The sequence below is a fragment of the Anabrus simplex genome, chromosome 1 (assembly GCF_040414725.1).
Source record: "Anabrus simplex isolate iqAnaSimp1 chromosome 1, ASM4041472v1, whole genome shotgun sequence".
Taxonomy (NCBI): Eukaryota; Metazoa; Arthropoda; class Insecta; order Orthoptera; family Tettigoniidae; genus Anabrus; species Anabrus simplex.
The window spans coordinates 748,431,700-748,503,788 of record NC_090265.1 but is presented as its reverse complement, the minus strand read 5'-3'; the positions used below and the strand labels follow the sequence as shown (position 1 = coordinate 748,503,788).

Here is a 72,089-nt window from a genome sequence, read left to right as displayed (position 1 = left end):
TAACAAGTTCAAGTTAAATGTGTTCGCATTGTAGTGTTCTATCCCCTCCACGTGGTTGAAGCGGATCCTGCCTCATGACATTTGTCCTAATTTATTTCGAAAACGAAACTGTACGGTATTGACCCAAACCCTTCTACACGAGTTACTGTTGAGTATCCCCCAGCAGGTACATTAAGCTAGTTGAAATCGATTGGACGCAGGGTCTGACCCATCCTTGTAAAATCTATAAGCAACTGCTGCACTGGAGAGATTGGTAAGTTGCAATCTGTTGGAAACTCTAACCTATATCGTCTAGTAGGTACCTTGTTCATTATGGCTTCGGTAATTAGAAATCTTTCTTCTGACAACTCTAAAAGGTCGTTATTACTTAGTATGGGTCGTCCTTTGCCTTTTTCAGTTTATAAATAGTCCTCATACAGCAGTAAAGCTTCAAACTTACGTCTTCTACATGTCTCCTTTTTGAAATTTTAGCAACTGCTAAGAGGTTTAACACAGGGGTGCTGCTAGGTTAATTTAACACAAGATTTAACAATTGTTAGAGGTAACAATTCTTGATAATACGACCATTTTGTTCAATTGTGTGTTAAGTCTCCTTAACAGCAGTGTTAACACTTAACATTCGTTGAAGAAACCGGGCCATAGTCTAATGATGAGATCAACGGTTCGGTTCCTACTTAGGCCCTTTGGCATTTGCTCTGTTTTAGCTTGTATTGAAGCAAGTTTTTGTAACATGATCAGGTCTAGCTATGGTAGAGTGTATAACGTGCCGTGCTGGTTCGATTCATTAAATTTGGGGATTAAATGCAAAATGTTAAATATCTCGAAAACGGTATACCGTAGAGCGAAACGGACAAAATTTTCCCGCCCAATACCCAGGTTCGCAGTAGGAGGAACATGATAGCATAAGAAAAACATAGTCTAATGATGAGATCAAAGGTTCGATTCCTAATAGGGCCCTTTGACACTGACGGCTATCTAATTCTACAAGATGGCGGCTATACATAGCTTCTTGTGAGACGGCTTAAGGGTGCTTGCACAAGATGAGTGCTGCTTTTATGAGACGCCCTACGGATGCTTACGCAAGATGGCGGACACAAAACGGTGACTATACATAGCTCCTTATGAGACAGCCTAGGGGTGCTCCCATAAGATGGCGGCTACTCTTATGAAGAAAGCTAGCTTAGAGGCTACTGCGCAAGATGGTGGCTGCTGTTATGCATGCGGTGGAGGGAAATTTGAAAAATTCTATGTGCTTTTTTGACAAGCTGCTATCTTTAATTAACAGAGCACCGAGCTGCCATCTTTAGCTACTACCTTACGTACGTGGTAGCGGGTAATTTAAAAAAATCCACGTGCTTTTCTGACAGCGGTCATTTTTAATCAACAGAGCACCGTGTGCTATCTTTAGCTACTTACCTTTGAAATGTGCTAGCAGGCAATTTGTGACAGCTCTCATCTTTAATCAACAGAGCATCGTGCTGCTATCTTTACAGCACTAAATCTCATACTTTTGAAATGTGGTGGTGGGTAATTAAAAAAATTCTTCGTGCCTTTTTAACAGCTATCAGCGGTCATCTTTAAACAGTAGCGGTTATACATAAGCTTTTAAGGCCCCTTCTTATGTCAAGGCATTGCTCTATCGAACAAGTTTAAACCTGATCGCGAAGGCAAGAGTGTGCAGCGATAACATCATTATGCATGATTAGACTTGCAGATGATAAAAGAAACATAACAAGACTAGAATCAAACGCTGTACTCGATACAACATGTGTTTAGAACATTGCTTGTTGTGTTCAGAACACTAAATAAGTGAGCAAGACTAGAACAGAACACTTTACTCGATACAACATGTGTTTCGAACATGTTAGGGGATACCTGAAGATCAGATTACAAAATAAGTTATTGAAACATAACAAGCTTAGAATCGAACACTGTACTCGATGCCGTTAACTTCAACATGTGATTAGAACATTGATTGATGTGTTCAGAACACTAAAATCGAACATACAACGCGATCTTATGCATAAGGCAGTGCACAGACTGCGTAACCAACTCGCTCGGTAAACGATATAGCAAAAGTACAACTTGAAATGATTTGCCTTCTATCATTTGTCTTGTGCGAAAAGCAGTCGTATAAGTTATAGCATAAACATGTAACGTGAAATATAGTTCGGAAACCTATTGTTTCAATCTGTTGGCATGGGTTACAAGCATGCAGCTCATGCGGAAAGTAAAATTAAACAGAACACTTAGTGCTATAAGAAATACACCGCTTACATTTAAGTCCCTGGCAGTTGAACAAGTTATCGCATAAACATGTAACATAAAATATCGGTTCGGAAACATATTATTGTTTCAATCTGTTGGCATGGGTTACAAGCATGTAGCTTGTGCAGGCGAGGGCTACTCTGCAAAATACTGAACCGAAAAATAATCGTGCTACACACATGATAGGGAACCCAGGGCTTACGTCTTATCAGAAGGGCAAAAAGGATGAAAGGAGTCTCTCTCCTCCCTACAGCACATTCCTTGTAGAGCTACAGGCTAAAGGGCTGATGGGCTAAAGGGCTAATGGGCTAAAAGGCAAAAGGAGTTAACTGAAGTAGGCACATTTTTAACACCCTCATCGATCGCTATCAGCAAGAACGCTTCTACTTTGTTAAGTGTAGCAAATTAATCTTCATTGGTAAATGGTTTCATGTTCAGAACAAGGAATGGAACCTAGGGGTTACGTCTTATCAGAATTGCCTAATAAAATCCCCGAGGTGCAATTAGTTGCGTTTTTCAATCAGAAATCAGTATCTGCTCGATAGTTTTTACTGTTTGGAACACTGAACTTTTCAAGAAGGCAGCAGTGAGGTTAGCGATGTTCTGTTGTTGGATTTTAAATTCCGCACTACGGCATGCATAAGGTGGCGGTCTTGAGGTTAAGCGCCGTAAAGATGGCAGCAGTGAGGTTAGCGATGTTCTGTTGTTGGATTTTAAATTTCGCGCTACAACATGCATAAGGTTGCAGCCTTGAGGTTTAGCGCCGTAAAGATGTCAGCAGTGAGGTTAGCGATGTTATGTTGTTGAATTTAAAATTTCGCGCTACAACATGCATAAGGTGGCAACCTTGAGGTTTAGCGCCGTAAAGATAGCAACAGTGAGGTTAGCGATGCTATATTGTCCTTCAAAGTGAGGTTAGCGTCCGTCAAAATGACAGCTGTCAAAAGAGCACGTGGCTTTGTTTACAACAAGAGCACGTGGTTGTAACGTCACGGTTGCTATCTTAGCATAACCTATACACACGAACTTAAAGCACAAATAATAACGATGTTAAAAGCGTGTGGGCATCATCTTTGGATTTTGCATGCATCGACTATTTTTTTCGCTAGAGTGTACAAAGATCGCAATTGTGTGCTACTAACCTATGTGCATAAACTTTAAGCACAAAAATAGTTATGTTTAAAAGCGTGTACACATTACGTATCGATGATGCATGCATCGACTATTGTTCTAAACTTCTTCCGCTAGTGCATGTAGCAATCGCATATGTGTATTGCTAACTTATGCGATTGAACTTAAAGCACAAAGAATAGCCATGTTTAAAAGCGTGTACACATCACCTAACGATGATGCATGCGTTGACTATCGTACTAAACTTCTTCCGCTAGATTGTGCGGAAATCGTATAAGTGTGCTGCTTATCAAAAAACTATACGCACGAACTTAAAGCAGAAAGAATAGCTATGTTTCAAAGAGTGTACACATCACCTATAGATTTTGCATGCATCGATTATCGCACTAAACTTTTCATGCTAGACTATACTAAAATCGTATAAGTGTAGTGCTATCTTAGCATAACCTATATGCACGAATTTAAAGCACAAAGAATAGCGATGTTTAAAAATCTTGTGAACATAGCAGCAGTAAGAATAGCAGTGTTTAAAAGTGTGTACGCATCACCTATCAACAATAAATGCATCGATTATCGCACTAAACGTTTCCTGCTAGATTATACTAAAATCGTATAAGTGTAGTGCTATCTTAGCATAACCTATACGCACGAACTTAAAGTACAAAGAAGAGCTATGTTTAAAAATCTTGCGAACATGGCAGCAGTAAAAATAGCAAGGTTTAAAAGCCTGTACACATCACCTATCAATAATGCATGTATCAACTATCGTACTAAACTTATTCCGCTAAAATGTACAACGTTCACATGTGTTTGTGCTGCTATTTTAGCATAACCTATGGCTACGAATTTAAAGCACAAAGAATAGCGATGTTTAAAACTCTTGAGAACATAGTAGCAGTAAGAATAGCAAGGTTTAAAAGCGTGTACACATCACCTATCAATTTTGCATGCATCGACTATCGTACTAAACTTCTCCCGCCAGAGCATGTAGCAATCGCATATGTGTATTGCTAACCTATGTGTATAAAGTTAAAGCACAAAGAGTAGTTATGTTCCAAAGCGCGTACACATTACCTATCGAATTTAAATGCATCAACTATTGTACTAAATTTTTTCCACTAGAGCGTGCGACCATCGCTTGTGTGTGCTGCTACTTATGTGCAAGAACTTAAAGCACAAAGAATAGTTATGTTTCCAAGCGTGTACAATTCACCTATCGATTTTGTATGTATCAACAATCGTACTAAACTTCTTCCACTAGAGCGTGCGACCATCGCTTGTGTGTGCTGCAATGTTAACATAACCTATGTGCACGAACTTAGAGCACAAAGAATAGCTATGTTTAAAAATCTTGTAAACATAGCAGCAGTAAGAATAGCCAAGTTTAAAAGGGTGTACACATCACCTATCCATAATGCATGCATTGACGATTGTACTAAACTTATTTCGCTAGAGCCTACAATGTTCGCATGTGTTTGTGCTGCTATTTTAGCATGACCTATGTGCACGAACTTAAATAACAAAGAATAGTGATGTTTAAAAATCTTGTAAACATACTAGCAGTAAGAATAGCGATGTTTAAAAATCTTGCGAACATAGCAGCGGTAAGAATAGCAAGGTTTAAAAGCGTGTACACATCACCTATCAATAATGCATGCATCTTCTACTAGAGCGTGCGACAATCGCTTTTGTGTGCTGCTATCTTAACATAACGTATGTGCACGAACTTAAAGCATAAAGAATAACTATGTGTAAAAATCCTGTGAACATAATAGAGTGTTAACTACGTAGGTGCAGACATTGAACTTCGCATGCTGACGTAGCATACCGCGTAACCATGACGTCACAACCACGTGCTCTTGTTGGTATACAAAGCCACGTGCTTTTTTGACAGCTGTCATCTTGACGGACCCTAACGTCACTTTGAAGGACAATAGTGCATCGCTAACCTCACTGTTATCTTTACGGCGCTAAACCTCAAGGCTGCCACCTTATGCATGTTGTAGCGCGAAATTTAAAATCCAACAACAGAACATCGCTAACCTCACTGCTGCCTTCTTTACGGCGCTAAACCTCAAGGCTGCCACCTTATGCATGTTGTAGCGCAGAATTTAAAATCCAACAACAGAACATCGCTAACCCCACTGCTGCCTTCTTGAAAAGTTCAGTGTTCCAAACACTAAAAACTATCGAGCAGATACTGATTTCTGATAGAAAAACGCAACTCATTGCACCTCGGGGATTTTATTAGGCAATTCTGATAAGACGTGGCACCTAGATTCCATTTCTTGTTCTGAACGTAAAACCATTTACCAATGAAGAGCTACACTTAACAAAGTAGAAGCGTTCTTTGCTGATAGCGATCGATGAGGGTGTTAAAAATGTGCCTACTTCAGCTAACTCCTTCTAGGAGGAGGGCGTGGTAAGGTAGTAGAGGAGCCCTTTTGCCCTTTACCCATTAGCCCTTTTGCCTTTAGCTCTACAAGGAATGTGCGGTAGGGAGGAGAGAAAGTCCTTTCATCCTTTTTGCCCTTCTGATAAGACGTAAACTTTGGGTTCCATTCCCTATCATGTGTGTAGCACGATTATTTTTCGGTTCAGTATTTTGCAGAGTAGCCCTCACCTGCACAAGCTACATGCTTGTAACCCATGCCAACAGATTGAAACAATAATATGTTTCCGAACCGACATTTTATGTTACATGTTTATGCGATAACTTCTTCAACTGCTAGGGACTTAAATGTAAGCGGTGTATTTCTTATAACACTAAGTGTTCTGTTTAATTTTACTTTCACCGAGCTCGATAGCTGCACTCGCTTAAGTGCGGCCAGTATCCAGTATTCGGGAGATAGTAGGTTCGAACCCCACTGTCGGCAGCCCTGAAAATGGTTTTCCGTGGTTTCCCATTTTCACACCAGGCAAATGCTGGGGCTGTACCTTAATTAAGGCCACGGCCGCTTCCTTCCCACTCCTAGCCCTTTCCTGTCCCATCGTCGCCGTAAGACCTATCTGTGTCGGTGCGACGTAAAACAAGTAGCAAAAAAAAATTTACTTTCCGCATGAGCTGCATGCTTGTAAGCCATGCCAACAGATTGAAACAATAGGTTTCCGAACTGATATTTCACGTTACATGTTTATGCGATAACTTGTTCGACTGCTTTTCGCACAAAACCAATGAGAGAAGGCAAAACATTTGAAGTTGTACTTTTGCTATATCGCTTACCGAGCGAGTTGGTTACGCAGTCTGTGCACTGCCTTATGCATAAGATCTCGTTGTATGTTCGATTTTAGTGTTCTGAACACATCAATCAATGTTCTAATCACATGTTGAAGTTAACGGCAACGAGTACAGTGTTCGATTCTAGTCTTGTTATGTTTCAATCTAATCTTATTAGAACAAAGGCATCCACTGATATGTTCTAAACACATGTTGTATCGAGTAGTGTTCTATTCTAGTCATGATCACTTATTTAGTGTTCTCAACACATCAATCAATGTTCTGATCACATGTTGAAGTTAACGACATCGAGTACAGTGTTCGATTCTAGTCTCGTTATGTTTCAATCACTTATTTTGTAATCTGATCTTCAGATCTTCGAGACACATGTTGTATCGAGTACGGTGTTCTATTCTAGTCTTGCTCACTTATTTAGTGTTCTGAACACAACAAGCAATGTTCTAAACACATGTTGTATCGAGTACAGCGTTTGATTCTAGTCTTGTTATGTTTCTTTTATCATCTGCAAGTCTAAACATGCATAATGATGTTACCGCTGCACACTCTTGCCTTCGCTATGCAGGTTTAAACTTGTTCGATAGAGCAATGCCTTGACATAAGAAGAGGCCTTAACAGCTTATGTATAACCGCTACTGTTTAAAGATGACCGCTGATAGCTGTTAAAAAGGCACGAAGAATTTCTTAATTACCCACCACCATATTTCAAAAGTATGAGATTTAGTGCTGTAAAGATAGCAGCACGATGCTCTGTTGATTAAAGATGAGAGCTGTCACAAATTGCCTGCTAGCACATTTCAAAGGTAAGTAGCTAAAGATAGCACACGGTGCTCTGTTGATTAAAAATGACCGCTGTCAGAAAAGCACGTGGATTTTTTTAAATTACCCGCTACCACGTACGTAAGGTAGTAGCTAAAGATGGCAGCTCGGTGCTCTGTTAATTAAAGATAGCAGCTTGTCAAAAAAGCACATAGAATTTTTCAAATTTCCCTCCACCGCATGCATAACAGCAGCCACCATCTTGCGTAGTAGCCTCTAAGCTAGCTTTTTTCATAAGAGTAGCCGCCATCTTGTGCGAGCACCCCTAGGCGTTCTCATAAGGAGCTATGTATAGTCACCGTTTTGTGTCCGCCATCTTGCGTAAGCATCCGTAGGGCGTCTCATAAAAGCAGCAGTCATCTTGTGCAAGGACCCTTAAGCTGTCTCATAAGAAGCTATGTATAGCTGCCATCTTGTAAAATTAGATAGCCGTCAGTATCAAAGGACTCTATTAGGAATCGAACCGCTGATCTCATCATTAGACTATGTTTTGCGTATGCTATCATGTTCCTCCTACTGCGAACCTGGGTATTGGGCGGAAAAAGTTTGTCCGTTTTGCTCTACAACGCACCGTTATCGGGATATTTAACATTTTGTATTTAAGCCCCAAATTTAATGAATCGAACTAGCACGACACGTTAGCCTCTAAGCTAGCTTTCTTGATAAGAGCAGCAGCCATCTTGCGCAAGCACCGTTAAGGCGTCTCATAAGGAGTCGTGTATACCCGCCATCTTGCGCAAGCATCCTTAGGGCATCTCAAGCCATCTCGTGCAAGCACCCTTAAGTCATCTCATAAGAGCAGCCGCCATCTGAAACAAGCATCCCTAGTGCGTCTCATAAGGAGCCATGCATAGCCGCCATCTTGCGCAAGCATCAAAAGGGCCTCTCATAAGAACCTATGTATAGCAGCCATCTTGCTTAAGAACTCTTAAGGAGTCATGTATAGCAGCCATCTTATGCAATTAGCGTTGAGAGATGGCTGCTGTAGAATTTTTTAAATTATCCGCCACCATATTTCAAAGCTATGTACCTAAAGAGTGCAGCACGGTGCTCTCTTGATTAAAGATGGTGGATACAGCTGTCAAAAAAGCACGTGTGCTTGTAAAGAACGTGGAATTTGCAGCCACCATATTTCAAAGGTAAGTAGCTAAAGAGTGCAGCACTGTGCTCTCTTGATTAAAGATGGCGGATGACAGCTAACGGAACTTTTCAAATTTCCCGCTACTACGTGCTTAAGGTGGTAGCTATAAAGAGGGCAGCACGGTGTTCTGTTGATTAAAGATGGCTGATAACAGCTGACGAAATTGCCTGCTACTACGATAAAGAGGGCAGCACGGTATTCTCTTGATTAAAGATGGCGGATGACAGCTGTCAAAAAAGCACGTGGATTTGTTTACCGATTCAAATCTCGCGCTAGTAAGGTTAAGTTGGCAGCAATGAATTTTAGCCCGTCAAGATGGCAGCACTGAGGTAGCGATGCGTTGTTGTCGATGATAGCTGTCAAAAAGCACGTGGATTTGTTTAGCGATTCAAATCTCGCGCTAGTGAGGTTACGTTGGCAGCATTGAGGTTTAGGCCCGTCTTGATGGCAGCAGTGAGGTTAGCGATGCGTTGTTGTCGATGATAGCTGTCAAAAAGCACGTGGCTTTGTTTACCAATTCAAATTTCCCGCGGGTGGAGGAGCGGGCCCCTGGGAAGGCCCTTCGGGTGGCGGGGGAGGAGCGGGCCCCTGGGAGCACGGCGGCGGCCGAACCATCCAATATATCTACTGATATGCAGTCCATCAGAACAATTTTCCTGTGCTGATGTATAAAGCAGTGGCGGCGGGCTCTCAAGAGCACATCAGCATGTGAACACACGGTTGTCATGCATATTCATAGATAATTTAAAATTGTTTCCTTTGTTTCGACCTGGTTTAATCAACTGATCGACTTATATCGAAGCTCCGTTACACTGACAGCTGTTCGTTTTGACTGACAAGAGCACACTGAAGTTTGCTGGTCGACTACTCCTGGACACACCTCAACGGAAAAATATGAGTGAAAAGCATCACAACAACTCGTTTAGGTAACTCCAAATGTGCTGTATGTTTATCATTTAGTGTTACGTCAGTACTGTACCAGGAACGCGGGGTACATGCCGTATTTATTAAGACCGTGTAAGCAAAACAGCTGTGAATGACCGTAGATACAGGAGCGAGGTAGACTACCCGCCCAACTCATCAACTTGCTTCGTGACAAGGATGAACCTGGAACAATGAGCCAGGCATTCTAGAACTTTCGATTTAGAAAACTTCTTTAATAATGGTCGTACCGTCTTGGGAGACACGCCATTCTGTAGCCAATTACCAAAACGTCTCCATTATCAAATCTCAAGAAAATTCGAGTAAATCCACTTTTAAATAATCACGTTATCTGATGACGTGTAGGGCTTGAACATATAAAAGACGAGGCTACCCAGTAATATACAAGCATTCTTCGACAAGGGTTCTTGATAGCCAGGCCCTCTCTTATTCTGTCCGTCAACAGTAGAGTCAAGTGACAACGTAGTGGTTGTCAGGCGCGACGTGTAAGTTCTCATGCCAAGAACCGAACTCACAAGGGAACATCGGCAATGGTTAAGTCGCCGATCGCCATCAAACTTGGAAAACACATTGAGGTACACGAAAAAAATATTTCAGCATCAATTTTGGGTATCGACATTCATTATGGCGTTAACTAAGGGGCCTAAAAGTTGCGACATTTCAAGTTCCGCGCGATTAGCGATGAATACCTGCTGGCCAATGCTAAGCAGACTAAGGAGACTGCCTGGAGACACACCTCTGCACCTCCTTCCCTTCCCCCTTCAACTAGTCCACCTCCACACGTTCCCCTTCTCCCCGTGCTTGCCGGCTGCTTAGCTGTTGAACGGGACCGGCGATATACTTGGCTTCTTTCCGTACTAAAACTATTGAAATGCTTTAAATAACGTTCCGTTTCACACATAATGATAATAAATAGCCTAAACTAATATACCCATATTTTATTCAAATTTTATATTTTCATTCCTGCTAATTCCGGCGAGTTGTCACATTCTTTGATACAACCCCGACTTAAGCACCATCGGGCGTGGTCAAACGTCGGATGGGGTACCGCGTCTGACCTACGCTTAAATTATTATTTACTTCTAAAACGCCTTAAAGCTGTCGGTAGTGTCCTTTAGAGTGGGCATACATATGAAATTAATTAAATTACCCACCATTAAATAAATCACCCACCTTTAACCAACGTTAAATATCTTTTTATTTAAAGAAATTACGTGCCCGGGTAGAGGATCTCAATGAATGTAATGAGATTCGGTACCTCGGGATATCAAAACCTGGTTAAAGGTCCGGACCTTCTTTTTATGTCCCCTCCCCCACCTCCCGCATTTTGTGTACGCTCTCAGTTGTGTCATAACGAAACGAAATCGCGGACAACAGCAATTATAAACTCCGAGTTTGAAACTACTGGTATTTTCCGCATTGCGTACTCTGGTATAAGGAATATAGGTAGAATGTTTTTATTTGTGCTTGTCCTGAACGATTTATTTATGTTTTGTAGTGACAGACACAACACATTTTAATTTCAGCGATGGTTGTCGAATATAAATAAATTTAATGCATAGACAACTTTGATGTGAGTATGACATGGAATGTAGTAAAGTTTGATGTAATAAGAAAAGCCTTGAAAAGTAAAAAAGATGTGCATTTATATATGCAGTAGATATACAGTAATCACAGGCAGACCTGTAGTCTTACTTTACCGGTAATTTTGCGTTATAGCTGACGAAGGTCTATGTATTCAACAAGAAGCGATATTAAAGTATCACACTACAGGCTTCTGGGTACAATGGCAGTTGCATACGTAAACATTTAAATGGCTATTGTACGAAATGGTACAACAACAACAAAAATACAAGGCAACATAATAAATGACTCCGTATACATTACATAGGACAAACTCCCCGTCAATAACTGATAGTAAACAAAAACAATCTTTGGTCAATTCGAAACATTAAAAAATAGTGAAAAGAAAACTGAAACAAAACACAATTAACAACAGGCACCATACTTTTATCACGGGACGTATGCCTTACAATCGTGGTGTTCCTCGTAGAAGTGTTTGACGCACAAGTCCTTTGTTCACCAAGCACATTTGACAAAAGCAGTATTCGGGCACAAAGAACATACCAAGCCAACATGGGTGTTCAAAGTGCCCAGGATGATCATCAAGGTGCCCACTGCGGTAACACGAATACTTTCACATATTTTTGAATCGAGGAGATGTCAGCTAGAAATGTAACAGTGATTGCGACTTTAAGATGGTGTTACGGTGGTACAGCACGATGCCAGTATTCATAAGTCGCAGCCCGGAATACATTCGTCTTGTATACGTTTTCCAAATCTGAAAGCCATACACGTCAAATGGCTGACAAACTGCCGTAACGCCGGCTGGAATTGTCATAAATTTTACTTCCGAACCATGAACAAGCGCACTGTGGCCAGAGAAAGAATCTAACAATAAAATGTTTTCTCCATCGGGTAAACTTGGTATCAAGATGTCATTATACCAGCTCTGAACTTCTGCTTTGCCTATCATTCCAGACATGGTGTACACGAAATTAATATTTTCGTGTGAAAATATTATTTTCATAACAAGGGAACCAAAAACACCATTTCTTTCCTTTACAACTATTAGCAACGGGGAGAGTAGCTCTCCTTCTGCTGACGGTAGGCATAATCGTGTAGCTGTGCGTTGTAGAGGAAATTGATTGGACCCAACGTGCTAATCGACTTTTCTCCTCGGCGCGCTAACATTTCCAAATTAACGTCGCTTTGGTCGCTGTTAAAAACATGCGATGGGCTATGTAACCGTATTTTTTCTCTTACATTTCCCACAAACATTTCGGCTTCCACCATAGCGTCAGTTTCCCTATCAAGTTTTTTCGTTGTTTTTACGACAGTAATTTTTTGGGATGTGATTCCAAATTTGTTTTTGAAGTCGTACAATCAGCCTGAGAACGCTTTTAAAGTCATGGATCCCTCGAGAGCGGGCACTTTGCATTGCCCATTGTTTGATTGTGACGTCATGGATGATGGACGTACTGTAGGCTTCTCGGCGTCAAATTTTTTCTTGCAATCCATCACATTAAGACCAAATTTAGCTCGGAGAGAGCCTCCTCCATCCACTACTTCTTTTAAGGCGGAGAGCTGTGCCTCACTATGCAAACGACGGAATTTCTTTCGCACAGCTGCAAATTTCAAATTTTTCCGTTTTCTACTCCTCCAGTAGTTGACTGCTCTTGTTTTATACTGTAAGTCTGCGAAGTCCGTCGAATTGGCACTGTCTTGGCTTTGTCCCGGTTCTGGCTCGCTGTATTCAATATCCTTTTCGTTTTCCTCCGACTGATCAGACCTGTACGCCAAACTTGTAACGTCCTCCAAATAGAGACTGTCACCTTCAAGACTTATAAGCTCTGAAAAACAACATAAAAATAATTAAAATACATGTTGTTGTATGTACTGTATATTTATTGACAGAAACAACGAGGAACACAAATGTTTGTTTTAAAAAAACGAGAGAGTTCACATGCAGCGCAAACGACCATGCTTCAATCTACTTTGTTACGGCCTATGTCACTCAGTGTGACATCACCCCGTGAGTGTCAAAACCTATTTGAGAACAGTTGACTGCTTAACACTCACCCTCAATCGCGTCATAAAGCTGCAGCTCTTATAAGTGACTTCTGTGATTTGCTTGAAGATGAAAAATAATTTTTGACACGCTCAACGACATTGCGCTTAAGGAATCGTCGCCAACGTTGTCAAACATTTCAGAAAATGTAAACTAATGCAATGTGGAAATTTACAAATGAGAGCTATGAGGAGGGCCGATAGAGTACGCAAAGTGTAAAACCGGTTCTGTTCGACAGCTAAGCAGACAAGCAGGCGCGGTGAAAAGGGAAATGTGCGGTGGCGAACCAGGAGGGGTAGAGGTGCAGAGGTGTAGCACAAGGCAGACAGTGCGCCGGGTAAGCACTGGCCAGTAGGTATTCATCACTGTTCGCGCGGAATTTGAGATGTCGCAACTTTTAGGCCCCTTAGTTAACGCCCTAATGAATGTCGGCACCCAAAATTGATGCTTACATCTTTTTACGTGGACCTCAATGTGTTTTCCAAGTTTCATCGCGATCGGCGATTTAACCATTGCCGATGTTCCCTTGTCGGTGTAATTTTTCAAACTACGCAACTTAGTACGGTATTTCTTCGGTTAAAAACCAAGTGACGTATTTAAACTTATTCCTTTGCTATGCAAGTATTAAAACAATATTTCAGCAACTGTGGTATTTAAAATTGTTTAAAATATTTCATCGTGATAACACTAGTGTTGGCCTATTTTTTGCAATTCAATACTTAAGTGCTCCTTAACTGGTGATAAATTTTGAGTACGATAAGCTGTGCCAGCGGTACTGTTAAAAGTGAGCGTCGTAAACTGATAATCCATTATAGTGTTAGTCTTAACTGGATTCGAATTAATTTCTGTACATAATTACTTCTAACTATTCTTCAGTGACTTTAGTATTTTACGAGACTCAATGTGCTAAGGGTGACTGATAAATAATTATTTATTTCATCACTATTGGCAGTGTCGTACGGATAAACTCTTAAATAGCCATTTTTGTCAAGTGCGACAATACTATTATTCGTTGTGGCAATTAACCACAGACAGTGCACTACACACACAATATGGCGGCAGTGAGGAAGTGCATGTGAGAGAGCTCCGTAAACCACTTAGCAAATCAGCAAGTTTAACTACAATTTGTGTGTACTTTACCTAGACCAAAGGGCTGGTTCGAGATCCACTCAACCTACGTGATTAGAATTGAGGAGCTATTTGACGGTGAGATAGCGGCCCCGGTCTAGAAAGCCAAGTATAACGTCCGAGAGGATTCGTCGTGCTGACCACACGACACCTCCTAATCTGCAGGCCTTCTGGCTGAGCAGCGGTCGCTTGGAAGGCCAAGGCCCTTCAAGGGCTGTAGTGCCATGAGGGGGGGGGGGTGAGATCAAGTTACTAAATAACACTCAGTGATTAGATACATTCATTCACAATGTCTCTAACGTCTTTGAACAAACGGATTTCTTCACTCGATGAAAAGCTAAACGACATCCAAGCTCGCTTCGAGAAGGCAACGCGCGCCGCCAACAACAGTACTACCAACCTCGGCGATCCTTCCCTAGACGCACTCGCTCTTGAGTTTCCAGCCTTTCAGAGCTTCTGTGGCCGAGGAACTCAAGGAGGTGAAGTCTGAACTTACTGAAATGCATAACCAGATCTCCAAACAGGACGACTTAATCGACGAAGCAGAGCAGTACAGCAGGAGAAACTGTCTATTACTCCACGGGGTGGCAGGAGCTCCGAACGAGGACGTCTATGATAAGGTGTTCGGTGTTGTGAAATCCCATCTAGGGTTAGACTTGACACTGAACAATTTAGATCGCTGTCACAGGATTGGGAAACCAAGGAGAACAACAGCTGAGGTAGTGACGGGAGGGAAAAGGCCCATCATAATAAAGTTCACGCGATATCACGAATGTGACCGTATCTGGCGTGCAAAGAAATCGCTGAAGGGATCGAGTATGCTGATAACGGAATCGCTAACAGCAACGAGAATGCATATACTATACGCCACGCGTGACCACTTCGGTCAGAGATCTGTATGGACTAAGGATGGACGAATCCTATTCTAAGCTCTGATGGGAAAAAATTACAAGTGACCACACGAGCTGACCTTAACAATGTTATTCAAGAGATAGGATGTGAAACACTGTAAGTAACGACAATGTGGATTCATTTAAGTTTGTATTATCGTGTTTTATTATTGAGTGCGAATGTGACCGAGTGCATGAAAAGCCGGGGCGATATCAGAGGAGATACGAAGGTATTCTGCTTTGTGTGATGAGTACTGTTATAACCACTGCCAGCTGTGGACCTAACTGTCGTCCTACCCCTAACCTCTCCTATCCGAGAACGGAGACATCCCCCTGCTAGAGCTCATTAGTGAAAGTACACTGACTGACAGAGCAAATGCAACACCAAGAAGGAGTGGTTCGAAAGAGATGAAAGTTGGGGAAAAAACAGAGACGGCACGGACGAATAATTGATGTTTATTTCAAACCGATATGCAGGTTACACAATGCGCACGACATCGACTCAGTAGGATGTAGGACCACCGCGAGCGGCGATGCACGCAGAAACACGTCGAGGTACAGAGTCAATAAGAGTGCGGATGGTGTCCTGAGGGATGGTTCTCCATTCTCTGTCAACCGTTTGCCACAGTTGGTCGTCCGTACGAGGCTGGGGCAGAGTTTGCAAACGGCGTCCAATGAGACCCCACACGTGTTCGATTGGTGAGAGATCCGGAGAGTACGCTGGCCACGGAAGCATCTGTACACCTCGTAGAGCCTGTTGGGAGATGCGAGCAGTGTGTGGGCGGGCATTATCCTGCTGAAACAGAGCATTGGGCAGCCCCTGAAGGTACGGGAGTGCCACCGGCCGCAGCACATGCTGCACGTAGCGGTGGGCATTTAACGTGCCTTGAATACGCACTAGAGGTGACGTGGAATCATACGCAATAGCGCCCCAAACCATGATGCCGCGTTGTCTAGCGGTAGGGCGCTCTACAGTTACTGCCGGATTTGACCTTTCTCCACGCCGATGCCACACTCGTCTGCGGTGACTATCACTGACAGAACAGAAGCGTGACTCATCGGAGAACACGACGTTCCGCCATTCCCTCATCCAAGTCGCTCTAGCCCGGCACCATGCCAGGAGTGCACGTCTATGCTGTGGAGTCAATGGTAGTCTTCTGAGCGGACGCCGGGAGTGCAGACCTCCTTCAACCAATCGACGGGAAATTGTTCTGGTCGATATTGGAACAGCCAGGGTGTCTTGCACATGCTGAAGAATGGCGGTTGACGTGGCGTGCGGGGCTGCCACCGCTTGGCGGCGGATGCGCCGATCCTCGCGTGCTGACGTCACTCGGGCTGCACCTGGACCCCTCGCACGTGCCACATGTCCCTGCGCCAACCATCTTCGCCACAGGCGCTGCACCGTGGACACATCCCTATGGGTATCGGCTGCGATTTGACGTAGCGACCAACCTGCCCTTCTCAGCCCGATCACCATACCCCTCGTAAAGTCGTCTGTCTGCTGGAAATGCCTCCGTTGACGGCGGCCTGGCATTCTTAGCTATACACGTGCCTGTGGCACACGACAACACGTTCTACAATGACTGTCGGCTGAGAAATCACGGTACGAAGTGGGCCATTCGCCAACGCCGTGTCCCATTTATCGTTCGCTACGTGCGCAGCACAGCGGCGCATTTCACATCATGAGCATACCTCAGTGACGTCAGTCTACCCTGCAATTGGCATAAAGTTCTGACCACTCCTTCTTGGTGTTGCATTTGCTCTGTCAGTGTATTTCAGGCCAACTCACGATCATTGAACTGCATTTATTTAAATTCTCAATCCCTACCTGCTCACCATGAGGAGCTAACAGCTCTCCTTGAAAACAGCAATGTACACGTATCTTGTGTCAGTGAGAGCTGGGGCCTGTTCCACGAACGAACTTTGCAACTTTTCACTTTGCACTTTTCAGTTCAGATTTTGTTCCACCATCACCCTTCAGATTTGGCTTGCAAAGTGAAAAGTGAAAAGTTAGGAATCTTTTCACTTTTCAAGCCTGTTATATTCCTCCATTGGTACAGAAATGCGAAGTGCAAAGAAATTAAGTGAAACGTTTTCATAAATCTTGCAAAGAGATGATTCCTTTTTCATCTGTTAATTGAGAAGTATGTACACTAGTTTCTCGGCGTAGAATTTTGTTTAGTGATATAAACACGTTACGACGTAAGCTTTTGTTAGCATCAAGTGAGGACAGTGATGGAGAATCCAATACGAGAACGTAGAAAGACGAGATTAATTTTCATAACCTCGCGTCGACGGACTTTCGCGAGTGATTTCGTATTACCCCAACACAGGCTGACTAAATTCTTGAAATGATCGGTCATTTATTGAAACATGCAACAAAAAGATTCCTTTCCGAAAAAAAAAAAACAAATTCTTATATGCTTATATACAGTGGTTAGTAAATGGTGCCCAGCTGCACGGTGTAGCACAATGCATGGGACATCAAAATCAATTATTTGCAGAACTGTTACCAAAGTCGTAGATGTTATAAGTAAATGTACTATTCCTAACAGTACGTTGGCCAGATAATCCACATAACATAGCGACGGGATTTCTAATGAAGGGTGAATTTCTTTCTGTGTGTGGATGTGTTGACGCTACTCTCGTTAACATTGATGTGTGTCATCATTTGAGAGGTTATCTTCAAAGTGTCAAAAAGGATGTCACGTTTCTCCTTGACAACTTCCAGCACAGCCAGCTTCTTGTAATAACTTTCTTTCCCATGATACAAACTTAAACGGTACCACAATTTTACCGTCCAGTTCGCCGCGAATAGTAAAGCATTAAAATCATAGAGTAATAGGCCTATACAGTTCGCTCATGGATTAAACTCGATCGGCTCACTCATTCGCAAAGACTTTTCACTTTGCGAAGAAATTGAAAAGTACAACCTAGATCATGGTGGAACAGAAAGACTTTGCAGTTTGCAAGAATTGAAAAGTGAAAAGTGCAAAGTTGAAAAGTTGCAAAGTTCGTTCGTGGAACAGGCCCCTGGTTACGCGCAGCTATCCCTAGTAGTATGGAACGCATAACGGGCTATATATTTACAGGCATGACAGAATAGATAAAAGAGGTGGAGGAGTAGCATTGTACTGTAGAGATGATATTAAAAGTAAAATCGTATTGCACATTTGCCCATTGTGCTGACCCGAAACCTGAGTTAAATTTTCCCGAGATCACTGTGACAACAGTCCTAATAGGAGTTGTTTATCGGCCACCACGGGTAGGTCACCTCTCAGATATTGAAGACATTCTACAGAGACTATCACCTACTTATGAACATATTTCAATATTTGGAGACTTCAATACTAATTTACTGGAACAGGCTGGAGATACAAAAAAACTGTTATGTATTTTCCAGACATGTGACATGACAATACTTCCACTAAAACCGACATATCATACCTCATCTTTACATACACTAATTGACTTAATGATCACTAACAACCCGCCGAAAATAGTATCACATGGACAGATCCCTACCCCTAGCATATCGACACATGACTTAATATACTTGTCTTACTCATTCAAAGTACCCAAGTATAAGTCGAGATACATCACATTCAGGGACATCAAACATAAACTTCGATCATCTGAGAGTTGATGCCTTGAATAATCCTTGGGATGGCGTAAAAATATAAACGATATCGGTAAGAAAGTTGAAACTTTTAGTTCATTTACATTTGGTCTCCTTGATAAATAAGCACCTAAGCGTACGGCCAAAATCTCCCGACCTCCTCCTCCATGGCTGGCGGATGACATTAAACAAATGATGTCTCACCGTGACGCGTTACACCGGCTCTACAAACGCACTCCCTTTCCCAGTGCGCTTGAACAGTATCGGACACTTCGGAATAAAATTAAAGTAATAATTTGAAATAAGAAATTTTCTTTTTACAATCACCTGGCTGGAAATTTAAATATGTCAAACACTTGGAAACAACTTCGTTCCATTGGAATTGGGAAAGCTCTGTCCCAGCCATGAAATCCAGACATCTCTATGGAGAGATTAAATGCTCATTTTTCTGAAATAAAAATTAAACCGGAAATGCAGACAATATCACAGACTATAAATTCTCTTCTGAACCAGCCACGCGATAATAACGCGAGGTATTATCAATCACATCATCTGCTGTAGGACCTGATGAAATACCCACACTCATAATACAACACATCATTGACATTCTTCCCGCCATTACTCATATACAATATACAACACGTGCCTCACAAGTGGCCTCCTTCCAAAAATGTGGAAAAATGCCATTATAGAACCTGTTCCCAAATCCTCCTTACCTGTACTTATAACAGATTATCGACCTGTTTGCATACTTTCGTCTCTCTCCAAGCCTCTTGAACGCACAGTACACGTGCAATTAACCGACTACTGTATTTAAATAAATATAAACTATTTGACTCTTTACATCGGGTTTCAATAAGGGACACAGTACGGCCAATGCCCTGCTGAAAGTTACAGATGACATCAGACGTGCTATGGACGAAAGGCAGGTGATTTTAGCAGCACCCTTGACACAGTAAATATAGAAGTACTGGTTGCTAAACTAAAATCACTTCACCTTGGACAGGCAGCTCTAGAATTCTTTCTCTCCTTTCTTACCGAACGAAAACAACGCGTAATTCTTCAGAATAGGTCATCTGAATGGGTAATGAAATATTCAGGAGTACTACAAGGCTCATTACTTGGACCATTTCTCTCTGTTATCTATATTAACGATATATCGACACGGCTAAGGCACTGTAAATACCACTTGCATGCTGACGATCTACAAATATTTCATCATTCCAAAATTTCAGACATTAATCAAGCAATAGATTATATTAACTCTGACAAATAATATATTTGCATACGCTCATGAAAACTATATTTTAATCAATCCATCAAAATCTAAAGCTATTGTTGTTGGGCAGAAGAAACAAATAAGTGCGGCAAAAATCTAAAACATCCCTCCACTAACTTTATCTGGTAAAATTCCGTACGAAAACTCGGTAAGAAATCTTGGTGTAATTATAAACGAGAATCTTAACTGGGGAGAACACATTACAGACATCTGTAGAAAAGTGTACGCCTCCCCTCACCCACTAAAATATCATCAACACATGCTGCCACTGATCATGAGAATTAGGCTTATAAATACTCTTATCCTCCTTATATTTTCGTACTGTGACATATATTACTAATTGATGCCACGAGAGAAGAACTAAACTGATTATAACGTGCTATGAACTCATGCATTAGATTTATTTTCACTTTACGCTATCTATGATGTTCATGTTAACCCTTATCATCGTCAACTTTCCCTTCCAAATTTGAATAATATAGAAACCTCCACGTGGCAATATTAATCTTTCGAGTATTAAACGGGAATATCCCATACTACTAATCTTCACAACTCAATTCCCTATCATAACACACGCTCTGGCAGTACACTTGCTATCCCTCTCAGCAGGTCAGCGGCATTTAGCCGTCCTTTGTTGCGAATGGAGCTAGAATATGGAATTCTCTCCCCCACAACATTAGAGCCATACAATCCTTAAATTCCTAAGTCGTCTTGCCGTGAGTATCTCCTCGATGTGTGCCGCCAGGCTGAATGCATCTGGTAGAGTGAATGCGTGTATGAATGTACGTTTACTGTGCTTATGTTATTTTGTGCCATTCAACTTTTAATGTGTAACGACAGTTTTAAGACATGACTAAAAATATAGTTTATGCTATTTTGTTTCTAGCTTGTAATGGTTATTTTTAAGATAAGATTCTGAATATTATTCTCAGATGTACACTGTTAATGAAGTGTGGTTAAGTGTAAGAGAGGACCATGAGTCCTAACTTCGCCACTACAAATAAGGCAAATATAATAATATAAGTAAACGGTATTTAGTTTCATCATTTTCAGTGGTAAATTACCATGAACTGTGTTCCATCATTTCGTTTCTTAAATCAATGCTATCCGCATTTTTCAACTTTTGAAGTAACATTCAATAATTTATATCTGCAAGTGTCAAGTGATATTATTAAAGTCAGTCTTTGGTGTCAAGTGATTCTGAACGTGTCGGGGGACTGTACGACTGTGGACACTCGTATAAAGTTAAATCACGAGTGACTACCTCGCATCAAGATCAACGCAGACCTTCGAGAAATTCGAGAACTTCAAGTACGAGTTCGATTCCATGCTGGTGAGCGGACTTGGAAGTACGAGTCCAATTCCATGTAACGAGAGGATCCTAGAGTACGAGTCCAATTCCATGGTAATGAAAGGATCCTAGAGTACGAGTCCAATTCCATGATGACGAGAGGACCCCGGAGTACGAGTTTGCCTGGAGAACCATTCGGGAAGACGATTCGGGAGATGATGGTTTACTGCACCAAGGTGATATGAATTTCAACTTGCCAATACCTTTGAATACGTTAAACTTTCAAAATAAATCTTCACTCATTGTAGATAGAACCTATCCTCCTGTACCAAGCTCTAGCTATTTTTGCCTAGGAAACGCCTTGAGAACTTTCATCCATGCTCTTTTAAATCATCAGTTAGCACGGGCTATCTTTTACTGGTACAGTACTCACTCTACAAAATGTTTGTAAAAAATAGCCTGCCCGATGGAAAAAATCTGAAAGTATATTTGAGTTCAGCATGAGAACACACTAGCTTCATTTAATTTGCAGTAGTTCTCATGGAAGAAAAATGTTCTACATTTTAGACCAGTGTTATGATTCTCACTACAGTGGAGGTGTTCATCATGGAACATTATTTCCAGTCGCAGGGAGTAGACCGTCGAAGTGGGCGGAGTTTGTTTGACGTTAAAGAACAGTGCGAGGAGGCACCAAATAACAGATCAATGATGAAACGTTCCGTCCTACGAAGATCAAACTGTCAACGAAGGGTATAATAGAGCCCCAAGAACCGTCACAACAAACTAGAATCATATGCGACTTCTCCAACAGGCATTAGCAGTCCCTAAAGCGTAGTCTACGATGAACATCGCTGAAACTCGGTTTGAGCGATAGGTCTGTCCGACGGATGTTTAAATCGCTGGGTGGATTTGCATACCGCATTTAAGGTGTTCAATGTCCAACAGGAAAGGATACGCGAGCCCGATTACAGTACTGCAGTCGAGTGTTGTCCATGAAGTTATGAGGAACCAGATTTCTTCTGCAACATACGGTTTTCAAATGAAATGAAATGGTGACATCAACCAACAAACAACTCGTGTTTTAGGGTATGAACAATCTGATGTCGTTATACAGAAACAGTGCGCGAGTTACGTTTTGGTGCGCAGTGTCTAGCCAAGGAATATTGGGCGTTTATATCGTGGAGGATGCTACACAGGATCCAAAAACAGCGGACCAGGTAGTCCACAGAGACCTCAATTATTACACCGTTCGTGCGGGATTTGCGCTGTTTTTGGCCCGCCAGGAACTTACCCTTCCAATGATAATGGATGCAGCAAGATCGAGCTACAACCCAACCAGCGAAGCACTTACCCTTGCGCAACGACACTTTGGAGATCGCCCAGCAAACATACCTCAACAATGTTGTGAGATGAACAGTAGACAATGGTTATGATTGTAAACGGGATGAAAAGTTTCACCAAGTGGAAAAGTCCTCTCAGATTTAATTACTGTAATGGGGCTCACAGAAAGTACCGGCAATCACATTAAGATCCAAAGGAAAGCAGCACGATTTGTTTTTGGTGATTTCCGACAAAAGAGTAGTGTTACGAACAGCTCGTCTACTCACTCTCTAGTCTTCACTACTCTTTTGTCGGAAATCACCAATAAGAAGTCGTGTTGCTTTCCTGGGATCATTTTACAGTAAACTTGGTGTTGGTCCCATACCGGTACTCTAATAGGGGTCTAACCAGAGACTTAATACGCCCTCTCCTTTACATCCTTACTCCAAATTCTATATTTGTAAAGAGTTCCGTGGCCTTGTTTAGTTCCATAACTTTAAATTGTTAGAAACTGAGTCTAGCCACCGTCGTCTTGGTCTGCCTCTACTTCTTTTACCATCCATAAGAGAGTCCATTATTATCCCAGGTAACCTATCTTCCTCCATTCGCCTCATATAACCCCACCACCGAAGCCCTTTTACCCTTACCGCTTCATCTATCGAGTTCATTCCTAACTTAACCTTCAGCTCCTCATTCCGAGTACCCTCCTGTCATTGTTCCCACCTGTGTGTACCAGCAATCATTCTCGCTACTTTCATGTCTGTTACTTCCCACTTATGAATAAGGTATCCTGTGTCGACCCTGCTTTCACTCCCGTAAAGCAAAGTTTGTCTGATGTACACATAGTTTCATCCGGGAGCTGACTTCCTTCTTACGGAATACTGTTGATCGCAACTGCGAGCTCACTGCATTAGCTATACTGCACCTTGAATCAATCTCACTATATTATCATCCTGAGAGAACACACATCCTAAATACTTGAAATTATCTACCTGTTCCAGCTTTGTATCCGCACTCTGACATTCAACTCTTCTTACCTACTGACATCAATTTAGTCTTGAAAACTAATTATCATGCCATACTCATTGCACCTGTTTTCAGGTTCCAAGATATTAGACTGCAGGATTTCGGCACAATCTGCCATTAAGACCAAGTGGTCAGCATAGGCTAGACTGCTTACTACATTTCCACATAACTGAATCCCTCCCTGCCACTTTGTACCTTTCAACAGATGATCCATGTAAACTATGAACAACAAAGGCCTCGCTTAACCCCTGCAAGTACCTTGAACCAAGAACACATTCTACTGTCAATTCTCAATGCAGCCCAATTGTCAACATAAATGCCTTTGATTGATTTTAATAATCTATCCTTATTCCCATAGGCTCCAGTACGGCAAACATTTTTTCTCTCGGTACTCTGTCGTATGAAAACAAATAGTTAAAAAAAAGGTCAAAAGACTCCTAGAAATATTAAGAGGGAGGAAAAGAAATATCATTTTCTTCTCTTGGAAATGAACATCTCATTTATTATACCCATGGACCATGATGCTACAGTCCTAATGGGCCTGGTCTATCAAGTGAGCGTTCCTCAGTCCGAAGGCATGCAGATTACGAGGTGATGCATGATCAGTGCAATGAAGCCTCGGTCACTGTTCTTGGCTATCGCGACCATTATCTCACCATCAGACAGCTTCTCAACTATTCTCACGTAAGGCTGAGTAGACCTCGAACAAATCTTCAGATCATAGTAAAAATTCCTGACCTGACCGGGATGAACCAGATAGGATCGCTACCTAAAGGCTGCTGTGTCAGTTTATATAAAATACTGGTAGCTCCAAATGTTGAGGACGTTAATTACACGCTTCAAAACTGAGCTGCTTCAATTTCAATATGCATCATCTCCACACTCATCTACTTTAGTCTCTGGTTAACGATATACACCACCGAAAAGTGCTTTGTGGGAGTGGCTCCAGAGAGACACAGGACAGTGATGAAAAAGACATTTGCTCCAAAGAACAAAGGTGGAAGCAGGAAAATTCCTGATTATCAAAGTATGCACGGTATTTCTTCTTTCCTGGTCTGTGTAACTACACTGTTGCACAATAGAGGAATATTTGATTGTTAACCCCCAACCCCCTGCTTACACGGGTCATACTGCTGCCAGGGTAAAACAAGTATATCTTTTCATGTTCATGGTGATCCTCTGACAGATGCAGCATCTCTCAGGAGTAAATGTTGGTAATGTAATGGTTTTAGGATCACATTAGATAACTTAATGCTGTGCATGCCTGTCATTTACCCGGAGGCCTCCGATTTAATTCCTGGCCAGGTTAGAGATACCAATATAAATGGTCCGTTATTGGACATTATAAATTTTCCAGCTAACTCATTCCTGGTTGCCAGCGTTTCGCCCTCGAAGGCTAGGCTGGGCTCATCAGTTGGTACCCAGCACACCCACCAAGACGCTGGCTAGTGCATACCGTGGAGGCCACTGCATAAGCTAATTTTAGCCACCGGCAGTGCCAATGCACTATGAGACACTTTGTCCCATTATCAAAAATTGATGCCTGCTTGGCCATGAGTTGATATAGATGTTGATTACCATAGGGAATCTGAAATATTTGTTCCGAATGAGTAATGAGCACGTAGTAGTCCCGGTCGTTTGCAATGACTTACCTCCTGAAGCCACTGTAGTGTGGTTTGCAATGACTTACCTCCGGCAGCCACTGTAGTGTGGCACCATAATGGGCAGCATTCATCGTCTGCCCCAGGGTCAGGAAATCAACCATCAGCAGACCCCTGCGGTCCCAAAACACAATCATCATAACCTTTTTCAATGATGCCATTGTTTTGAATTTCTTGGAGAGTGGCATACCCTGGATGCATGCTTTATTCCTGCTTTCACAGGGTGCTTCCATGTTTCATCTTCTACAACAATGCGGTACAGAAATGGCACTCCTTCCTCAGAAACTGGATCAAGTGCAGGAGAGAGTCCCATTCTAGAACATGCCTGTGGGTTGCCTCAGCGCCCAGCATGAACACTACTTTCTGTACCCCAGACGCACATGCACAGTGCTCAAAGAGATGTTCCACCGTCCAATTCTTAAAACAGAGTTACAAATCCTGAACTAGCGACTGTCATTTGTGATGAGTGTTAGTAAAAACTGGAGATTTTTAAAATTCTTCCTCTTTAGTAGACTTGGATTTGAAATGCTTCAATTCCTTTTAACATATAAAAATAGAGTTTCAATGAAACAAAATATGACCAAAATTTTACCACGACCATACTTTAGCGCCATTTCATTAAGATCCATCTACACGCAAGTTTCAATGTCAGCCCTGTATGATCATGCTACATTTGTCGTCACAATGTTACGCGTGGAAAACAAATGTGACGTTTTGCATGAACTGAATTCAGTTTGAAGAGCATGCAAAACGATGTGCGACAGTTTTGTGTCCATGTAAGACGGAAGACAAGTCGCTTGTCTTGTCTGTCAATTGATGCTCAGTATACCATCAGCTGCAAGAGCCAGCAGATGAGTACTTCCTTTGTTTAAAGATGTCAGAATAAGACAATGATTCTGTGTATTTTATCTCACTGCAGTCTACAATTTATACTGCAGTTTTCCTTGCTGTGGTAAGTAAAATCAAATTATTATAGCTATAGGGAGGAAAAATGTCAGGCATACACCTTCCTGGTTAACAAGTGTAAAAAAAAAAAGTGGACAGAGATACTGTTGCAAAAAGGATAAACACTTTTCGGTCTGGTTATAGTTAAAGTGAAGAAGTCAGTGCATGCTGAGGCCTCTGCACTCTGATACTTTAATTTGCTTTCTTTCCTGCATTATCAAGAATTGCCTACAGAATCAATAAATCACATCCACGGTGATCCTTGTAAAGACTGAGCAGTGATCCTGCACTACTTATGACAAAACGGTATGCAAGTAGATGGGTTAGCTTGCATTCGGGAGATAGTGGGTTCAAACCCCATTGTTGTCAGCACTGAAGATGGTATTCCGCGGTTTCCAACTTTCATGCCAGGCAAATGCTAGAGTGTACCTTAATTAAGAACACGGCCACTTCCTTCGCACTTGTAGCACTTTCCTGTCCCATCATCGCCGTAAGATCTACCTGTGTCGGTGTAATGTACAGCAACTTGTAAAAAAAAAAAAAAAAACATATACATACATCTTCACTACAGACCATTCAGCGTTTAGCCTGCAAGCGTCTGTGAATTTACTAAACGCCGCCACAAGTCTATCTGTAACTAGTTCTGTAGCCTTGTTCAGTTCTATACCTCTTATCTTTACATCGTTAGGAACTGACTCTAACCATCGTCGTCTTGGTCTGCCCTTGCCCTCCATAACAGAGTCCCTTATTCTCTTAGGTAACCTATCCTCCTCAATTCGCCTCACATGACATCGCCACTGAAGCCGGTTTATGCGTACAGCTTCATCCATTGAGTTCATTCCTAACTAATCCTTTATCTCCTCATTCCGAGAACCCTTCTGCCGTTCTTCTCACCTGTTTACACAAGCAATCATTCTGGCTACTTCCATGTGTGTTACTTCTAGCTTATGAACAAGATATCCTGAGTCCACCCAGCTTTCACACTCGTAAAACGAAGTTGGTCTGTAAATAGATCAATGTGAAGATATCATGTGAAATTAATTTCATTATGGTTCGTATCGACAATTATCACTATTTGAGAGTAAACGTAGTCAATACAGTAAATTATATGTTTTTATTACTTATTTAATATCTGTGTTATACACTTCTCATGTTAACCTAGTACACCTATCCTGAAAGAAAATTGAACTACACCAAAGGACAAGTTCATGTATCAGAAAGATATTTTTAACGTATTACTGGGTTATAATACTTATGTATCGAAACTATGTTTGAACTTTATTATATATTTCTCATATTATCTAACTAGTGCATCTATTCTGGAGGAAGGTTGAGCCATACTTAAAGACATTATAAGTTAATAAGTCATATACTGAAAGATTATATTTTCAATGTGTTATCTCAAATGTGTAATATTTACATCATATATCAAGAAAATAGTTTTCTTACAACAAGTGATTCATGTGTGTAAGTGAAATTAGTTTAAATGGACGCTTGTATGATCATAGAATGAATGTTCTATCAGCGAGTCAAGAAATGCCAACGTGATATATCGAATACTGATGACTGTAAGTTGCATATAATGACTTTTCCAGTTGTGACAGACTGTGACAATTGTGACACAGTGGAAAAATCTAAACTAGTCTGTAATATATGATAAAATAATCATACCATACTCATTGCATCTATTTTCAAGTTCCAAGATATTAGACTCCAGGCTTTAGACACATTCTAATAATAATAATAATAATAATAATAATAATAATAATAATAATAATAATAATAATAATAATAATAATGACGTTACGTTCCACTAACTACTTTTACAGTTTTTTGGAGACATCAAGGTGCCAGAATTTAGTCCTGAAGGAGTTATTTCAGTTGCCATTAAATCTACTGACAGGAGACTGAGGTATTTGACCACCTTCAAAGACCACCGGACCGAACGACACAATCTGCCATTAAGATCAAGTAGTCAACATAGGCCAGTCTGTTTACTGCATTTCCACCTAACTGAATCCCTCCCTGCCAGTTTATACCTTTCATCAGATGATCCATGTAAACTATGAACAATAAAGGTGAAAGATTACAGCTTGTCTGACCCCTGTAAGTACCTTGAACCAAGAACTCCTTCTACTATCAATTCTCACTGCAGACCAACTGTCAACATAAATGCCTTTGATTGATTTTAATAATCTACCATTAATCCTATAGTCCCCCAGCACAGCAAACATCTTTTCCCTCAGTACTCTCTCATATGCTTTCTCTAGATCTACGAAAAATAAACACACCTGTCTATTCCTCTCATAGCATTTTTCAATTACCTGGCAAATACTGAAAATCAGATCCTGACAGCCCCTCTATGATCTGAAACAACACAGGTTTTCTTCCTCTCAACCACTGATTGCACCCTCCCTTCCAAGATGCCAGATCTTGCCTGGTATGCTGATCAATGACATACCTCGGTAGTTGTTGTCAATCCTTCCTGTTCCCTTGCGATTACTGCTTTTGTCCAATCAGAAGATATCTTATTACTCTATGAAGCCATTTCATCCCTGCCTTCCAACTATACATTACAATTTCATGTCTGATTTCATCTAATTCCTGCTGCTTTATGACAATGCAGTTTATGAATAATTTTAAGGAATTTTGATACCCCAGGAGGAAGGATATCGTTTGACATGACTGCATTTACAAGCCTAAGAACACACATATTTCTTCTGATTAAATCATGCAGAACATGTAATAGACCTACACACATATGTACAAACGTAGATAATAACTTTTTTTTGTATTTCCAAATAAGGCTACCATACATTTTCTTTTACAGTATGATTCATTGTTAATTATATGTAACCATATCTACAGCAGCTCATTACATCTTAAATAATGAACTTTAATCTTTACGAAAAGGACTACAATACAACAGGATATCACTGCAAGAGTGAAAGAATTACACTAATAATCATGGATTGTTTAGAAGTTACATTTACCAATGTTATGCAGCTTGAGTTGTTAATAGTTAATGTTTTCAACCAGTTAATATGTTAATTAATAAACGGCCCTGGACGAGAACTTAGAAAAATAAAAGGTTACTGTACAAGTAGAATAACTCAAGACATATAATAAACTCAGCATGAACATTTTGTACATATAAACAATGAAATGAAGCAATTACTGTACATGGATGTAATCTCTTTAGGAGACTTGCTTAATTTCAATATTTATGCATGCAAGTGCTGTATTTACGTGATTTCCTTGTTATACAAATACTTTGTAAATTTCAAGTCACACTCAACATCACTTTGTAATACTGGCTTTATTTTCATTTTCTTCCAAAATTTTCAGAAGTTCACGTTCTCTTTTCAGTTCAAGTTTTCTTATACAGTCCTGTATTTCTTCACGATGTGAAACATTTTCTGGAGGATACAACTCTCTCCTTGTCTTGGTCACCCAGTTCTCAAAATACTCTGGTTGGTTAAAGTAATGAAACATTCCAACAGGGAACGACAGATACAAAGCCATTTTAGCAACTTCTAAGACCCAGCCTCCCATCTTAACGTTACACCAAATATTTCTAAAGCTTTGATATATAGAGAGTTGATGAATGAATCTTCATATCCTGAAAGACAAAGACAGACATAAGAAGAGATACATTCAGAAAACAATTGTAACAAAGTTTAGAACTCAAAACATTCAAAGAACATCAAGCATGGTGACATGTCTGAGAGTAGGAAATGTTCTTCAATTAAAGGTGATATGAACCCATACCTGCTCAAATGAACTATTTATAGATAATTTTAATAGATTTAATATAGATGTATTTATTTTTATGTTATAAGTCCATAAAGACACAACTTATATATACGGTGAGGCATCGACTCTACAAGATGTTGGAATCGTTCTGGAGGGATCTGCACCCATGTATCTTGCACTACTATCCACAATTATTAGTCTTGTGCAGTTGATGCAGAGTTCTTGGAGTGTAGACGAGCATCGACAGCATTCCATAAATTCTCGATTGGGGGATCTAGAGGGCCAATCCATGGTCGAAACTTCACTGGAATGCTCCTCCAACCACCTGCACGTTACCAGAGAGCGGTGACACGGCGCACTGTCCTGTTGTAACATAGCATCTCTATCAGGTACTACAGGGCCAGAAAGGGGTGCAGATAGTCTGAAACAATGTCCACATAACGTGCACCTGTCAGCGCTCTCTGCATCCGGAAAATGGGCCTAATTGCGAACATGAGAACGCAGCCCCATACCAGAACTGAGCCACTTCCCACCTGGACACAACCCTGCTGACACGCAGAATCCATAGCTTCATGGGGCATATGCCACACTCTCAGGCGCCCGTCAGCTCGGGATTCATCGGGCCATACCACACGCCGCCAATGTTCCATGGTCCATTGCCAATGTTCGTGGACTCATGCAAGTCGTCGAGCTCTGCGCTGAGGTGTCAGCAAAGGGACACGAGTTAGTCATCGGCTGGTGAAGCCTATGCGGTGCAGTTGCCTCCTTACAGTCCTGGTAGAAATGGGTCCCCGACTTCTAACATTCACCTGGGCAGTGATCTGACTCACAGCAGCCCGTCGAGCGCCCAGTATGGTTATGTGGAGGTGACGTGATGTCCGTTCGTTAAACACCTGTGGTCTTCCCGTGCGGTGGTTTACGCGGGTGGTAACATACTCTCTGCGATATTGAAGATCCACCTCGACACTGTTGACCTCGCAAATCCGAATTCACAGGTAATCTCCGCAATTATATGACCCCTACACCGATGATCATCCCATGTGCAAAGTCGGTTAACTCGCAACGTGTTCCCCGACCCTGGTGCCTGTGATAGACTGCTCAGCTACGCCACAGCTAGCTGCAGTGCTCAGTGGTCATACAATGATATTTTCTAATGGGACACCCCTTCCCGTGACCTTTGGCCAGTCAGTGTAATTTTTCAATATATTTAGAGTCTGGCTCCATGGCTAAATGGTTAATGTGTTGGCCTTAAGCCCATGGGCTCCTGTGTTCTGACCCCCAGCCGAGTCAGGGTTTTTAACTTTCACTGGTTAATTACAATGCCTTGGTGGCTGGGTGTGTGTGCCAATCATCATAGGTAGGGCGCGATCCTTACACACACACACACACACACACACACACACACACACACACACACACACACACACACACACACACACACACACACACACACACACACACACACACACACACACACACACACACACACACACACACACACACACACACACACACACACACACACACACACACACACACACACACACACACACACACACACACACACACACAGGTCGCCCATACAGCGACTTGAAAGATCTGCACTCACGCTATTAACACTATATTTAGGTTTAGTGTTCAATATTAAAGACTTTTCATTGACTTAACATTCCCAGAAGCACGGTTTATTTATTCTTTCTTGTGTTCATTATTAACTTTCTGTCCAGAACGTACGTTTATTTTATTTGTATGCGAAAACTGTATTGATCAAAACAGCTGATCTACCGTCAACCAAAAACCTCCCATTAACTCCATTTTTAAACAACATAATCTTCGAGCGCAAGAATTTACAGAAACAAACAGGAGAAGTTGAAAATGCATTCAGTTAATCTACGCTAAGGAATACCTACCACTGAATGTCACCCACGCCACGTTAGGAGCTTGAAAAAAGGTAAAGCGAGTACGATATAAAAATGAGCATTTTAAAGACCAAAGTAATGTCAGTTAGGAAGAAAACAAAGACCAAGTTTCGTCAAAGGGGGTTAAATCTGCATAATTTCAACTCTGAATTTAACTATTACTTTTGTTTCATCCCGGAGGGTTAATTCTAATTCTATGTTAAGGTTGGGGATAAGAAGACATCTCCTTTCACCTGGGTTAAACTATTAACTCGTGGCTTAATGCAAAATGGCTGCTTTAAATCATGCATTGGACGCAGAGTTGTTAAATGCTATATGGCAACCATTCCCAAACTGTGGTATGTGGATCCCTGGGTGGCCACGACGATAATCCAAGGGATCCGCAATAATAATGTAAGTTTTAAGTATTTGAAGACTGAAATTTTAATTGACACACTTCATAGACCATTATACTAAATTTTGGAACTATGTCTTCACCGTTGGCCAATGGATGGTACAAGTTAGCAGCGGGAAAAGAAGAAATACTACAGGGCGGTGTAAATGGTATACCGTGAGACATTTGGAATTGCTAGTATCCACACTCGGACAATATTTTCCGCTCCTGGTTGAGAAAACCTCATGGATCAGACATCCCTTCTTTGAAACTGAACATAAACTGCCCTCCCTTAAGGCAGATCAATTAGCCGAACTAGTTGGCAGAGAGAAAAAGAAATTGAAATATGATATGGGATTAAAATCGAGGTTAATCCAGGCAAAAAATCATCAGAATGTTATAGAGGATTATGTGAAGGTTGTGGCGAGAATGCATTACCGTATCAGATGGAGTGGCCAGTTTAGTTCCAAGAAGTTTGATGAATGCATTACAACTCCATGTCTCCGATTGATTTTTGGATCCATGACATCCCCTATACCCTACAATTTCTAGAGAGGAAATACTGAGTGTAATGCCTTTTATGACAACATACCTGTGTGAGTGTACCTTTTCTGCTCTGATGGTGGTCATTATTGTTTTAAGAGGAAGTGCAACTAGGCAACCATCCTCTATATAACACTAATCAGAGAGAAAAAATGGAAGGGGTCTGACACTTCGAAAAATGAAGATATCGGCCAAAGGAAGACAAGGGCCACGAAGGGCGTGAAATTGAAAGACTCCCTAGCCCTCCCAAACCTAATAGCGTCGGGGTCGGAAAAGAACAAGAGTTGACCAAGGGAGGTCGGATAGGATAGATGAAAGTGAGGAGCCTGACGCAAGTAAGTGGAAGCAATGCCAGGACTCAGCTAAGGGCCCCGTGGTCGCCAACCCACGCTACAAAGTTCAGAGCCCCTGGGGCCCCTTTTAGTCGCCTCTGACGACAGGCAGGGGATACCGTGGGTGTTATTCTACCGCCCCCACCCACAGGGGAATTCTCTGCTCTGAAAACGAAGTTCAGAAACTGTGCTAATGTACAGGCTGATCTTCGGCTTTGAGTGACTAAGATTGTAAAACGGTTGTTCTTTGGAAAACAGCACCAACAATTGATCCAACAATCGCAACAAGTCAATTTTTTAAAGTAAATCCAGGGCCCAAAAAGAAAGTAAATATGTCCTAAATTATACAAATAAAATTAATTATACTCTTTATCAATTGTTTTTGTTTGTTTACTGAATGCAGTATTATGCTCTGTGCCTAAAGGGTCATTGTACATGCATGCAATATGCTTAGGGGGCCTCACAAACAAAAAGTTTGGGAAACCCTGCTAAATAGTATTCTTAACAGAAAGAGACCTACAAGGAGGAACGGTTTCTGAAGAGGTATAGACGGTACGGTCATAATGGAATTCGCAAGAGGTTGGAATAAACAAGCCCCTCTCTCCTATACTGCAGGTATACAGGCTTGTTTCATATACAATAATGACCAGAAACAATGCTACAGTCAGCAGAATGGTCTCTATAGCATTAATATTTTTGTAGAACTGATTAAGTTGCTTGCTGTCACATGAGCAATGCAGTGCCTTATTTCTCTTTTAATCTCACACCATCACACTTTGATGCTTAGTGACTAACTTGGTGCGTAATGATTTTTATAAAGTAGGAAAATGTGTGCTTCTGTTTCTCTTCTGAATCTTCTCCATTATTTTGATCACTGCTATCAGGAAAAGAAAAGAAAATACCAGAAAACAAGTGTGTTCATAACCTCTATTTTCAACCTTCCGCAGAAATAGCTTGGTGAAATTCGTGACTCACAAGTAACAGTTAAAATATTATACAAAAATGAACAAACCCTCCTAGATGAGACTGGCCCTAGGAGGACTGAATGGAACAGGTGGATCATTTCGTGTATTCTTCCACACAGGGCGATCGACACAATATTTAGACTCAATTTTTAAACATTTAAGAGGCACAGAACTAAAATGAGACTACAGCTAGTTGCAAATAAAGCACTGCCGACGTGCACAGTTAATTTACACAGACTTGCAGACTGAATGCTGAAAGGCAGGACACACTACGAGGGCTGTAAATAAAGTAGTGGCAACGTAGTCCAGACACTCGCAGGAGATTGGGCATACGCAAATAGGATATGGGATCAATCAGATGCCACTGTGTCGGTGTGTAGTGTGCATATGATGGGCATCCAGTTGGGAGTGTTGTTGCTGTGTGGCGTTGGAGTGGTGTGTGTCGATTTTCCCGCTCTCAACCAGGTTTACAAAAGGTGATCAGTGTTCAAAGTTAATCCAGGCAAAAATTCATCAGAAGGTTGTGTCATTACCATTAAGGAAGGTGCACAATGGGTCAAAGTGTTTCGTGCCAGTCGGAATGAGACCGCGGATTTGCACCACAGAGCTTGGCCGTCCATTCCTCAAGATGAAACTGAAATCATGAGTGGTCTGGTGTCCGAAGACCATCGATGGACTGTCAGGAAATTATCCGTAGAGGTTGATCTCAGTTATCAAACGGTGTGGCACATACTGATGAAATGTCTAAATATGAGAAAAATTGCATCCCGTTGTGTTCCACATCAACTCAGGGACGTACAGAAATGGCAAAGGTATGCACTGACTGGCATCCACCTGGACAGATACCACAACGAGACAAATTTCTGCACCATACTGTTGCCACTGATCAGACATGTGCACGAGCCTACAAGCCTGAATTAAAGCATCAACCAGATGATTGGCATCACCCAGGTTCGCCATGTCCACAGAAATTTCGACAGGAACCCAGTTGGGTGAAGCTCATGCTGACTGTGGCATAGGACTGAGAGGGTGTTCATCTTACGCATGCTGTGCCTGAGGGACAAACCGTCTACAGTGACTACCAATACCAATTTCTGGAGCGACATCTGCATCCCGCTATGTGGAGCAAACATTCACGTTTATTGTGAGATGAAATGACAAAGCATGTTGTCATGTCGCAATGTCAAGGTCTTATTGCAATGGTGGCATCGGGAGGTTTTGGAACATCCTCCACACTCACCAGACATGAGTCCTTGTGACTTCGAACTGTTTCCGAAGTTTACTGAACTCCGAGGCCGCTGATCGCCTGACGAAGCATTTGTTCTCAGCGGGTGCAGTACGGCGCTCTGGCGCTGTCATTAACAGAGAACACCTTACCAACGATCCTCTACAGCTAGGGTTGCCAGATGTACGGTTTTGCCCGGAACAATACGGTTTTTTCTCATTTTGTTCCGCGTACGGTGCACTATTTAAACCGTACGCCCAATGTTCCGTTTTTTAAAATATCATGGTTTAGACAATAGTATAGTATCAAAAAAGTGCGCGGTTATGGTCAAAATATTCTGTATTCTGACCTGACCAATGATCAGCCATCACAGTTGAGAACAGCGCTTCTGGCAGTGTTCTAGCGGTACTAGCGGGCATGTAGTCTCCTCCATTATATATATCAGTGGTTTAATTGGTCTAGAAAAACTGAAGAACATTTTGATGGTACTTTCGTTTGTCTAAAGTAAATCTCCATCGAATGCATATACTGAAAGAGTATTTTCAGTAATGGCAATAAAATGGAGAGATGACAGAAACAGATGCTCAGGCAGATACAATAAAAATGAACTTCTTGTGTACTTCAACTATGATGACAATTGTAAGGAATTTCTCAAGAAAGTTTTGTTGAATAAGAAACTGTTACAAATTGCTTCTTCAAACGACAAGTACTTGTGAAATGTTAATTTCAATGTAAAGACTAACACACTATTAGTTTTTAATAAGTTAAGTACCTACATATTTCATGCTGACGCTGTTATATTATTAACGGTATTTACTTGTTAATATATCCCTGGTATTTTCTCTTAATTATCGCTATGGTGTCTTAATTTAGCGCTATATGGCAAGGAAATTGAAGTGTTCCTTATTTGCCATCTGGAATCGAGCGACTGTTCCTTATTTGCCATCCGGAAATCTGGCAACCCTATCTACAGCTTCCCGACATTTGGCTACATTGAAGGAATGCAATTGTATTTGTTAGTTCATTAAATATTGCGTTCTATCAATATTACCACTACTTTATTTACATCTCATGTATTGAAGGTGTATGTATGTATTTATTTCAAAAAACATTTCATGTGACTTGGTGTCCTTTAAGACCTTTAATCGCTCAAGCCGGTTTGACATGTACGAGTACAGACCTGCAAAACATAAGTCAGGAGCGGATTGACGTATACCTGTACGGGCTAGGCTAGTGATCTTTTAGATGAACATCTGTGCGCCATCGGTTGGTTGTCAACGCGAACTTTTAGCACGGCTCGCAGCAAAGAGTATCATTCTATCAGGGGAGAATCTTCTACCATAATGCAGCATTGTGTTGGCGTAAAAATTAAATTGTTTCATCAACGTCGAACGTTGTAAACAACATGGCGGCATCCTTGCAGGGATTGTTTATCTAATGCAACTCTCGAATCCATATTAGGTGAAAACATGGTGAGAATAATCAGAGTGATAGTGAAAGTGTTAGTGATGATGATTATGCACAGCAGGAAATTACGTGTGATGTACACAATGATAGTAATATAAGTGAATGCTCACCCGAGTGGTCCTGGACACCTGTTTTTTTTAAATACTATTTGTTCGGGGCGTCGACCCATGTGGATCTTTTGCCCCTACTGGAACCATATTATATGAACCTGTGTGTAATTGGAATGGCGGCAGTGTGGAATGTTGTGTGTGATGAAATGAAGATTAAGGACGTCACAAACACACAGTCCCCAGGCCAGGGATATTAATTACAATTTAAAAAACCCTGATAAGGCCGGGAATCGAAGCCGGGGCTGTCGGGTGAAAGGCGGACGTGTTGTCCCCTACACCGCGGGGCCGGACTGGACACCTGTTGATTCGAATTTTATTTAAAAAAGAAGGTAATTAGGCATGTTTAAATTTTGCATGCTACCTTTTTGTATGTAGATACAATATCAGCATGATATGGACCGCGTATCTACTTCTCTTGAACAAAATCAGACAAATCGTTTAGAAGTTATAGTAATGTTTGTGACAGCATGTAAAATTGTGATATTTTTCTGAAATGTATTACCGCTGTAGGGTAAAACTTAGCCGTTTAATACCGGCTTGAAGGGTTAACAGTTAAAGAGGTTTTTAACGAAGACTACTGGTATTGTTACTATTCATATTTTTACCACTACTTCCTTTCAGTGAGTATAAAAAACATACTTCACTTCCCCCCATTGTCAAAATCTGATCACCTAGTTAAAATAAAAACACACACACAAACAAAAAGAAAATTATAGATATATCCCCCCTTTGTGAATCATGTGACCTAGTCGCAGTGGTTGAGGCTTGTACATGTGAATGCAGAAATAGGTGCAATAATTTTGGATTTGATAAACCAGACACGAATAGTTCACTGAATGGCAAGGTACCAGCCAATTGGAATAATAATGTTATTTGCTTTACGTCCCATTAACTACGGTACTTTTATGGTTTTCGGAGACGCCGAGGTGCCGGAATTTTGTCCCGCAGGAGTTCTTTTACGTGCCAGTAAATCTACTGACACGAGGCTGAAGTATCTGAGCACCTTCAAATACCACTGGACTGAGCCAGAATCGAACCTGCCAAGTTGGGATCAGAAGGCCAGCGCCTCATCCGTCTGAGCCACTCAGCCCGGCGGAGCCAATTAGAAGTTACAACGATGTAGTCTGGATGACAGACTGTTAGGGTCTTGTAATAATACTTAACATGGCTTAGGTATGTTGATAATGTTACACGGCTGAAAGGCGTAACTCCCTAGGACATGGAGCTCTCTCTGTAATGTAATGTAACTGAAGGCTTCGTCCACTGTGTCTTCAAGTGAGACCACATGAGAGGAAGATGAATACTGACATTCCGCGACTAGGAATGTGCAATGTTAGAAGTTTGTATTGCTGTAGTAGGTCAGAGAATCTGGAAAGGGAAGTGGAGGCTAAAATTACATGTAGTTGGTATAAGTAAAGTACAATGGCATTAACACTAGTGTACCTACTCCTACCACTACTCTTACTATTAATTTCCTTCACACAATATATTATTTATTGGTTAAGCGCCAGTTGCTGTAATAAGCAACAAAATTGGTGATGGTGATGATGATGCTTGTTGTTTAAAGGGGCCTGACATCGAGGTCATCGGCCCCAATGGTACGAAATGAAACAAAAAATTCAAATTCATCCACTGACTAAAATAAGTCATGAAGAATGAATGGATGGACATGAACCCTACAAAAACAGTGGATTAGACTCAAAAAGAAGGTAGTTAATTAGAGTATTACTGACCAAGGGACCATTTATAAAGCACAATGATGCTTGATGTCTGAATGGGTGCTAAATTCACGTCTAAGGCCCCACAGAATGGTACATGTCGCGAGTAAAGTAGAACCATGCTATTTGTCATTTTGGGGTACTGATCAAAAGTAGCGAAGACTCACGGTGGTCCACACAAGTATTGCAATTCGTACAGGGAACACAGACCTACGGTGTTTCTCTCACACAATGGCGCCACTCATAGCCAACGCAAACCGGTAGGGTTCCTCACCTAGGTGTACTAGTCACGGGCGCCGGTATTCCCGTGGTGTTCCTCACAGTGGGTACCAATCACAGGCAACGCTGACCCACGGTGCCGCTCATATAGCGGTACAACTCACAGGCTACGCCCACACCCGCGCTGTTGCTCACATGGGTACAACGCACGGGTACTGGAGTCCACCAGGCCAGGCTTTTTACTGCTACTAATCACAAACCTATTTCGTACCAATTTAGTGATACTACTCGCAAGTACATGCAACCCATGGTGTTCCCCGCATGATGGTACAAATCAAGAGTAGTTTCATGGTTCTAATTCAATCATCCCTTGGTCACCCCTTGAAGTCGCCTCTTACAACAGGCAGGGGATACCGCGGGTGTATTCTACATGTGCGTCCCCCACCCGCAGGGAGTAGTGTGTTTGGTCCGCGAGAGGTATTTTATTTCACTCAATCCGCCGGCAAGCCGGTTAGGACACCCCTATCCGCCACCTCGGACGCGCCACGTGGGAGTATCATCTCTCCAGCAGGTTCGTAGCAACAAAATTGGGACAGCATGCCTCTTATGTCTATTATTCTCAAGGCGTGAGGTGATAAACTCACACATCTGGCAATATACAGGAATATGGATCAGGACAATTGTAGATTAGGGTTGCATTTCCACAAATGAGGATTGTACTTGGAAATAGAATCACTTATTATTATTATTAAAAGAAAACTGAATTTATGACTATACTTTGGTACGTCACAATGAACTACCATGGCCATACTTTAACACTAAAAATATACCCTGTGAGATTTGTCGTTAAATATTCAGAAAATTTGATCTAAATAAAGAAAGCTATTGGCATGAACTTGAACTGAACTATGATATCGTCGCTGATTACATTCTTCTTCATGTTATTTATGCATAACATGTCTAATGCTGTAATTACCTTATGTCTGCACATACCACTGTTGAACTTGAAATTCCTGGAAAAACCATTGGGTTGAAGTCAGAAGCCGTCTACTGTTATCTTATTTTCTTATGTAACCTGGAGTTGACCTACATTCCCTGTCCCAGTGTAGTAAGCCCCAATGCGGTTACGTCCACTCAATATTTATTGTTAGAAATTGGAAAACTTTACTGAAAGGACCTATAATATCCAGGCATACTATCTAGTTTCACACCTCCTGATAGCTAATATAGAGAGTGTTGAAATAAATACAACAGTTATATGCAATGTTAGATGTATCTACGTTAGATTCAATTCTCGAACAAAGTTCGCAAATTGTACAGTAGAATTCAATAAAGAATTTGAAGTACCATGACGACTGTTAACTGCATATATCGGTTAAATTCGATATAAATATATATTTCTTATACCTCTGCAGACCACGGCACTAAATCTCTGGTAAATTTACTGAAATAAACTTACACTGTACAGTTCTACGTCAAATTTTAAGAAGTGCGATAAATTAAGCACATAGTGCTTCAAGACTATTCTATTTTAATTTGTTGTTCTTTAAAATCCACTTTATATCATAAGTGACCAAACCGGTTTTCATATGTTTTTATTAGTTTGGCATAAGACTCGCAAGTCTTGGACTTGTAGAAAAGATGAACTTAGAGACAGTACTTTTAAACACAGTTTCATGTTGTTAATATAGTTTTAAACTGTGATCAATTTGACGTTGATAAACTTATATGATAGTCATTTTTCCACAAACTTATATCAGCTGATGACGCAGACGGGCGTCGAAACAAGTACTGATTGAAATATATGTTGTAATTAAATTTACGCAACAATATTGTGTCTTGAAAAAGGTGGACCCAAATTATAATAAAAGTTGTAACCTTTCCCCATCACAATCGAGTGATGAAACTAGAAGTGATTTAGGACTCGATAATTGCGAAGACATGTATACCTTGGCAAATAGAAATACATTGGATAGTGATTCTAGTTGCGTCGATCCTGAAGAATTGCTATGTGAAAATGAAACCACACAGCAGCCTTCAGTCTCAAAGGTTAGGGAATTACCCGCCAAACGGCGGCGCACGTGCACCACCAAAACAGCTGATGTCAAAGATAAATCTATTTAACATAAGTCATTTTGTATTTACGTAATTATGTACTCAGTGTAAGTAAGTTTGGTTTTATATTTTGCAAATGAAGGAGACACTAAGGCAGATAATGAAATCACTAGCAAGGAGCACGATATCATCTGCAGAATGCCAAGCGTACGCTGTGGTAAGTCAACATACGGGCGTGGTCGGCATGTGGCGGTCGGCTTTGGATGGAACAGTGTGGATTCGCATTGATCTACAAAGCCTGCTTGACTGTCGAGGAAAGCAAAATATACTCAGGGAAATCCCAGGTTCCACAGGACATGCAAAACGCCATACTGAAGAAACTAGTCCCGCTACTGCTTGGCGTCTTTTTATTGACGAATCCATGCTGCGCCACATCAAATACAATAGAGAGAATACGCGACACTTACGGATTTAGCCTTGTTAAAATGGGAGACACTACGACGGTGGCGCTCCTAGTGACTTGACCTGAAAAGTCGCGCTAAATTCAAATTTCAATGGAAATGCATATACGAAAATGGATAAATTACGTCTAGAAAGAAAGTATTATTGAGATATTAACTTCGTAGTTGCTAAAGCAATTCTGGATAAATGAATGAAGAATTATTTAAAAGGTTATTATTTAAAGACTGAAATTAGACATATAAACAAGATGTGAAATGGACTGCTGTGAAATGGCTTGATCTTTCATTTATGCAGTACTTTTTTTTGCTTTAGCATTCCTGCCTGAACTTTTACGGTTAGATTTGTCTTTTTCTCATTTAAAAACATTGTATCATCACATTAAGACACTTGTCAAAAAAATATCGGCACATTCCTTACACACATGATGCAATGAATTTTCTTCTTAACATGAAACCTACTAACAGAAAGAAAATCTATAAAATCCCGGCTTTAATCTGAGAAGAGGGATAAAAGAAAGAAAAGTCCGAAAATGTTGTCGACAGTGATGCCTTGAGGAATGTTTACGTACAATTAAGAGTAAAAATGTAACATACCCTTGGCTGTATAGTCGAGGATTTCTAAAGTCGCTAGCCTGGAAATGATCTGAACAGATTTTATAATTCTTATACAGCATGGCCCACTTAAACGTTTCACCACAGATATATCTGGAACAACAAGAGAGATTGAAAAATGACTTTCACGGGCATGAAGGCAGGGAAGTAATTAAAGTAAATACTATGAGCCAGTCTAAAACGTAGGAAAATAGTATTTTCAACATCAACTTACGTTTTTTAAATGGACACCCTGTATTATTTCGTGCGCAATCGTTAACATGAAAAATCACATAAGTAATGGCGTTTGTTTCATCGCAATAGGTCAATTACATCCCGAGATATTGCAACGTGAATTTGACGCTTGAGATAAACGAAACGCGCAGCTGTTGCACATCGCGAGAGTCAATCATGAATCTTACGGTCCTCTTACTCGCGATATGATTGCCGTACTACTATGCGACAGGCGCTATACTTAATGCTATTTGCACTGCTATCAAGAGGGACAAAAATAAGAGAATTTCGTTACAGTAACTTTGCTGTGCGAATTATGTACATTCTGAAGTAGTACAGTACTGAGTACTGGAATGTACTGTGTATGTTAAGAGAATTTTGATTTCTATCCTGTTATGTGTTTGTAGTGGTTGGTATCATGACAGCCCTCCCTTAAGTTTTGTTTCAAAACAGATGACTGGCGTGAAGTGCGCAAGTGCGTGTGTTTTCATGTTCCAGTGGAAGTGCTTTTGTCAATAATGGTGTTAGGAATTATTTCTGTACAATAAATTATTTTCCTTATAGATTAAGCTCCAAATTTATTATTACGGAACATTTTCTGGCGACCGTGACAGGATATAGTTAAGATGGAGGAGCTTAAACAGTATAATAAGGAAAGATCACAAATACGTAGACTGTTTACGAGAGCACATGGCGAGTTTCAAACAAAAATATCTGAAGCAGTCGTAGATGCGGAAGAAATGTTGACATACTTCCGTATTTTAGAAGATAAGGCAATGCGGATGTTATCTTTGGATGAAAAGATTCAAGCACTTAGGGGTGTCGAAGAAACGACAGAAGAAGTCGACGCCAAGGAATTCGACACGGCAGAAACGTACCGCGAGAAGTGGCTACAAGCTAAGGTTAGGTTCGAAAGTAATTTTCAAGTGAATTTATCTGTTGGTGGAGGTGAAGCCTTAGCGAGTGAGATCGAGACGACGAAGAAAAGGAATTTCAGTTTACCCAAGCTACAGCTTAAACAGTTCGACGGAGATATAAAAAACTGGATTGGTTTTTGGGGACAGTTTAAGAAAATAAACGACGATAGTGATATCGACCCAGAAGATAAATTTCAGTATCTTCTACAGGCTACTGTTCCAGGTTCCGTGGCCAGGGAGCTAGTTGAGAGTTTCCCTCCGTCCGGAGCGAACTATCAAAAAGCAATAGATCACCTGAAATCCAGGTATGCCAGGGAAGAATTACTTATAGAAGTATATGTCCGAGAACTTCTAAATCTTGTTCTGCTTCAAGCTACCGAAGGTAGTACCCTTAGTATTGGAAGCCTCTATGATAAATTAGAAACACAACTGAGAGCTTTGGAATCTTTAGGAGTCACTAGTGATAAGTATGCAGCAATGCTGTATCCTTTGGTGGAGTCTGCATTACCAGAAGAGGTTATGAAGGCATGGGAGAGAGTTCGTGTATCTCATATATCAGAAAATGATCACGATCATCACCTAAACAAGTTGTTACTGTTTATAAAACAAGAAGTGGAGAGCGAAGAACGTTTGTCACTTGCTCGCTCTAGTTTTATTGTGAAGAGGGATGACGTGTTATGCAAGCCAGGTAAACAAGAGAGACTTCCCATTGCTGCTGCTTTGTACTCAGGTGAGGGTCAGAAAACTGAAACAGGTTGTATCTGGTGTGACAAGAGTTCCCATAGATCTGCTGATTGTTTTAAAGTGAGGAATCTTCAGAATGGAGAGAAGAAGGATATTTTGAAGAAAAGGGGTGCTTGCTTTCGTTGTTTGAGGAAGGGGCATAACTCGAGCAAATGTAAAGCATTTGTGAAGTGTATGATTTGCTTAAAAAGGGATCATTGTGCTATATTATGTCCTGATCTAGTTACTAAGAAAGAGGAGAGGGAAAGTTCAAAGGGAAAGGATAATCAATATAATCAAAACACTGAGACTTTAACTGCCTATCAAAATGCAGAGACGCTATTACAGACTCTTGTTGTGAAGGTTTCTGGTAGTGAAGGACCGGTCAAGCTTGCACGAATTTTATTAGATTCTGGGTCACAAATGTCTTACATAACCACAGAAAGCGCTAGGAAGTTAGGACTACAAAAACTGGGAAAGGAAGTGATGTCTCATTGTTTGTTTGGGGGTGTAGAAACTAGCAAAGAGACCCATAATATTTATGATGTAACACTACAAGCACTAAAAGGGGATTTCAAATGCACAGTCTCGGTGCTTGATAAGAAGAAAATATGTGGTTATGTTCCAAGGTTAGAAACTCAACATGTTTACCCTGTTCTTGCAACTAGAAACATTCAGTTAACAGATGTTGGGGTCAATGTTCCAGAGGTGCATTTGTTGCTTGGAGCAGATGTTTTGGGGAAGCTGCTTACAGGAGTTCTGATTAAGCTGGATGAAAATATGTATGCACTGGAAACCAGGTTAGGTTGGACAGTGATGGGTCAGCGAGATCTGGCTCAGGGCAATCAGTCACTAGTCAGTCTCACTTGTGGTAAAGCAATGGATATATCAGACTTGTGGAAGTTAGAAACTATTGGCATAAAGGACCCTGCAGAGTCTCAGTCAAAGAAAGAGATGGAAGAGGAAGTCGTGAAACACTTCAATGAAACTGTAAGGATGAATGAAGAAGGGAGATACGAGATTCGTCTCCCCTGGAAGGATGGCCATTCAGAATTGTTGGATAACAGGAAGTTGGCTGAGAAGAGGTTGGAAGCAGTCACTAGAAGATTGGTAAACTTGGACAAGCTTAAAGATTATGATGATGTGATTCAGGAGTGGATAGAATGTGGAATCGTGGAGACTGTAAATGAGAATGACGAGGCATCAGGCCACTATTTACCGCACAGAGCAGTAATTAAGGAATCAAGTTTAACTACCAAAATTAGGCCCGTGTTTGATGCCTCGGCAAAGGACAGACATGGCAATTCGCTGAATAAATGCTTGGAGAAGGGACCAAATCTAATCGAGATTATTCCCAAACTTTTGTTGCAGTTTCGAAAGCATGCCATAGGGGTCACGGCTGATATTAAAAAGGCATTCCTGCAGATAAGCCTCTATGAGGATGACAGGGATTTTCTGAGATTTCTCTGGTGGAAAGATTATTCCAAAGGCGAGGTCATCACATTGCGGCATTGCAGAGTAGTGTTTGGGGTTACGTGCAGCCCATTCCTATTGGGAGCAACGATAGCGCATCACCTGAGTAAAGTTTCAGCTGAAGATCTGAAAACGGCCAAGAAGCTGCAGAATTCTTTCTACGTGGACAATTGTGTCACTAGCTGTGAAACCAAAGAAGAGATGAGCGAGTTCATTGAAAAATCTACTAAAATGATGAGTTCAGCACATTTTGAATTAAGAGGGTGGATAAGCAATTCACCAGAAAAATCAGAGTCAGAGAACATTGTTTCAATACTTGGTCTTATGTGGGATGCTCGGTCAGATGAGATGTTCTGTATCATTAATACAGTTGAGCTAACCACACCTTCAACTTCCAAGAGAAGCTTACTGTCAATTGTACAACGTATTTTTGATCCACTTGGTTTCCTGTGTCCAGTAACATTAATCCCTAAATTATTGATGCAGGAAGCCTGGAGAGAAAAATGTGGATGGGACGAGGAATTACCAGAACAAATAACAAACAAATTCCATTCTTGGGTGAAACACTTACCTTTGTTGAAACAATGCAGGTTTCCAAGAAGACCTGTACCATGGGAATTTGATAGCAGGGGATTAACTATTCATGTGTTTGCTGATACCAGCAAGTTGTCATATGCTACGTGTATATTCCTAAGGGCAGAAAAGGACTCTATTGTGTCATTACAGTTGGTCCAAGCTAAAGCTAGGGTTGCAACTTTAGGACCAATAACTATACCCCGCCTAGAATTGTTAGCTGCGGTCATAGCCACTCGGTTATGCACACAAGTGAAAGGGGCATTAAACCTCCAAGACTGTAAAACATACTTTTGGAGTGACTCTACAGTGGTGCTCACCTGGATCAAGACGAAAGGAAACTGGAGTGTATTTGTAGGAAACCGTTGTGAGGAAATACGCAAGTTCAGTAACCCGAAGGATTGGCATCATGTTCCAGGGTTTTTAAACCCTGCTGACCTACTATCCAGAGGCATGAGCGCAAAGTTTCTGGTAGAAAGTAAATGGTGGGAAGGTCCCACATGGCTCAAGGATGACACTGAACGATGGCCTAAATTGGACATTGCTGCTCCTGAGGATGAAGTCAACAAGGAGAAGAGAAAGATTCTCGTAACGAATGCAGTATTTGATAAGGAAGAGTTTACATCGAGACTCTGCTATTTTTCTAGTTACCATAGAACGTTATGCATGATTGGCTGGGCACTGAGATTTGTCTACAACCTACGAAACCGAGATGAAAAAAGGAATGGAGAACTATCTGTAGAAGAAGTAGTCGAGGCAGAAAAGTGTCTGATAAGATGTGTTCAAACAGAGAACAGAGAGATCATAGAGCAAAAGATGAAAAAGAAAACTCAGATTTTTGAAGACAGTCAGGGAATTCTAAGGCTGCGAACAAAGTTAGCCTACGGTGATTATACAGAAAACTTCAAGTGCCCCATTGTGCTGCCTTCAGATAACATCGTCGTTGAGAGAATGGTGATGGAAAAACATTGCCTGTCTAAGCACGTTGGACTTCAAACTTTATTAACAATGCTTAGAGAAGACTTCTGGATCATAGGAGGAAGAAAGTTTGTTAGGCGAGTCATAATGAGCTGTGTCAGATGTAAGAGGTATTGGTCCAAGTCAATGGAGACACAATCTGCCCCACTTCCCAAGGAGCGAGTTAACTGCACCGCAGTATTTGAAGTCACCGGGGTAGATCTTGCTGGACCATTGTATCTGAAGACTGGAGAAAAGGCGTGGCTCGTGTTATTCACCTGCGCCGTCTATCGAGCAATTCATATTGAGCTTGTCAGGTCTCTGTCAACAAACGCATTCCTACAAGCCCTACGAAGATTCATTGCTCGCAGGGGCAGGGTGTCTGTTATCTACTCCGACAATGGCACAAACTTCACAGGGGCTAACCACGCTTTACAAGGGTTAAACTGGGAAGAAATAGTTTCCAGTTGTGTTGTAGAAAGAATAACTTGGAAATTCAACCCTCCCACTGCTGCATGGTGGGGAGGGTGGTGGGAAAGGCTTATTGGAATGGTGAAAGAGCTACTTCGTCGTAATTTGGGCAAGGCTTCGGTTACTTGCGAAGAGTTAAGCACGATACTGTGCGACTGTGAAGCTATTATAAATTCACGGCCATTAACATATGTATCCGATGAGTTACACGATCTGAAACCACTGAAACCAGCTGATTTTCTTCATGAGATACCCAGCACTGATGTGCCAGACTTGGATGCCATCGACAGAAAAGGAATAGAATTAAGATGGCGTTATCTACAGAAACTGCGGGACGATCTTCGGCAGAGGTTCCGCAAAGAATACCTGGCTCTTCTTATTCAACAGGGAGGTAGGACATCCAACAAAGTGAACGTTGGAGACGTTGTGCTGATCGGAGCTGATGACATCAAACGAGCCGATTGGCCACTGGGTGTCGTCCAGGAGGTGTACCCTGGTAAGAATGGCGTTGTCAGGGTTGTCAAACTGAGAACGGCTGCGGGCGAGAGGGTGCGGCCAGTTCAAAGGCTTTATCCCTTAGAAGTCGCCTCATCAGATGAATCTGCAGTAGTGCAGAGCAGTCGGCCAGATTCTATCCTGGAGATACATCCAGAGAAGGCTTTGCACGGATCATCGGATGCAGTGGCAAATCCACAAGTGAAGTCTTCAAGAAGTGGTAGAATAGTGAAAACACCAAAACGTTTGGACTTATAAATACTCCAGAAGAGACAAGCATTGTATGAAAATCAGTGTCAAATGAAAGATTGTAATATTTTATTGTAGAATGCTGCTTCTATTTTCATTGTGTTGCAATTTTATCTGTGGATTAGTGTAAACAAAATTGCAAGGTGGGGAGGATGTTAAGAGAATTTTGATTTCTATCCTGTTATGTGTTTGTAGTGGTTGGTATCATGACAGCCCTCCCTTAAGTTTTGTTTCAAAACAGATGACTGGCGTGAAGTGCGCAAGTGCGTGTGTTTTCATGTTCCAGTGGAAGTGCTTTTGTCAATAATGGTGTTAGGAATTATTTCTGTACAATAAATTATTTTCCTTATAGATTAAGCTCCAAATTTATTATTACGGAACAGTGTAGGTAAATAAAACACGCAAGGAGAAACCGTTATTTACGTATCCTTTTGCTGTGGCAAGAAACCCTTCTCTTATTTTCATCCCTCTTGATAACAGTGCAAATAGCATTAAGTACAGTGCCTGTCGCATCGTAGTACGGCAATCATATCGTGAGTAAGAGGACCGTGAGGTTCGCGCTTGACTCTCGGGATGTGCAACTGCTGCGCGTTTCGTTTATCTCAAGCGTCAACTTCACGTTGCAATATCTCGGGATGTAATTGACCTATTGCGATGAAACAAACGCCATTACTTATGTGATTTTTCATGTTAACGATTGCGCATGAAATAGTACAGGGTATCCATTTTAGAAAAACGTAAGTTGATGTTGAAAATACTATTTTCCTACGTTTTTGACTGGCTCATAGTATTTACTTTAATTAGCCCCTTCCCTGCCTTCATGCCTGTGAAAGTAATTTTTCAATATATCTTGTTGTTTCAGATATATCTGCGATGAACGGTTTAAGTGGGCCACCCTGTATAAGCGTAACGTCTCTTCTTTCTTGTACACCTTATCCAAATCACTTCTGTGACATTCCAAAACCCACAGATCACACCTACAACAACACATCGGCATTGAAGGTTAACTGCTGCACTATACAATACAATATGCGTATTATATTTTAAGCCAGTTAAAATATGGGTCGAGCAGGTCAGAAGATTATGAAGTACTATAAAAATCTCTTTGTCACTGGAAGAATATATACATGCAAACACAATATTACTTACATTTTCTTGTCACGAGGGAAGCCAAAGACCGCACATTCTTCTCTACTTCATAGTTACTGCAGCCAAACACAGCACATACCTTTCCCCTCATGTTGAGAGGAGAGATCAAGGAATGACACACGCCACTATTTAATTATGTCAACTCAATGAACACGCATAAATAACACCAAAAACTTCACACACAAATACACGTGCTCTTATTACAGAATCAGTCGTTCTCAGGTCTATCCGCTAGAGAGAGCTGTAATAGTTGTCCCTCGATATCTCGCTTGAGTGTCGCGTATTGTTTCTACTGTATTTGGCCACATCAACCGATGTACTGAGGTTAGAGCCCACGACGTTGTAAACAATCCTGAATGAACACTTTCTTTGGAAGAATCGGACGCTTTCATTGGTTTTTTATAGGCATGCGGGACTTATGGAGCTGACACGAACGTTTTTGTTCTGTGGTCACAGAAGTGGGGTCCTGGAATTTTCTCTGATTCGATAAAAAAATCCTCCCTCAGGGATCACAAAAAATAACATTTGCGTTTGTATCCGTTGTGTGGGACAAATTTATATCCAAGTGTACTTTTTGCTAGAGACCAGGTGAGAACATTACCGTGGACGAACAGCTTTCTCCGTCAAATGCAGAATATGACCAATAAACCAGACAAGTTTGGTATTAAATTTTGGTTGGCTGTCGATGTGGAAGCCAATGTTGTAAATGGTTTTCCCTATCTTGGGAAAGAGGAAACGCGACCCACCGATCGGGCTCTAAGTGAACATGTAGTATTACGTCTTCCTCAGCCTTTCATCAGTCAGGGAAGAAATATTACTGTACTTGTGATAACTTCTTCACTTCACCGAAACTAGCGAAATCATTGAAGAAAAAAGAACGCAAGTATTGTAGGCATACTGAACCGTAGTAGGAGAAAAGGTCCTCCTTCTGTGAAGACTAGCGGTGACCCACTCTACAGCACAGCTGTGTACAAAAATGAGGATGCAACTCTCACGTGCTACCAAACTAAAAAGAACAAGAATGTCCTCATTCTCAGTACATTACATACTTATGTAAGCATCAATGAACAACATCCGAAGAAAAAGCCTGAAAGTCTCTTTCTATAATTCTACCAAATTTGGTGTCGACATAGTAGATCAAATGGGCCGTAAGTAGGCTACATGGTAAAATCGATGAGTTGGTGATGGCCAGTGCATGCCTTCAACATACTAGATCTCACTCGTATGCATTGTATAGGGCAACAGCCGACAAGCAAATACCGACAAGGGTATTCCTGAGACAGCTGGCAACCGATCTAGTGCATCCTTACGCGTCTCCTCAGATTAGTAGGCCTCTAAACACCATCATCGCTGTTGGCTGCAACAATGAGCCCTTAGCCTCCGAAGAAAGTTCACATCGCAGACAGTGTGCAAAGGGAACAAGACAAAGGAAAGATCTGTAATGTGTAAAAAACTGGTCTGTGGAAAGTGTACTTCAAAGGTGACCAGGCAGTGTGTGTGTGTGTGTGTGTGTGTGTGTGTGTGTGTGTGTGTGTGTGTGTGTGTGTGTGTGTGTGTGTGTGTGTGTGCGTGCGCGTGTGCGTGCGTGTGTGTGTACAGTGCGACAAATAAGTCGAAAAGCAGAAAGTGATATTCATGCAGATATGTACCGTATATAATGTAAGCTTAAGTGTGTAAGAAGAACATTCTGCCTTACTAGTGCATTTATTTATTTATAACAGTGTTTACAAGTCCTACATTATCACAATTAAATTATATAGGGTCTATGATGTTTTTGTACTCAATTTGAAACTTTTTCTGGCACCAATATCCTCAAGAAATGAATATATGTTACAATCGGTCAAAATGACAGCTTCAGTAAAAGTAGGTAGAAAGAATGTTTGGTAATCTTAGTGTTAAGAGCAGGATTTCTGGCCAGGTGTCTTCAGGAAACAAGTAGGGAAAAGAAATTCTGGTAGTTTAATGTAGCACTAACACATCAAAGGTTTTGGCAATGGAAGGATGGAAAGGGTCAGGATTGCGAAGGTACAGCCCCAGCATTCGCCTGACGTGAAATGCCTCTTGCCATGAGGCGCAACACAAATATTGCTGTGCTGCCAATGACCCTCGTATCACTACTAGGGATGATGATCCTCCAGACCAGTACATTGTAAAAGGGCAAAGAATTTCATCACAGCAAAGACAAGATTGAGCCACTTGCCATAGCACATGGAGATGGCGTGTTAGGCCCACAGACATGAACATGGCCATAATCAGTGTGTAAAGAGGAACTCGATTCAACATTACAGACAACCCAGTTCCAGTTTGTTGCAGTGTTCACTTAGAAATGGTTTGGGCAGACACAAGGGCCTGCTTTGACGATGCTACATGTGCCTGGGTGGCAGATTATTAGTGCCTGTTGGTGGATCACCTGATCTTCTTCTTTATTAGTCAGTTGACAGCATCTTGAGCCCAGTTGCCATGTATCTAACCTCATGCATACCCTGATCACAACACACCATAACAGTCTGGTCAGAAAGACTGAGGTGATGGGTGATTTGAGTGATTCGCTGATACGTCCATTCAACCCTGAGCATTCTAAGAATTTGCACGAGGTGGGGCAATAGGGTATAAGTCAAAAATTACGAAAACTGAGATCATTACATGTAATAAATTTCATGTTAAACCAATCAAGCTTATAAAAATGTTCGACCTATTCAATAGATTACATTCATCTGAATGCTTATGACTTATACATTACAATCAAATTGGGACATGTTTCGCTCTTAGTTGCGGGCATCCTCAGCCTAAACCTTGCTCCCAAAATCATAAATTCATCGGGATCCTGATTTTCTCTTACAGACTATCTTAATAGCTAAGTGTAAAAATAATGTGGATTACAAAATACATTTTTGCCAATTTTTAACTAACTGGCAATTTTTTTTAGAAATTATGTGAAAATTCTTGAAGCAGTCTTTAAATTGCTCATGGATAGCTTGTGTTGAAACCTATTAAAATTTCTTTATATATAGTGTAGCACTATTCTGCCTTCTTGGTCAATGTCCTATAGAATAAATATTACAGTTACACATTATACAAAAGAAAACATCACATAAGTACATTTATGAACATTCACAGGATTCAGAATTTAGTTAAAAATAATTTGGATGTTGTTTAAGCTACATGTTGTCTGACAACCTATTCAATAATACTCAAAGGAATTTTTTTTTTTAAACCTCTTAAAATTTCTGTAATTCGTAGCCCTATTTTATCTTCTAGGTCATCCTTTGTATAATTGAAGATCAGATAACACTATAATCGAAACACCGTGTAAGTTATATTTATAATCATTCACATGGATTCATGGTCTAGTTAAAATAGTCTAAATGTTAATTGGACTTCTTGTTGTTTGTCAACGTATTTACACATAAAATATAGGATGGCCTTGGAGAATATTAGAATAATGATGCCGTTTTCGTATAAGAAGCTTTTACTAATCTTGACGAGTTGTTTGGATCAGATCGAATTCCGAAATGTAAGGTGAAAGTAATCTTGCCACCGTCCTGATGTTGTTCTAATGGGAGACTCACGGAAATCTGCCTTGCTGAGGGAAGAACTTCCAATAGAAAGAAAATATATTAGGACGTAAAGGGTGCCGTAGAGAATGAGGTATGATAATGGTCGCAAATAAGCAATCTATTATGGAACTTTTTTCTTACCTCCTCGTGCGTGGCAAGTTTGTATCACTTGCGGTGCCGGCTCGACTGAATGTGTATTGTAACAGTGTGATGTCTTAGGTGGGAGGAGGGTAGGGGAAGAAGGAATGGGTGGAGTATTACGTACATGGTTAGTCAGAGATGGCATGTTAGTAGGGGTAATTGTGAGGAAGCTGAGTTGATATCTTAGAAGTGAAGCTTCCACGGTGTAAAGAATTATTTAATTTCATTTCCCGGTTTAATCGTGTTGTAGTTGTCTGCACATCACGTACAGTTTGCCGACGTTTCGAATACATTGCAGTATTCTTTATCAAGGCGACTGAAATACCCCTACTCGATCCAAGGTAATCAGTCTCCCTGGCAGAAATTTACTCTACTAGAGTGGCTCTAACCTTGGCCTTTTATATCCTAGCCTTTCTGGCTGGCATAAGCCCTGGCTGTCTCGTGAGTATTCTGGAAGGTATGTGTCACAGCCAGGTAGTGGGGGCTTGCCCGCGCTGTTAGGTAATGGGGTTCCGGCCCGTGTGTTTATGTTGTGGTCTGTATGTCTTAAACTATGAATGATAGGCATCCAAGAATTACTGATTTTATATCCTTCTTCTAAATTTATGTTGTTCGGATGCTTCTTGATTTCGATAACCTCGCGGATTTTCCTTTCCAGATTCCAAGGGATAGCTGCTAGGATCTTGGTCTTGTCAAATGATATTCCGTGCCTTGTTTCGTAGGAATGCTTGGCTACCGCTGAAATATCTGTGTTTTGGTTCTTGGTGTGACGTATATGTTCTTTTAGGCGGGTGGAGATCAGACCTTTTTGTTTCACCAATATAAAGGCTCCGCAGCTACATTCAATGTGATATACTCCAGGGGCCTGTAATTCTATTGTCTTTTACAATATACACTAAATACACTATTCAAGAAAAACTTCAACAAAGAATATTTACCATCTCGCAACACCCTTTCACAACTATACAAAGAACACAAAATCTCATGTAGAGAGTCAAAACAGGCTGAAAGTCTAACCGTGTACCAGAAGCTGTGTCACAAATTAAACATCAGTATCAAGAAACCAAAAAAGGATACGTCGATACGTCACACATGTTTCAAGCTTCACATGCAAATTTCTCATGTTCCCGAAGAAGACAATATAAAACTTCAGAACTGCTTAGCTATTCACCAAAAAATGGCAGATATGGCATAGAAGTCGTAGGTAATGGACAAACAAATTACTTTAGCTGATGACAGTAAAGTAGTTATCACATTTGACATGCAGCAGTGTCTCCCTACTCCTATGCTAGAAAGTTATGTGGCATTCTACAAACGTCTATTGTGGACGTTCAATCTCACTGTACACGACCTAAAAAAAGGACAAGCATGTGGAGTGAAGATAAGGCAGGTAGAGGAGCTGATCAGGTATCGTGTTTGATGAAGTATTTAAAGAACTTACGTTTGAGCGTTAAGCACTGCGTAACATATTCAGATATTTCTGGTGGTCGGAACAAGAACTCCCACGTTTGCTATATTACACGCAATAATTCAAGTTCCTGACCACACACATATGGAGTGTGATACAGACCAATCCCTAATTGAGAAATCAAAGAAAAGCACTACAGTACCCATCATCCATCCTCATGACTATGTCCAACTGGTTTGGCCGTGACTCACTGAAGCCATCATTAAATTACATAGGTCCTGTCCCCATCAGCCAAGAGAAGAAAAGATCATCTTGATTTACTTCCTCTCATCCCTGATGTGTTTCAAGCATAGTACCAGAATTAAGTATTGAAAGACAATTTTAGGAATGATCTTCCTGAATGATCCAAGTGGTAAATGAAACCATTCAAAGTTTTTGAAATGAAACAAACAGACCTTTTTATAATATTCTGGACTTCTAAAGCACTCGTTACAAATGAAAAGAAGTAATGACCCTGGGGAAAAATTTATCTGGAAAAATGTCAAATGGGTAAGAGTAATGAAAGAAACTGGAAATCTTTATAAGGAAACCTCAGGAGAATCTGAAGACTTCAAAATAATGACCATGTTAAGAAGAGGATTTGGCCGTGACTCACTGAAGCCATCATTAGTTACAAAGGTCCTGTCCCCATCAGCAGAGAGAAGAAAAGATCTTCTTGATTTACTTCCTCTCATCCCTGATGTGTTTCTTGCATATTACCAGAATTAAGTATCGAAAGACAATGTTAGGAATGATCTTCCTGGTAACAACACTGATGAAGAGCTGCAGGACGAGGAAGACCAGGAATGAAAGAAATTGGCGAGTTCTTGTGTGTGTTGAAAAACTCTGAATGTAAATTTCAATCAAAAACAGATCGAGGACTTTTACATTGTATTATATACCAATAATATTGTATTAAAAAAGTCAAGAAGTTGAATTAATTTTTGGATAATGAGAGAAAGTAAATTGTAATAAAATGCAATAATCAGTAGCCTAAGCATTGTTTTTTTATGTGATTTGATAGAATGAAGGCCAAAGTAATTATTTTCTTATTCTCTTGCATGTTATTGACTCATACTCATTACTAAGCATTGGGGGCGTCCGAAACAGAGGCTTTATTAGCCCAAAATGTGCATGAGATACAGTAATATTTTTAATATTTGCAATTTTGGTAGGATTGGATCCTAAATCCACCTATCTAACATCCACGTGAATTTAAAGCACAAATAACAACCTGCACGTAGATTTAGTATCCAAATTATAACCCCCGTGTGGATGATAAAGCCTTGTACGAGACACTCGCACCGCTCTTAAATTTGTAGAAGTGCCGGTAATAGAACTCACGACTGCAAGGGTGAGAGTTAATAGCGCTAACCAAAACACTACAAAGCAGTCTCTCTTCCGCACAGCTTATATAAACGCAAAACATAACACTTCTAACGTTCAGACAAGAGGGTGTAAGTCAACACAGAATAGGTCCAAAAGTTACAAGTAAAAAATAATGTAGTATGTGCACAATATTAAAACCATTCCTACAATTACAGAGCCAAGTAAGCCATAAATCTACTCAATAATGTAAAGACACAAGTAACTACAACTTAGAATACAAATAATGAAAAGTAATTTGTAACAGTTTAGTCAGAGAAGAGCAGAATTTTGTTTTTGCTCTCCTGTAAAAATCATAGAAAATGAACTTATACCCTTTTGCCCTAACAAGAGCGAATTGTCCCCTCTCAAACATTGATAACAGAGTAAAATCTCTCAATTGTGTCATAATAGGCATGTCGAATTCTCGACCAGCTTTCCGCAACCAGAAGCAACATTACACTACAGGCAAGTAGCATCTGCAAACCCTCATGTAGATCACGGGTGGCAGCATGTACACAGCCTATAGTGGTAAGACTGCTCAACTAATCACATCACTATGTCAATCATTTGACTTTTTTTACTCAATATGAAACTGCAGGCCAAGTTTTGCAGCAAATTGTCAACTCCTCCTTGGTGCACGATAGTTCGTCGATGTGTGTAGGAACAAGGCATCTGGAACTGACGATACATCCTCAACATTACTGACTGCCTGAAGAGAAACAAGCATGGCGAAGCTGCTCCAGTTAGTGTGTATACAGGAAAAGTGCCATGCGATTTAATAAATACTGTAATGTTATATACTCGTATCTATTCCTAAGAAAGCAGCTGCTGACAAGTGTGAAAACTACTGCACTACTAATTTAGCATCTCACATTTGAAGAATGTTCGTAGGGTCATTCAGGGTAAATGAGACATTTTTTACAACTTTGTTCATAAATTACAAACTACAACAGTGACAGTTATACAAAAAATCATAATAAGTTGTGACTGGTGTTACAAAAACACTGGAAACAACAGATTACTATATATTCATTAACTTTTGAAAAATAAATATAAATGTGAGTCTTATTTTTAACCTGCAAAAGGGGGAATTATGAGACAACCCAGGGGAAAAGTGAGACAGTATTGTAGCAGACTATAAAATCATGTTGAAGAGTTAATAGGGTAATTGTGAGACAGCTTAGGGTCAAAGGAAGACAGGAAAAAATCTGGGTGTAATAGTTTGCAACACTTTCCTCAGTTTTATTATAGGAACAAAATGGCCATGTTTTGATACCACGAAATTTAGGCTTGAGATGCATTTTTATACTCATTCCTGACAAAAATTACTTAGTATAGACTGTTGACATTATACCATCTAATTAAATGGTACCTGAGCTTTATGTCTGAATTTATGTTACACTTTAATTATACTAAATAAATACATAGTGCCCATTGTAATCAGAATGGTGAAATGAGACATCACTTAGTTTAAACTGGCTTAACAGAAATTGTAGGAGTTCTATTTTTTTTTTTTTTTTTTCAAAAACATCAACTGTTCCTGGGAATGCAAATGTAATGCCTCTACCTCTCCCTGTTATTATTGGAACAGGCAATTTCCCTAGTAATTTTGACTTTTCTACAACAGATACATCATTTTCATTAAGCCTTAACACAGTTTTGTTATTGTCCACACAATTGAGACACATGATTTGCATGTCTCCACCTTCCAGAACTTTCTGAACAGTGGCAACATATTTATATTGAAAAGAATGCTGCTTTCCAGAACTTTCAAAAAGTACAAGTACAAAGTCACCTGGATTTACTTCATCTGCCGTGATCTCCTCTTTTTTTTTTTTTTTTTTTTTTTTTTTTGCTAGTTGCTTTATGTCGCACACACACAGATTGGTCTTATGGCAATGATGGGACAGGAAAGGGCTAGGAGTGAGAAGGAAGCGGCCGTGGCCTTAATTAAGGTACAGCACCAGCATGTGCCTGGTGTGAAAATGGGAAACCACGGAAAACCATTTTCAGAGCTGCCGACAGTGGGGTTCGAACCTACTATCTCCTGAATACTGGATACTGGCCGCACTTACGCGACTGCAGCTATCGAGCTCAGTGAATGAACTTCTGCTCTTGTCTTAGATGGAGGTTTTACTACTGGAACTGTTGCCTTTTGAATACATGTACCTTTTCTATCCTTCTTATGAAGTGGTTTCTGCTTTTCCCTCACAAGCTGGGAATATTCTTTGCTGTTGGGTCCACTCTTCTTCGCTTCATCATGGTTTTGTCAGTGTGTTTGATTTTTGAAAGTAGGATATTCTCGAAAGAATTTTCAGGAAGTATACCAGGAAAGGAGTCTGTAGGAATGACAAACATAAGTATTTAGGTACAGAAACAAGTGTACCAACTGTCTCATTTTCCCCAAAAAAGTGTCTCACTTTTACCCTAATGATGTCTCATATTTACCCCCTTTTATAAAAATGAATGTTCTTCTCAAATCAAAAACTTGAAATTGTGTTTTCAAGCTGAAAAAGAAGATTCTCCCTTACACTACCAAATAAAACCAGAAACACTTTCCTCGATATTTGGGTTGAGCCAGAGTAACAAAATACAAAGTGCAAAGCATGAAAGTTTTTTGGATAGAAAAAACACCACCCAGGAAAAACGTGTACTGCTAGATATATAGTTCGGACACTTTCCAATTATTTTACCATAATGGATAAAAGACTAATATATAAAAATCATTCATACAAAGTGTTGAGATTATTAATCAGAGCAGAAAAAATTGAGTGTCTCATTCCCCCCCCCCCCTTTTTTTTTTAAATTATTATTTTGTCTGTCTCATAATTACCCTGACTGACCCTACATATTATTTACAGAAGAATGGAGAAAGAAGTTGGAGCTGATCTGGGAGATCAGTTTGGCTTCTAAAGAAATGAATACTTAAGCAAAACTGACTCTACGTCTGAACTAGAGGAGAAAATTAAGGCAAGTCCACATATATTGTCTAACATTAGTCCCACGCAACAAAGGCAAATCTCTCTTAACAGATGCCATTATACACAGCATACCAGCAAAACTACCAAATATAAAGGAGCAATTGAGAATTATGTCTCTGTGACGTTCAAGGTGGAAACAATTGGACTGTGCTGCAAGGAGGTGAAACCCATGTTTCACTGAATTCCTGAGAGAGCGCATTGGAATTGCGATTCAATGAAACTAGTGTCTAGGGTACGTTCCCAGACTCCATACCATTGGATGAAATAATTTATTTTGTTTGATTCCTTATCAAACTTATTTAGCAACTGCATTAGCATAACCATGACTAATTCAATGTATATACTATGCCATATGAACAATGAATTCTTTTGTATTCTGTGCAATATTATATTAGCCTGTAGATAGAACACTTCATTTTGGTCTGTTGACTTCTCTTTGGTGCTGGCAGGTTGGCATCCCTAACGCCCCTTGGCAACTCAAGGAGTGTGTTCTTTTACTTAAGTTATCTTGTAATATTTGGTTGTATACCTTCATGTATCCTGGGAGAGAACCAGCCAATACAGTCCACTATAATAATTTAATTAAAATAAGTTCAAAACATTTATTCATATTCCAAATAACTGTACTGGAATACAGTACCAAGCAAGAAGGGCTGTACAAAAATCAAACTGCAGTATGCCCCTTTCCTTTTCAAGGTTTATATCGTGGCAGATTGGCCGCCATGCTGATTCCAAGGTGGGAGAAGCAAGTTAGTCTAGCCCTGTCTGCTTGCCCACACAGACAACCAGTCAGGTTGAAGCAAGAAGTGTAAGGCCTCTCTGACATCTATCTCCATCTCCCTGGAAACCTCCGGCCACTTCTAGATACCTCGAGATGATTGGAAATTGCACAAGTTCTGGCCATATCTAGTTTACAGGTTGTTCTGGAACTGCAAAGCCTGACTATTCTTTTTTTTTCCCCTGCTAGATGTTTAACGTTGCACTAACACATCGTAGGTTTACACCGACACAAGAATGGGAAAGGGCTAAGATTGGAAAGGTAGCAGCAGTGTCTTTAATTAAGGTACAGCCCGAGCATTTGCCTGGTGTGAAAATGGGAAACCATGGAAAACCATCTTCAGGATTGCTGACAGTAGAATTCGGCCCACCATCTCCAGCATGAAAGTTCACAGCTATGCGACCCTAATGGCATGGCAAACTCACTCGGCAAAGCGTGACTATATAAGGCAGACAGGCAGCCAGTCAGTCAGTGCTGTGCATGTACTGCTGTGGAGTACCTGATAGAGTATGTGAGAGAGTACTGCCGCGGAGTCGAGCGACTGTCTGGTCTGTCTTCTGTCCTGTGGAGTTGGATCTCTCGTGTTTATCTTCGGTGAAGTCAGCTGTGCTTCAAGTCAATGAATCATTCCAACGCAGACTCTAAGAGGACTGTTGGAGACCGATGAACAAGTGCAAGTGACTTGCGAGACAGACAGTACACGAAGTGCAGTATTGGGAAACTGCGTAGTGTGTTAACGTTCAGATAATAAAGTGACTGAGTTAGCATGAGTAAAAAGAGCACAAACTGTGACTTGTATATCTGTTAATGTGCAAGTACTAGTAGCTAATAAATCTTGCTCATAGAATGAAACACTACCAGTTCCTACTCCCCACCATTTCAAATGGTGTTTGAAGAAATCTCTAATGAGTAGCAAAATGGATGCCGAGAACTTCCGTTTTTTTTTAATAAGATCATAAGATGAACTAAATCTAGTCAAAACTGAACTTAAATTTAAACCAGGACTAAATGATAACTGAGCTTACAACCAACCCAGATCAACTAATTAGTGAACTTAAAAAATTAACTTAAGTGCGCAATGGTCATGGAGATTTTAATAGAGCCCACCAATAGTGATGGCAATTCCAGCGTTGTGAAGGTGAAACCTTAGGCCGCTATTAGCCGAGTGCTCCCAAGCTACACACAACGTCAAATCAACAACAGCAATAATTGTTACCTCCATACACAACTGTGAAGGGAAGGAGCCTCTACTCCAGTCAAATGCCACATAGCATAATTCAACACAGGACACTACGACTTACCTTCCAATACAAACAGCACTGATTTTTTGCGTGCACGCTTTAGAAATCTACATTTTCTGCTCAAGTCTCAACTGAGTTTACACAATCCCATATACTGCTTTTCAGAATTGACATGTGTTTTTATGTTTCGTATATATATGGTGACACATAACTCATACTTGAGAACCTGACATTTCAAAGTGTAATTTAACACAAGTTTTATCTTTACAGTTAACATTAAGTGTTCATAATAATGTCTATTTATCAATACTTCAAGGACAGAGCTAATTAGTTTTTAAAAATTAAGGCAAATCAATATTGGGCAACAAGATTCTATCACAGTGTACAACTGAAGGTTTAGGAAACAAGGAAGTGCAACCCACAAGCCCAACATTCCATAAGACTAACAAATTGTGATCAATGCACATGCTCTTTCTGTGTTATCATACATGGTTTACAAAGCTAGCACCTAATTTCAGAAAAAACTCGTACCTATGAACAATTCAAACTTTTATAAACATGTTTTTATGTATGTTATTCATGAAAAGACAGTGTATACCAAGTTTCCAATTCGATGATTGCCCCCAATCATGAGAATTTGATATGTTATCGTCGTATGACACTCTGTTAGATATAGTAATATTTTATGATTGCATGATATGTTATATGTGATTGTGTGACCAGCTGAAGATGACCTAGAAAGGTCGCAACCAGTCCTGTAGTTTTAATTTAATAAAGTAAGTATTGATTATGTGGAAGTCTTCTTCTCATTGTATTTAAGTCATGCCATAGTCGTTACTTTGTTTCTCGTAACAAGTATTTTAAATTAACCGTAATTTTCAAAAATCTTTTTACTCGAATCCTTCACAAATTAATTCAGTTAATCGTTTGTAACTGACTCATTAGCCCTTTGACGAGGTTGACATCGTAAAAAACTAGCTGCGAAGATTCACCTCACTTCATACACGACCCGTAGACAAACAGGACAAGGGATAAACATACATACTATACATACATATTATTGATGGCGTCATAGTTGTTGCGCGCTGTTTCTTCCTAACGAAATATATTTAAAATAATTATAATTAGAAAAACATGTTATCTATACTAATATATAAAGAGGTAAAGTTTGTTTGTACCTATGTAATGGCTAATCTCAGGAATTACTAGACCGATTCTAAAACTTCTTTCACTAATAGAAAGACATATTATCCCTGAGTGTTATAGGCTATATTTTATTTTCAAAACAATTCGAAAGGGATGGGGGCGGGGGCGACGTGGGGAGATATAAAAATACTAGGCTAATATAGGCGAAATATTGAATTTGTTGTACAAGGACAAGACATGGCTCATTTTAAGCCCCTTGACGCAAAGAACAAACCTCGGTAAGCCCTATGGGCCCGAAAACCATATTTTTAAATTTTTTTTCCTGCTAGTTGCTTTACGTCGCACCGACACAGATAGGTCTTATGGTGACGGGGGGACAGGATAGGGCTAGGAGTGGGAAGGAATCGGCCGTGGCCTTAATTAAGGTACAGCCCTAGCATTGGCCTGGTGTGAAAATGGGAAACTACGGAAAACCATTTTCAGGGCTGCCGACAGTGGGGTTTGAACCTACTATCTCCCAAATACTGGATACTGGCCGCACTTAAGCAACTGCAGCTATCGAGCTCGGTAAACCATATTTAAAGGCCATAAAACCAACCATTATTGAGATATTGGCACCAAACTACCCCTGCTGTAGGAATCGGATAAAGAAATGAACTGCTGTAACCATGGTAACATCAACTCCAGTATGCTTACAGCAGCGAGATTATCTACAATATATCACAAAAACCTAAGACATCAAAAAGGCATTTGGAGTCCCCTTTAAAAATAAAAGAAACACAAATTTTTCTTTTCAGAAAATCCAATTAAGGGGTGAGGGCGGGGGTCAAAAGATGTTAGAAAGGAGTTGAATTCTTTATATGAGGATGCATATACCTCAGAAACTTAAGACATTACAGACGTTAAAATTGGTACATGGAATCTCTTTTAAAAACAAATGAACACAGTTCTTTTTCTTTTTTTTTTGGAAAATCCACTTAAGGGGATAAAATAATAATTTTAAAAAAAGCGGGTAAATTTATCAAATGAGTACTTCTTCTACCGCTATTCCGACACCTGTGGCGTCGCGCGTGCGATTTGTGTCACACATGTGGATTTGACCCTGTTTTATGGCTGGATGCCCTTCCTGATGTCAACCCCGTGTGTAGGGATGTAATTATTACTGCGTGTTCCTGTTGTCGTTGGTAATGGGGTGTGCTGAGTGAATATGAAGAGGAGAGTGTTGGGACAAACACAAACAACCTGTCCCCGAGCCAGAAGAATTAATCACACGCGATTTAATTCCCCGACTCAGCCCGGAATCAAACTTGGAACCCTGTGAACCGAAGGCCTCGACGCTGACTACTCGGGCAATGAGCGGCGCAGTTTTGGAACTGAGTATATCTACAGTATATCTCATTATTAACAGGTTACAGACGTGAAAATTGATATGAGTTCCATGCCGCATGTTCCAGATTTAGCTCTGCCAGTAGCTTTGCCATCTTAGCCACAAATGTGGTTTACAAAGAGGTTCTGGGGTAAATGAAATGCAATTTTTCAGCGAGTTTTTATACTTAGGGATTTTCAGATAATGCCTTGGTGCAGCACTGAGGAACAATGAATTTTTATCAACTTACGAAATCCTCGCGAGCGAAGCCGTGGGTAACAGCTAGTTTTATATAAAATTATTTCTGTAAAAATATTTACTTTGCAATGAAAATAATTTTAGTAACTAGTAATGCTAGTAACTAGTAGTAAATGAAAAAATAAAAACAAGCAACTTACGTTTACTGTACAACTTGAATTAATGTTAAGAATTCTCTTATAAAATACCGAAAAAAACCTTGTATTTATTTAAGATTTTTCTAAATAAAACTTCAGGTCTACAGAACGTTATTTGCTCTTCTATTTACCCAATCCATCTGAGCTATAATTCACTAATGTAGCAAGACAAAGAAACAATGGTACAAATTTAAATGATATGGAATTTTTATTGTTACACATTTCCACACTGAATAGTACAAGTAGTATAAAAATTACCTAGAACACTCCTCTCGCCCAGGGTTTATCTTCGAATTCTGGAATGAAGTTCTTTCAAATGTTCTTCCATGAATTCAGTTTTTCTACTTTGTCTCTGTAAGTTTCAATGCTGAAATCTCAAATGGCCAGTTTTCTTTCAACCTCAAATATTAATTCTTTAGTATTTATTCAAGTTTCTTATTTATTCAACTTTCTTTTCTTCTTTTGACAAACTGCTTAATGTCGCACTGACACAGATAGGTCTTATGACGACGATGGTATTGGAAAAGGCTAGGCGTGGGAAGGAAGCGACAGTGACCTTAAGGTACAGCCCCATTTGCCTGGTGTGAAAATGGGAAACTACGGAAAATCATCTTCAGGGCTGCCGACAGTGGGGTCGAACCCACTATCTCCGGAATCCAAGCGGACAGCTACGTGATCAAACTGCACAGCCACTTGCTGGATGAGTATTCTACTTTCAAATAGTTTTGTCATCTCCTTCATTTGTTGCGCTAGTTTATTTAATGTTTCGATGTTCATTAAAACAACTACCACAATATGGTAATGCACATGAACGAGTAAAATATTCAGTCTACTACCAACAAGCTAATGAAATATGTGGGTGGAGAGCACGAGCTCAAGTGACGTTCCATATGCGCGCGCAGCTACATCGGGCGACTAATTGCGCCACTAGTCGCCCACGGCTAATAGGTTACATTTACTGCAATGTCCCATCACGCATTTGAGCAACTAAAAGTCGCCAGAGCAGTTGCCGGCTCAGATGACGGCTGGCAACTAGTTGCTAAGTTGCGCCACCAGTTGCCCGCGGCTAATAGGCTCCATTTGATCCAATGGTCCATGACTCGCCAGAGCAACTACTTGCGCCACTAGTCGCCCACGGCTAATAGCGGCCTTAGGCTAAGATGGGACCACTTCCTGGAGAACATTTCAAACCCAGTTCGAGACTGTCTGCAAGAACCAAAGATGGACGTCGGTGCAGAGACCATTAGGTGACAGCTGCCTACTGTGTCCAGCTACACGAGAGAATCCAGCATGGTGATGAAATGCCACCAACGTCGCGCAACTAGCCCATGTGGTTTTGGACGGACCACCCCCGGATCACATCCAGTGTAAGGCAGCTGACACCTTCTTAAATGCGCTTCACGACACACTGACGATGGCCCTGAGGAGGGAGGCAGTAATGGTCATCGCACAGCTGGAGGGACCATCACAACGAGACAGCTTGAACCAACAACTACCAAACGAGGATGTTATCTAGCCATGATGCTCATCCCGGCACGAAGATGCTGTGTCGGTAAGAACATGAAATTTGACACCACACAATTGAAGGATACCCAGCAGGATCGAGCTTGGGACATATAAGCCAGTCCTGTGCATCATACAAATGGACGAGGAAGACAAGCAGGCCCTGGAAGCAGATGGAGGTATGGATTACGGGGAGTTGCCAGAGCTTTGGTCACCGTGCAAAGGACCATAAAAGCCCATGGCACTACAGCCCTGATGGTCTTGGAATACCAAAAATCGTTGCTCAGCCCAAAGGCCTATAGATCATGGACCTTGAACCAACTCTCAGATTCAGGTAAAATCTCTGACCTGTCTGGCCTCCAGGTAAGAGGCAGGCTTCTTACTCCTAGACTACGGGGCTGGCAGGAGTGGTACAAATGAAAGCAAATACATTAAAACCGAAAGTAATGGAATCCGGTCAAATAAAGCCAGGCGATGCAGGTATGACGTTAGTACATGAATAAGACTGAGTAGAGCTTTTAAAGGTACGAAAACCATGTAAGTGGCCCTGTGGTTTGGGTCAGCTTGCATTTGGGAGAGAGCGGGTTCGAACCCCACTGCAAACAGCCCTGAAGATTGCTTTCTGTGCTTTCCCATTTTCACACTATCCAAATGTTGGGGCTGTGCCTTAATTACCGTGACGGTCGCTTCCTTCCCAATCCTAGCCCTTTCTTAACCCACTGTTTCCAAAAGATCTATCTGAGGTACTGCGATGTAAAAAAAAAAGACAGGAAAGATAATAATAATAATAATAATAATAATAATAATAATAATAATAATAATAATAATAATAATAACAACAATATGAAGATGTGAACAATTACCGTGGAATTTCTCTTCTGCCAGTAGCCTACAAGATCCTGTGACTATCCATCCTTGAAAGACTAGAACAGCAAATTGAGCACAAACTCGGGGAATACCAAGCAGGTTTTCGGAAAGGCCGATCAAGTGCAGAACAAATACTTAACCTAAAAACCATAATAAGATACCATATGCCGAGAGGTCGAACCTATGTATCTACATTTGTAGACTTCAGGAAAGCATACGACTCCATCGACCGTGATGTGTTGCTTAACATCCTTGCAGAAATGGGAGTTGATGAGAAACTGCTGGCGATAATAAGGGCAACACTAACTAATACCAAATCCAAAGTAAAATTCCAAGGATGTCTCTCTGAACCCTTTGAGATCAAGACAGGCGTTCGACAGGGAGATGGGCTGTCACCTCTTTTGTTCAACTGCGTACTTGAGAAGGAAATACAGGAGTGGCGAAAGACGTTAAAAGAAAGAAACCTTTACAAACCCGTAAGGATTGGGACAAAGAAAAATGGAGTGGAAATAGATTGCTTAGCGTTCGCTGATGATATAGCCCTTATGGCAGAAAATTTCGAAAGTGCAACAGAGCAGATCAATGTGTTAAAGGAAGTAGCAGAACAAACAGGTTTACAAATTTCCTTTCAAAAGACAGAAGTAATGTCAAATATCAAAGATGATACAGCACAACTAAACACCAAATATGGAACGATAAACCGTGTTAGTAAATTTAAATACCTTGGGGAATGGATTCAGCAAAATGGACTTGACAAAGAGGCCATAGCAGCAAGAATCAAGAAAATGGAAGTCACTTTCCAATCCACCCGCAACATTTACAACAAAAAGTGCTTTTCCCTGAACACAAAAATTCATCACTACAACACTGTCATCAAACCAGTATCACTGTATGCATCTGAATGCCTTATCCTGTCCGAGAAATGTTTACTTGCGGATTTAGAGAGGAAAGAAGGAAAGATCCTACACACCATACTTGGTCCAAACTACAAAAGTGGCATCTACATTAGAAAATCCAGGCAAGAAGTATACTCTAAGATAGAGAAGATCACGGACACAATGTGTAAAGGCAGAGTTCGCTTCTACGGTCATATACGACGGATGATCGACTCTCGATGGACGAAACGTATCTTCAGTATATTTGACGCAAAACCAAAAACGGCAATGCCATGGTACGTTAATGTCAAGAAAGATCTTAAAGAACTGGCCTACAAGCAGAAGATGCACAAGACCGAAATCTTTTCAGAGCAGCCATCAAGACTTTTGGGACTTTCCGGGACGAAAAACGGGCAACTGGTGCTAAATGGACAGAAGAACGTCGTGCTAAACACAGTGAGCTAATGAAGACGATGTGGATCAAGTGACAGATTAACAAATGCCAGAATGTAAAGTGAGGCTTATCGTGGTCCCTAGTTGGCCGATTAGCGAAGTTGAATGAATGAATATGAAGATTAAGCTGGAATTCAAGACAAGTGTTCGATAAATTTCCAAGTTCTCTGAAATCATTTAAGAAAAGACTCAGTAAAATTGATAGGGAACCTGCCACCTGGGCAATGTTGACTCCAAGACCCAGCAGTATGACTGACTGAAATATTCCAAGAATAACAGATGAGAGAATTTGCAAAGTCTCTTCATAATCTGCATGCCTTCGGGCTGGACAGTAGTCAAGAAGCTGTAGAGCTATAGGATTTGTTTGTCTGCATGATTTTCTTTTAATACAGGAAATATTACATAAGGCAATGAAGTCTTAAAGGACATAGTCTAGATGAATAGCCTACTGTTAACTGGGTTACAGAATAACTAACAATGGCAAAAATAATGAGAACATTAAAAAAATGTAGATCATCAGAACCAGAACTTGGGACTTGGCCTTTCTAAAGAAAATAAATTAGCTCAGCTCGAACATACAGTAAGTACACATATTAGGAATATGTTTATGAAGATTTGTGCATGAGTGATTACTGGTTTCAGAGAAAACAGAACGAGGCAACCATTCTCTATTAATCCTGGAACGATCAGGCTGGGCCTTCAAGACCCAGCAGTATGAAATTTTGCAATTACCCCAAGGCCTCAGCATTCATAGGGCTGGTGGTCTCTGTACCTTCCTGTAATGGCCATAGGAATGCATTGCAGTTCTCATCCAGGAGATCCATCAGTTAGTCATTTTCTGTCACTTGTGCAAAGTTTTGATGTAACAATTCTGTCCAACACGCTGACAAGGTTATTTTCTGCGGCTTAAGTTTCAAAGCTCTTACTGTGTTCATATCTTCAATGAAAAACAGTATTAGTGTTTCTGTGAACTTTACAACATGGCAGCATCAAGTGGAAGGATTTCAATAGGTGAAATAGAGGAAATGTTATACGATGACGAATTTGATGATCCAGACGCTGACCGGGATTTTGTGAGCACTAGTGATTTTGAATTTAGTAAAGGAGAAGTTTCAGTGTTACAGTGATTACAGAGGATTTAAATGCAGGTAGTAGTTATCTTGTTATTTTGTTGATAAAGACAGAAAAATCTTAGGAATCTCATCCGGCTGGAGCTCCTGTAAGTGTTATTAACATGTTACATCTTGCTTGGCATATTGAGAACCGTTATGTTCAATTACAAAAAAAAAGGGTTAACAAACAGATATATTACGTACATTTTGTTTACCACAAATTTTTCATAACATCAGTGTGTGTTTTAAACCTTAAATGTTATGCTAAATTTTCAGTTTTTAAATTTACTGTAAAGTCAAGGATTCTAAAAATTGTTTTCAGGATATTCATATTATGCCATTTTATTGTAGTGAAAATGAATAGATAAAAAGGTTTAGGTAACATCAGTGGGAAAATAAAGAGGACTGTATTTTCGAATAATGAAGGTTTCACCAAAAGAAAGGGGAAAGGAATGGCGTGATAATGAAAGACTTCCTAAGCCTTGCAAACCTAATACCATCAGGGTCAGAAAAGAACAACAGTAAACCACGAGAGGTCGGGATGAAAGCCAGGAGCCTGATAAAAGTAAGTGGAGGCAAGCTAGGGAAACCACACTCCAAAGTTTAGGGTCCCTGGTCCTCTTTTAGTTGCCTCTTTCGAAAAGCTGGGGATTCTCTGAATGTTATTCCACCCACAGGGGGAAGAAGGAAAGAGAGTAGAAGTTTCTGAAGTGTCGTTTTTACAAAAGAATGTTGAAAGTGAGATAGGTAGATCGGATCACTAATGGAGTTAGTGAGAAGAGAATGATTCAGCAAAATCTGACCAGAAGACGAGTTAGATTGAAAATCTAACCAGAAGATGAGTTAGATTGATAGGACACATCTTGAGAAACACACGAGTTTGTTCCGGTGATTTTTGAAGGAAGTCATAAGTGTAGAAAAAATGGTCAAGGCAAATATGGTCACACTGTCTTTTTCCTCCTCTTTCACCGTCATAATCTAGATCATGCAAGAGCAAATGCCAAATCCAGTGTTCACCCTGGGTCCTGGGTGCACCGCCCAGCCGTTTTTACAGTCCATCTGGCTAACATAACCTACATATGTGTTGTGTGTTCAAATCTTCAGTCCTAAGGTTGGCTTGATCCTCAACAGCTCCGCCACCAGCTGTCATAGATGACTTAGGCATCACTGAAGAGGCGTACTAGGGAAATGAGGAGCGAGGTAGTTTCCCACTGCTTTCCTCACCGAGCCAGACGTTGCTATTACATATCAGTCTGCCAAGTCTACTGAAATGCATGCATCAACCGACCCTATGAGCACCATTTTCACACCATTCATAGCAGGGACTGGCTGCATAAGGAATGGCATTACTAGAACTGATCATACCTCAGTCACTTTCATATTGTCAAAGCCAAGGATAAAACTGAGACAGGTCAATGAAAGTAACAAAATTTTTTTTGCTAGGGGCTTTACGTCGCACCGACACAGATAGGTCTTATGGCGACGATGGGATAGGAAAGGCCTAGGAGTTGGAAGGAAGCGGCCGTGGCCTTAATTAAGGTACAGCCCCAGCATTTGCCTGGTGTGAAAATGGGAAACCACGGAAAACCATTTTCAGGGCTGCCGATAGTGGGATTCGAACCTACTATCTCCCGGATGCAAGCTCACAGCCGCGCGCCTCTACGCGCACGGCCAACTCGCCCGGTAGTAACAAAATTGCTCTAGCCTATACCAGAAGACATAGTGCACTTTAAACACTAGGTCCCGCCTGCAAAATGTGCTAGTTACATAATATTAATACATATTTGAGTCATTGGGTGCTCCAAATAAAAATGTAAATATTGTAAAACTGTTTACTTAAATGATAAATCTTCATTATTATCAGCAGAATTGCATCAACTACATTGGAGTTTAAATGTTTAGCTTGACTATTATGTAGCGTCGTGCACGAGTGGTGTCTGGATTGGCATGGAATCGCATACGAGCACTCTATTAAATAATACCAATACAAATGGTCCGTTATTGGACATTCTAAATTTTCCAGCTAACTCATTCCTGGTTGCCAGCGTTTCGCCCTCGTGTGCTAAGTTGGGCTCATCAGTTGGTACATAGCACACCCACCAAGATGCATGGCTAGTGCATACTGTGGAGGTCACTGCATGGGCTACTTGGAGCCACCGGCAGTGCCAATGCACTATGAGAGACTTTGTCTCATTACCAAAAATTTACTCATTCGGGACAAATATTTCAGGTTCCCTATGGGAATCAACATCTATATCAACTGATGGCCAAGTAGGCGACGACGGGAAGGAAATTAGCCAATGCTTACATTCCCCCCTCCGCCCCGCCCCTCCTAATATTTTTGAGAGAAACACTAGCAATCCAAGGTTATGGTATACAGTATCAAACAAAACATGAATGCACATTGGAGTAATGGATCTAGAACAATAGGTGGCCAAACAAAAATGTTTGACATTCCTATCAGAATTCGCGACAAGGGCAAAGTATGTCATGGTAGAAAGATCAAATAAACCTGTACTTACATCCAACAGTAACAGGAAAAGTAGAAATGACTATCTTATTAAACTAGAAAATCCAAGAACTTGTTTCCACTGCGCTGTGTCCACATTACTGTTCTGTTCGTGAAGTTGATTTGGGCTCGTTATTTCACCCAGACACAATACTGTATTATATTTGTACTAGTTCTACACACGCACACAATTTCAATAAAGTAGTACACCAATGCAGTTGACAATGTTTTCTGAGTACGAAGTACGTACTTGAAGATTGAGGGAAGTATTATAGACCATGCAGCACACTCACAAAATGGGTTCAAAGCACTTGAAGTAGTTCAGGAAAAGACGTATCACCTAGACATTTGAGAGTGAGGAAATACGTATACTAGACTAGGAGATATAGGAAAAGCACAGGGACACAAGGTATACTAATCTTCACGCTAGAGTGGCCGTCTCAGCGACTTCTACAAAACATACACACCGGGCCAACATATAAGGGACAAGCAGGAGAGGGCAGGGGAACGACGGAGAGGTGGATATATGTGAGAGTGTAGGACTTTGGACTAGTGATGAGCGATACCGTGATTTGTGAGTCACAGCGTGATTTGATATCGTGATTTTCTGATATCAGTGATTTTTAGTCGTGACGTGATCACAATCACCGCATCGTCCGTGCTGCTTGTTATTTGTAGCTTGTGATCAAGAGAATGCCTTGTTATTGTGACTAGGCTAACTCTGTGTAAACATTTATAAGAAAATCAGCCACCTAAGGTTTTGCATTTAATAAACAGCCTACATTTTGGTTGCATTACAGACACGGTCGTTGCCAATTTACTTTTAGGCGTACAAACATAATCATTTTATTATTTACATTCGTTTTTTTTGTGGACATGCCGAAGTTCAACCAATATGTCAAGAAAAAAATAGGATCAACATTGGTAACAGTCGTGTTTTATACTGTAACCGATCATTTGGTATGTGCTAGGAAATGAAATTCTACACATTTATCTGGCACAAGTGAAAAATATAATGATGAATGACTATTCCCAGCCACCTAATGTAA

At 40.7% G+C, this 72,089-nt stretch overlaps 1 protein-coding gene across 1 annotated transcript; it reads right to left on the bottom strand.

Annotated features, from left to right (window-relative positions):
* Positions 1-29,201: 29,201 nt before the first annotated feature.
* Positions 29,202-71,222, bottom strand: LOC136873038 (protein PET100 homolog, mitochondrial). Its single transcript, XM_067146680.2, has 2 exons — positions 71,054-71,222; positions 29,202-29,948 (listed from the first exon to the last, which is right to left on the bottom strand). Exon 2 carries the CDS (start codon positions 29,879-29,881, stop codon positions 29,627-29,629), a length of 255 nt encoding a protein of 84 aa, XP_067002781.1. The 5' UTR covers positions 29,882-29,948; positions 71,054-71,222; the 3' UTR covers positions 29,202-29,626.
* Between the last annotated feature and the right edge of the window lie 867 nt (positions 71,223-72,089).

Bases quoted from the DNA above. Each gene is read 5' to 3' on its own strand.
- LOC136873038 (XM_067146680.2), bottom strand. From the start codon at position 29,881: ATGGGAGGCTGGGTCTTAGAAGTTGCTAAAATGGCTTTGTATCTGTCG.